Here is a 72,089-nt window from a genome sequence, read left to right on the forward strand (position 1 = left end):
GGGGATTTCTCCCTCCCTGAAGTTAGCTTTAATTAATCAACTCTTTGTAGGTGTTTCCTCTTCTTTTGAGTGACATTTGCTGTATAAATTCCAGTTACTGTAACAATCCTAGTAAATTTTTCTTACTCTTCCAAATATACAGAGAGTCAAAATCATAATGGCCTCATTCTGTCATATTTGCTTGAAATGTGTATTTGTGTATTAGGTGGTTTTACTCTGACTAGATTAAAGTATAAAAATTGAGCTATGGTTCCTCATTGTTCAGACAGCTTCAACCTATTAATACTTAAAAAGAAAAAAACAACTAAAGCGAACAGTGTCAAGAATGGAAATTGCCTCAGACGTATGTTAATATTATTTTCCTTATCGTTCTCTTTAAAAGATATTGTATTTTATTGGCCTAATAATACTTTTTATCCTTCTGTGCTAATGGAATTTTTATAAGGAATGTGAAGTCTTTGAAACACAACTAAATAAACTGAAAATAACGGAATGGCGGCGCTGACAAATGGCAAACTGCACGTAGCTGTGGTACTGCGAAGCCATCCAGGACGAGACAGGCTCTGCACACTCCACAGCAGTAGGTCAGCCATACCGAAATGCCGCTCCTTGACCTTCAATGACGGAACATAATGCAGAGGGTTGTGGCCCCCCGTTCAGAAGCAAATGACACAGGATAGATGTACGTTTTGCAGTACAGTATATCCTAACAGAAGAGCAACTGTATATTTTTGGAATGAGTCTCTTTGTCATAAAAGACAGGCTTACTTGTATGTTGAGTGTTGCATGGAAAAATAGGTGGGCAAAAGCATTTAATAGCAACAGGTTATTTAAGAAGTAATATGAGGACATTCAGGTTTTACACACATCCACCCTCACCCCGCCTTCTATAGGTTAAGGTAAACAGAAAATAAATAGTTATTATTCCCTATTTGAAAGACAGGTGCCTTTGGTACCTATCATTCACTCAGACACACGCATTCAATTCCATTCAAATCTAGGAGGATATGCTCACACAGCCTGCGGCACCAAGCCCCCCAGCCCAGATCAACAGACTCGGGCTTGTGCTACCATGCTAATAGCTGTGTAGCATTGTGACTCAGGTTGGAGCGCGGGCTCTGAAGTCCACCCACGCCTCCCTAGGCTTCATAGCCCAAGCTCCAGCCCGAGCCACGGCTTCACAGTGCTGTCTACCCCGCTATTTTTAGTGCAGTAGTTCAAGCCTCCTGAGCCTGAGCCTGTCAACCTGAGCTAGGAGCTCACCGCCACGGGCTGTGGAGAGATACCCAGAGCAGTGTAACAGTCCCCGCTCTGTATCTGTTTCTAATGGCTTCTTTCTTGTGCACACAGCTGAAGAACAAAAAACTTTTTTGTGGCAGAGGGATGCTGGGAAGTGGACGGAGAAGCATCGTTCCAGGAGTGGGGGTCTGGAGAACTGATACCCTAGAGAGGCATTAGTGTTTGCTAGATACTAGCAACAACAGCTGCAGCCATTGCTCCCATTTGTATGTCTACCATGCAGTCTCAAATAGAGAGTGACTGATGTTAAATCAGAATGGAATGGTGGTAATAAAGTCTTTCTTTTCAGTTCTATAGCACCTCCATTTGGGGTCTCAGGGTTATGTAATGTCTGCCAGGAGATGGAGTTTAATAAATTGTGTAACAACCACACTAGAAGTCAGGCCCTTTTCTGAAAAGAATTGAGTGATTTTTCTAATAAATATGATGTAGATACAAAGCATTTAAAGAAATGTTTCAAGTTATTAACTTTCTATATTTCAGGTCATTGCCATGAGAAGAAAATGAATGGGTTGCATTTTTTGCCCATTTACCAAATTCACTTGCTATTGTTATTTAAAATTCCTGCAAGAATAGAAATCACCCAAGTTATTTTTCTTATAATCCTTCCTATCATGCCAATAGAAAAGATCAGATTGTATTGCTTGCGGTGAACTGACATATTTGATCAGTTTGAATCTGAATATGTCCTTCAGGCAGAGCTTTGCTAAACATATAAAACATAAATGCTGTATGTACCTGAAAAATGTAGCATGGAAATATATAACACAGAACAAAAGAGGGACTCAACTAAAACTGTTGAAAGAAACACACTTTATCTTTCTGTCTTCTTAATATAGAACAGGAGTCTAAAATATATCTATCTATCTATCTTTATTATTACTTCTAGTGTGTCAACTAATTAAAAAGAATGATTATTTACCTGCTACAGAAACTAATATCACTGGCTTTCTAAACAGATAAAGATTAATCATGTGGGGTCTATGACTAAGATATTAAATAGCTGATCTGGGAAAACATTTTTGTTACATACATTGTATTTCCAAACAGCTGTTCAGTGTGGCTCATTAAGGGTGCCAGCGAACAAGGCAGTTGCTCAGGGCCTCTCATCAACTCCTGTAGAGCCAGAGCAGGGGGGACCATTGAGAGCCATATGGGCCACAGTTCAGTGGCTCCAGAGGTCCCAAATCCTTGAGAAGGGGGCTTGGCAGGGATGCGGACTCACAGGTGTGGATCTCCACCCACAGATTGGAAGAAGGGCAACAGAAGGTTGTTAAAATCCAACAGCCTTTCCATGGGTTAGGAGGACCCGATTTCCCCTTGGGAAGGTGAATTTCACTGAGAATGCAATTGCAATGCAACCTGACAAATCCCTGTACATTGAGGCTTAAAGAATCTAGTGTGCTTGTGTACAGTCCCTTTCATAAATTTATAACTGAAATGAGAACAGGTCCTTAAGTACTGAGGCACAGGAAGGGATCTTTCATTTTTACTTACAAGCACAGCCGCAAATCTGGAATCTGCCAAAATACTAAAAGTCATTCATGCCTGGGAAACGTTTAGCCTAATAATAAAAAAAAACCTCATTAGAAAAAACCACCACATATTATACACTCTCATAACTCACTGAGAAAAAAATTAGCTGTTCGTGCTTCGACTGCTAGGGTAAATTAGACAATCAAGAGTCTTTTACAAAGTCCTAACCAAAGCTTGAGGAGATAGTGAATCATTCGTACCCCAAAACGTATTTTCCCTTTTCTGGACTGCTGTCTTAGGGAAGTTCATTGTTCAGCGCACTCAGGCAGACTCCAGCAAGCTTCCTCAACTGATTGGGTTTTTACCTTGTTCCATTTATAGAGAAGTTTGTTAAAAGTGTGGAGTGATTTAGCTATGTGAACAATAGTAAAGTGTTCACGCTAACCTTTATAAGCACCCCCTGATAAAATCAAAACACAATTGCTGGATAAGCACAATAATGTATATTTTGCCATGTGCTATTGTTGCACGTGGCTGGCATTGGCTCAGTGATTGACATTACGGTACGCATCACACAGTTGCATCTCTCTCTAAGTGCCTGGGCATGAACTGGCAGGGTGGAAGCAAGTTCAGTCCCTTTGTGATAGCAACTCACAGGGCCTCTTCCAAATGACTTTCTCCCTCTGTCATCCATCTCATTCAGCAAGTTGAAAATAGAGGAGACACAATCATCAATGCCACTCTAAGCTCTCTGGATCTTTCACTTTGTGCAAGACTGTTCCCAGCACCATCTTTAACAGCTGAAGGGCATGTGGATCTGTTGCTGCTACCGGGGCATCCTGTGTCACTGAACTGTATCTGGTACATAAAATTATTGGGGGGGGGCATGCTGGGTTTATTGAGGGGACTGCAAAGCTCAGCCCATGGGCCCGAAAGAATCCTGAGTTGCCTTCCATGCTGATGGAGCAGGTGATGGCCCCAGTCCTAGTGATCTATGAGGGGTTCAGAACCTTCACTAGAAAGGTGGCCCATGTTGAGAAGAGGGCTGAGCAGAGGGAGTAAAGTGCATACTGTGGTTGGGAAAGGTGTATCTGGGGACAGGTGTCTTCAAGCTGGATGTGTGTATATGGAGGAAACTCAGGGCGCATGGGAGTAGGAGTGGCCCTTTTACACTGCTGGTGATCTGTGGAGTGCAGGTTCCATTCTATCATCCCCAAATTCCCTGCTCAGAAAAGGATTACATATAAATAAGGTTATTTCCATCTTCTTTCTGCCAACCCTAATCTGAAAAAGAAAAAAAACAATCTCCAAACACAGAGAAACAAGTTGGGGTGAAGGCATGTGGTGTAAATGGACAGCAAGCTCCATGGGACAGTATCTGCCCTTGGGAGTCTTCAAAGATGAGGAAGAAGGATATCTACTGCAGGGAAACTGCAGTGGCTCTTGGCTCCCTGTCACTTGCAGGAGGAAGGGCTAGTGAGAAAGCAGAACAGCCAGGGACAGAGAAATGAAGGAAAGGACAATCTCATTTCTTGGGGATCTCAACTTATTTGTGCTCTTCCCCAAGAATCATGCAACAATTGCAGAACAGGAACACACCCTGCTGCCAATGTCTTGCTCCCCTGACAGGCTTCTTCTCATCCCTCCTCCACAATGGGGTGGCAGCAGCAACTAAGAATCATAACTTAAGAGCTCCTCACCGACACTAGCTTTGGAGTCAAGGCTGCAGGGTGGACCCTCTGTTGCCTGCGTGAGCTGGCTTTATGGCCTCTTTATGCCTTTGGAGCTGCACAAAGGGACCCAGAATCTTGCCCATAATGGTTAGCAATGTGTAAGCTATTGGTAGATTAACATAAGGAAGGCTTGCCACAAGCCCAGCTATGAGGAGATGATGGGTCTCTCCACAATAGACCCATAAAATCTGTCCAGGTCCTGTCAAGGCACAGAGCTGTCATACTGTACAGCAGTGGCAATAGTCATCCTTTATTTCTGAGGCTAAGGTCAGGTTTCTGCCATCCACAGCTGCACCTGTGCCTCGCAGCCACAGAACTCATTTCACAAACACAATGAATTCCAAAACCTGATCTATTTCCTGAACCAAAGCACATTGGATAGTTTGGAAGCTCTTTGAGGGATACAATTTCAGAAATTGTTCTGCAGTTTGCTCCACCCCCTGTAATTATCAGAGGCGGGGAGACATTTTTAATAAAAATGAGGGGGGTCGGGGAGGGAGAAAATCAGTAAATATTACTTTCTAAGACCTTGATCCTGCAAAGACTTACTCCCACATGTTACACATTGGGAGCAGCCCTGTTAAAGACAGCAGGTTACTCAGAGTACATAATGCTATATCAGTCTGCAGGCTCCAATCCCAAATAGGCTTAAGAGCATTCTCAAAGACCAAAGCCCCAGCTCCACAAACCAAGCATGTGCACATATACATAGAAACAGCCAAAAATGTGACACGTAAAGAGTTTTGTCATTTGTAAGAACACCGTCTACATACAATTAGCTGAAATGCGTGTCTTTGAAGCACACCTTCAAACATGTACCTCTTGCACCTTCTCTGGGTAGCCACTTTGTAAAGCTGTAATATTTGGGCCAAGCAATGCACAGAACCCCTGCATCACAGAAGAGGAAGGAGGCTGGGAGGATAAGTGGATTTTGAGATCAGCTGTATTCAGACTCTCTACAGGACACAAGCAATCATCCTGCTGCCTTTAGGAGAAGGGGATGGGGGGCACTGGAAAAGGACAAACGGACAAAGAAAAAGTGCCACTGGATATGTCTACACTGCAAAACAAGACCCATGACAGCAAGTCTGGGAGCCTGGGTCAACTGACTTGGGCTGACACTATGGGACTAAAAATAGCAGTGTAGACATCGGGGCTGGGGCTGGAGGCCTGGGCTCTGAAACCTGGCAAGGTGGGTGAGGCTCAAAGGTGGGCTCCAGCCTGAGACTGAACACTAGTTTTAGCCCCATAGTGCAAGATCCGCAAGCCCAAGCCAGTTGCTCCAGGCTCTGCGACGTGCTCCCATGGCTCTTTTTCTGCAGTGTAGACATACCCAATGAAGTCACGTCTACATTACAAAAAAGGCGTGTTCTTAACGTGGGTGAGCTAATCCATGTGAGCTAACTTGGGTCATAAAATAGCAGCGAAGACACAGCAGCTCAGCTTTTGCCTCAGATTAGTCCTTTGCATTAAAGCCTATAGGGAACTTGGGTTTCAACTTGAGCTGCTAACTAGAGTTGAGAGCCAAGTTGCTGTGTCTTCACTGCTATTTTATGCCAAGTTAACTAACTCCATTAACACACCTTTTTTTTGCATTCTAGATATATGCTATGAGGCTAACGCTCATGTGTTTGTAGATCACCTTTCATGCAAAAGGCTTGAAAAGAGCTTTAAAAACGTTACTGCTTGCACGATCTTTGTATGCGTATATATCTGTGTGTGAGTAAAGAATTATTTGGCCCCAAACTGAAGTGCAGCCACTTTTATGTAATATATTAACAAATATTTAACAGTACATAGCAACACCATACAACACTTTATGACAGGAGGCGACGAACAGTTATTTTTTTTATCATGTTTGCTACTGTTAAACATTTTTGGCTATTATAAAGTGTTGTGAAGTTATGCTACCTGAATGTACTATGCTCTCCACGCAATTCATTTCACCCATGTCAAGTATCCCACAACGCTTTGCAAACCTGTACTCAGCTTTAGCATTAGAGAATAGAAAGCCTGTCAAAGTCAAGATATATGAATGATGTGTCCTACTACAAGTTGGGATGTACCTCTACGCCCAACTGGTTTGGAATGTAGTATCCAAAACAGAGATAAGAAAAGCAGAGAACAAAACAAAAAGTTAAGGAACTGTTACAAACTGGTGGGTTGGATTTTAGATACACAAAGAGTTTTGTATGTTGTAAAATCATATTATAAATACTACTAACTGAAATGTGTGTCTTTGAAGCACACCTTCTGCATAAGATGAACACATGGTGAGAATCTGCCTTCCAGAAGAGGGTACTTATGTCTCCTTTTCGTAGTACACTACTTTGTCTTTAGACAATACAGTTGACTAAGTTCAGTTATTTGATCTCTTGAACATTTTAAAGAATGAAATGCGAGTGTAGTCAAACAACCGGCAACATCTTTTAGTCAGCATTATGACAGCGTGTAAGGGCCAACCAATTGCATGATGCTAGGCACTGTGCTAACATATGAGACAATCCCTGCCCCAAAGAGCTTACAATCTAAACAGACAGGACAGGCAAAGGTCACTAACTAAATCAAGGGCATCATTTCCTGTAGCACTTACCTTTTCTCTAGAAATAGCCCAGCCAAATATGTGCTCAGCTCAACCTGCGCTTATCTTAGAAGATGGCAGGTTGAGGCATTATTGCATTTGAAGTTGGTTAGGTAAAGCAAACCCTAAATCTGCCTCGTCCTTTTAATAGAATAACCTTCTCTTACTAGTTATCTAGTTATCTTAAGAACTATTGTGTTTGCCAGAGGGACTTAAAAAAAACAGATGAAAAGAGGAGGAATGAGAAGAGAAAGGGATAAACTAGTAAGATGAGGGAACAAAGAAAGAAGTCAAAGAGTGCAGCCTCCTCTTAATAAACAGTTTTAGGAGGCATAGTATGCCACAATGACATACCACTGGAATTAACGATGGAGTCCAAATGGATTTAGTTACCCACCTTGCTTAGGTGCCTTTGAAAACCCCACCACTAATGCATATACACATTGGAGGAAACGCCAGGAAATTCAGCCATTTCTGCATGAGGCTTTAAGACCTATATGGACCCCACTTATTTTCCTACAGTACTATATGAAGTAGCATCTTCCCCTAATAGAGGGGAAGGCAAGCCTGTTTCCAGTTCAATGGCCCAAATATAAGTCCCTCTCTCTTGTTTTAAATTCTTTGTTTAATTTGCCAGGCAAATGAGTCTAACTACATATTGAGAAACAGGTGGGTGACATAATGGACCAACTTTCAAGCTTACACAGAGCTCTTCTTCAGGTCTAAATACAAGGTGGAACAGATTGTTAAGCATAAGGAGCTAACAACATGTTGCAAGAGACCATTCAAAGTTAACACTTCTGCAATTGTGGATAGCAAGTTAGTGTTGTAATGAGCCATAAACCCTGTGCCTTTACTAAGTCCATGCTTTTTAGTGTCCAGCAAAAATGAATTCAAGTTCCCAGAATCATCTTTTGAAGACGGTGTGCAGGTTTCCTTTGAGGATAGGGAATAAGAGGTCAGATATGGAGTGATCACCCACCTTGCCTCTCAAATACCCTGGGACCAACACAGCCACACCACTGACAATCTAACTACATACAGTCAGACATAGATTGGTGGCAGAGACTATTAAAATAAGTCGCTGAATGACAAAAAAAAAAAAAAAGGAGGAAAGAAACATAACATCCATTGTCTGTGAACGTCTGTATAGGCAGGTAGTCCTTCAATTTTATCTGCCAAATAACCCTTCACTGTAATTGCAATAGTCTAATTTTCTTCCTGTTCTGTTCCAAACAGTGTCAAACACTGCCCCATTTGGCCTAGAGAGCTCCAATTCTCTGCTGGAGGCTAAACGGACCATATTATATTAGAGTTATCAAGCACAAGTCAAGCATTGATTCCAGTGGGGAAGCTCTGCTTAAAAATTGATGGTGCAATAAGACCCACTTTATTCCAGGAACAGAAATAGTCCAGAGCTCTCTCCATCATCAGGATGCACTTCAGGAGCCAGAGAGTAAAGAAGACAGAACTCATCTGTTCTTTGAATCTTGTGGTCACTGGGGAGTCCCATCTAAGACTCAGATCTATAGGAATTTCCTGTTCATATATTTGGGACAAATTAGACTTTATCTTACATTAGAAATGCCGGTTCTTTGAGCATTCCCATACTGAGTTCCAGAGACTAGATTTTTTTCAGTTTGGCATTTTTTTTTTTTTTACATAGGTTTTGCATGATATTGAGGGTGATTTGGGGAAATAAAACCACTTTGGTCTAGGACATATCATGTGTGTGAATAAGTCATAAACTAGATACTGCGTCTCTGTTAAACTCTAATCTCCATTCCTCCAGGTGAATTCTTCTGCATGCCTGAACCTAACCGACCCCACCTGCAGAAATGGAGTGACATTCTTCCTTCCTTTACTCCCCTCTCAGACATGCAATCCAAGTAGCAATCTAGCCCTTACAATAGACACAGGGCCAGAGTTTGCAACCTTTACTCTTGCTAAGTAGTACTTGATTCTATGAGTAGTCACACTGATTTTCGGGGGGCTACTCACAGAGCAAAATCCGACTCAACATGAGAAATAGTGGCAGAACACATTGCAGCACAGACTGTAATCTTACCGCTATTTCTACTGTGGCAACAGCGGCAGCATCTTGCACGCTCAAGCAAAACAGCAGCACCGGCATTCAAAGTATTGTAAACAGGCGGCTTGTCCTTATCTCAGAGGATCCACCTTTGGACTCCTGCTTAGTGTGCCTAACACCAGGCACCTCTTCTCTCTTGACAGTTTCATCAGTTATCTTAGGGCTGGCCCCTGCAGAAGGGCCTCTTATATTTTACCTTTCCTTCCGTCCTGTTGATTGTCTACGCTGTGTAATAAATGAAATCAGGAAGATGTGGACAGCCTCTTAGTACTCCCTCTGGGTGGGATATCTTGCACTCTTAAGAGTGCTGTTTGAACCTTTTTTCTTTGCTACAATACTTGCCACTTAGGATGAGGTCCTTAGCCCCATTCTTTTTACCAAGCTATCAGATCTCCAATGAGATTAGCAAAGACTGAAAAATGTGAGATAGATCATCAGAAGGCATAAATCAGCCTAATTCCATTGAAGACATACTGCCTTACAAGCAGTTGAGAATCTGGCCCTGTGTTTTTTTCAGTATTTACGAGTTCATATTTTATGAATGGATACAATTTGCCAAGGACATTATTGAATTGAAATCTCAAACAATAGCGAACAGGCCAGTAATGTTATTCTGAAATCTCACAGTGGTGGGAAATTAGTGATATTTAGCAGTCTCTGTGCAAAGTTCTGCTAATTTTGCAATGTTTAAAACTTTCTCCACTTTTTCTGTGGCTTTTTCACTACGCTAAACTCAGAGGATTAACACAGCTCTAGTCATGATGCTCTGTGTTTACCAAGTGAATGCTGGTTAAAGGGGAAAAAGTGGAGAACTTCAAACTTTCATTTCAATGCTACTTAGAGAATAAACATCTATTGGAAGGGTAAGAGCCTAAAAAGGAAGAAAAGAAGCTTTCTAAGCATTGTGGAATAAATCAAAAGGTTCGAATGAAAGTCTTTGAGTGTTAGCAAAACTACTTCATCTAGGATTTCAAGGAATGATCAAAACTATTTTCAATTATTCCTGATTTGCACTTCTTGTATCATTCCAGAATGAGCAAAGTCTTTTTTCCCCCTAGCACTTTCCTTTATTTAAAGGAAATAAAAAGAAAGAAGCTGATTTCAATGATCAGCATCTCAACGTGTGGGGAAGCAGACCTTCAGTTTTCGCTGTAGAAAGTACTGAATAGGGCCAAAAAAAGTCAGCCAGTTTTTTACTAAAAAAAGGGGAGAAAAATATACAGAACGTTAGCTGAAATTGGACTTTTGTTATCTGTAGTGATATAGGAACACTATTTACTGTGAACAGAGCAAGCCTGATTCTAGAACACGGCACAGCTAGCTGAATGATAACAAGGTTATATGTTAGGTGCTAAAGACAACCCTATCGTTGGTCACAAAACAATAAGACAGTTGTAACTAAGCATGGAAAAACATGACACGCTGAACATGACTTCACCCATGCCACAAGCTGCGCTTAGATTCCACAGTGTTTGCGCTGAATGCATCTTTAATATTACTGGAGGTGCTGATATCTGACTAAAGAATCAGACCCAAAAGTAGAGGGTGTGTGTTAAATACCTCAACTCTCTAAATGCGAATTACAAGCCCCAAATATACAACAAAAAGATATACCCTGCTATCTCACTAATGCACATTAATGACTGCAAGGCCCTTTGAGAATTAATGATTTTTGTAAATAACTGCATGACAAAATGTATTGACAAGAGGCAATTTTATTGCTATAAACCGCTCATTTGCATCTTAATGAGGACTAGCTGCTGAGGATCCCAGGATTTCTACAGTAGATTTCAGAGGCTCAAAGATCCAAAAGCCCTTGTAAACTTTCAGGTGTACAAATGACCAAAGTACAAATGAATGATATTTTACTGCATTGATAAGAATGTTGGTAAGTCATTTAAATAAATGTTTATTTACTTAGAAGTAAGAGACTGGAAGTCAAAGTATAAATTGCATGTAGAAAGTAAGCCAGATCTTGAGATGTTGTAAACTGGCAGGGGGCGAACGAAGTCAGCACAACTGAAGACAGACTGAGCTACACCATTTTACACCATATGAGGATCTATTTATTTCACACACACACACACATACACTTCCCTCTTGTAAAGGGGGGGGAGAGAGAGAAACTGAAAGTCCCTTCATTGAAATAATTTTTTACCAGCACTGCAAATACAGAGTTGACGTTCTCAAACAAGTCATCCACACTTGTTATTTTAAGGGCTCAATCCTGTTCACATTAAAGTAAAGGGGTCTTTTACCCTTAACTCCCATGACAGCAGGATTAGACACAAATGTCAAACACCTATGCACTGCACACTACAAAAATATTTTACAAACACAGAACAACAACTTCACCACAAATAGTGGTTTACCTCGTAAATTCAAATTCCCTATTTCTTTTGTCACCACCCTAGAGATTAGGTGGGGTGGGGAGGAAGCAAACAAACCCATAGATAACAATAATCTCTCACATTAACTCTTTATAATGAAATGTAAAATAGACATCAAAATAATCCCTAACTATTTTCAATACTTGATCAAGTGTTTTCTAAGAGCTTAGACAGAGTGAGTATTTGAATAAACAATTTGAGTGTTTATATGAGCCTTTGTATTCTAAACATTTCTGCCAGTACAGAAGAGCTACTTACCAGGACACCTTGCAGTGTTAGAAATATCTTGTGGTGCAAAATGTATCATATGTATTTTATACAATCTGCCTCTAAATAGCTTCATCTTAGCTGGAAAGAAATGTGAATATAATAGTATTTAGCTCGTTGCAATCAGCAGAAAAATCACATCATTTACACTACCTAACAATCTCACACATACATGGGCCTAAAATCTCCTATTTCACCTAGAGATGGGCCCAAACCAAAACCACGTACCAAGCACCCTGAAACTTTGGAGGGCCTTGGAACTGAACCTGGAGCAGAACTGCATGGCTGGCCAATAACTTCATGGGCTTGATCCAAAGTCCACTGACATTACTGTGGGTGAAATCCTGGCCTCACTGAGATGAATGAATCCCATTGAATTCAGTGGATCCCTGAATCAGACCTTACATAAAGAGACCACCCCAAAACTCTAGATCCACTTAGCCTTGCTCTTTTTCGAAAAATCAAAGTCTGGATCTGAATTTTGTGGCTTGGATTGTCTCTCACCCCAGCACTACCTTAACTTTGCTATTAACATATAATTTGCACCACTGTGTCTATACATGCATGTACACATGGAAACTATTGTTAGTGCAGAACTGCTGATCAAGAAGTGTTTCACAATTTATGTGTCTTCTTCAAATATGATTGAAGTCTGGCTGGGGATACTGATTGTCCAAAGATAGATTTTGGTTGGGCCTTTTTGATTACTTGACAGCAGTGTACAAATCTCCAACAGTGTGCAGCTGGGACCTCATCACTAAAACACACACAGCCCCCTCTGTAGTCCTTGTATTCAGGGATGACAGAACAATGGGTAAGGGGGTTGGGATACAAAAATAAAGCACCCTTTGGGGCCAGGAAGAGAGAAGAGGTTATTGTGGATGGGGATGAGGAGGAAGTAAGAGGCCAAACTCTGTCCTCAAAGAGTCAAGCTGCCATTTCAGCAAAAGTCTCTCTCATGCTGAGCTACTTTTAACTCACTTTCCAGTGTGACAATTGTGTTCGACAGGGGACGTTTCTTTATACAGAAGAAAATTAGTTGAGAACAACAGTTAGGCTATTTGCTGCTGAAAGGACTCCATAGGGCAGGGGTTCCCAAGCTTTTCACTCAGGTGACCCACCTACAGCATTTTGTCCTTTTTTTGCAACCCATCCAAGGTCAAAATTAATGGGAGTGGGACATGCACCTAAAATCATAGGCGAGCACCCTTCTCCTCCTCCTCGCCCCAACAACCCACAACTGCACCCTCCAGCCCAACAACCCTAGTCCAGGCTGGTGTGTAGGAAAAGCCGCAGGGGATGGGCAGGAAGAATGGGACAGCAAGCCCATCCCAGACTCACCCAACAGTGACAGCTCCTCTCCCTGTCATGGTGGAAATGTCACTGGTCCAAACCTGAGGGGCACTTGATCCCCTGCATCAAGTGGCAACACCTGGAATGGAAAGCTGGGCCCCAAAGGACAGAAGCCACCACTGTGGGGTTGGTAGGTCAGGCTCACTCTCCAACCCTCCCCCCGAGGTCTCTCTTCCACACCGGGCCTGCAACCAATCTAGTACTTTCTTGTGACACGCTGCTGGGTCAGGACCCACCATTGGGAAACACTGCTTTAAGGCAGGAATGGGAAGGATCAGGGTCTAGTCTAGGGCACCTAAAACAGAAAGAGAAAGGATAAAAAAAATTAGCATTAAAAATAAGCTGCAAAAATTACTCTATTACTTTCCCCCATATTTTTTCTCTCCTTCCAGCAGGAGCTACTTGTCTCCATGAAGAGATAGCCCCCCCCACACTCTTCTTAATTTTAAAAAAAGAACTAAATGTGAAATTAATCCACCACATTCTAATGCCGATATAAGACACACTAGGGTATGAATTAATAGGCTAAGGGTGTATAGCGGATAAAGGCATAAGTCACCTGAAGTGCATCAATAATAATACACTTTCTACCAGTTGAGCAAGATAGCTGACGCTTCAAATAGTGAACACTTACTGTGAACTGCTCATGAGGATGACTCTACAGACCAAGAATTATTCATAAACATTATCTGGTGAACAATAGAAAGCTACGAAAATTATAAGCTGCCCATGAACAATGTGTAAACATGGCATTGCAGGAAAAGAGGCTACATTACTAAATGAGAATTATCCATTCAGCTCTAGTAAGTAGCTTAGAAGTTAGACTGTACAGTAAATATGGTCTAGGAATACATAAACAAGAAAAACTACACCATTAATTAAAGTGTAAACTGTAGCATTAGGCATTTCCCCACTGTTATTGTCTATTCACATGTGCTGTGGTTCCATGCTGTAAATCGAGTATCGTAACTTTAAGGCTTAGATTTCTAAGCCACTTAAGAGAATTGAGTGTCCAAAGCCCTTTCAAAATACCAGCCTAAATTTATTCTTTGCCTTTAAAAAATGTTCTCAAACAAACAGACATTGAAGCTGGCTGTTTTAGCATTCAACGCTAAAGTGCTTAGCTTCCTGCTAACCTCATTTTCTAGCACCTTGGTAGTTCAGGCAAACAGAGTCTATTTACAGCCTTTCCTAAAAGCATCTGAAAAAGAGTTGCTGGATTTTCTTTTGATTCACTAATGCTCTTAATCAGCCCCTAGAAAACCTTTGGAAAAGCAGAGAACATTTGAAATAGTTCAACCCCCCTTCCCCAACTACATTCCCCTCCGCACCCCCCGCTATTGTAAAGAGCCACATCAACTGAATATTACAAGATTCTTCTAGGTATTTATCAGTGTGTTTATGCTTCAAGTCAAAACACGTTTGAGTGGATGCAAAAGCTCAGCAGAACACAACAGTTAGATCTGATGAGAATGGCAAAGCTTAGCAGAGCTTGTCAGTTGAGAGCTTTGTTCACTGGAGTGGATCAATGAGTTTCAGAAACTCATCTGAGTTGGCCAAGGGTCAGTTTCCCTGGTGATGAGGAACTTGGCCACTTGTGAGGGAGAAGAAAAGACAAGAGAGAGGATAGATTACACTTGTCCTGAATTGCAAGAATGCAACCTTATTGATCAGGTTTGTTTAACTTTTACTGAAAGAGATAATGATCTTGAGCTCACATGCAAAATCTGCCCCTTACAGAACGGTGATGGGAGCGTTAAGGATCAGAGAAACGGATAGAAATAAATAGGGAAGTAAACAGGCTACAACATCTGGTAACAAAAACGTAGTGAGAATCTGGTCTCATTGACTCCTGTCTAAATCTGGAGTACCTGTATTGAGTCTAGATTTACATAAATTGAAGCGGAGTTCAATTGTTTGTTAGCTTGAAACATGCATGTGGGTTTTTAAGCGATGCATTTTAGAGCAGTAATATAAATATATTTCAGTTTGGAGCCCGATTGAGCTTCCCTTGAAGTCAATTAGAGTTTTAACATCAATTTAAACTGGAGCAGGAACAGACACAGTCCAGATTTATTTTTATTTGCATGAGTTTGAGCCATTGCAGTCAAAGCTCCTGACAAGGAGAAATACAAAGCTGGCTTAATGCACAACCCAAATATCCTCATCAAACCTAAGAATTTCAGCTGATAAGTATTAATTCAACAAACTGGAGGACCCACAAAGCAGCGTACGATGGGCTGAAATTAAAAGAAAAAGCTAACAACGGTAGTCAAAAGTTTCTCTCTACATTGAGGGGAGATGGCTGACGTCAAACAGTAAGCAAATTCTTCATCCCGCCCACACAGAACCCAGCAATTCAAAGGAAAAAAAAAAAAGGAATGGATCAAATGATAGGAGACCAATGCTTAACCATAAATGCCATTTTAAGATGCCTTCTCTGTGGCATAATAATGAGGTTTTCAGCACTTCTGGATGAACATTCGCTCCTGAAAAAGGGAGGGAAGGAGCCTGCTGTCCTTTGCAAGTGCTTACTTGAAGTACTATGCATAATGATGGAATTCACCCTCTACAGAGGGCCAAATTACACTACAGCATAGTCTATGGTGCTAGCTGTTTACACAAGGGTGAATTTCAGCCACAGAGCATTGTTTTAAGTCACATGAGTCAAACTGACATGGGCAGTCTTCAGAGCCTTTCAGGTTTAAAATATTTGGGACAAAACCCATTAACATTGCTTTTCCCTTCTCCCTCCCCCTACGAGGTTCTGATATGGTGACATGACTGCCTGTTATTGGCCAGATTCTGATCATATTTCCACCAGGAATGAATTAAAGGTAACTCCACTGACATCATTCAGACTCATAGCTAACGGACTTACTCTGGATTTACACCTGTATAACTGAGGTCAGAACAGGGCCCAATACCAAAAAACGCTATGATCTTGTCTCTGAATAACATTGGTGTTTTTTTTTTTCATTTGTGGGTATTAGAAAATTTACATATTCATCATTAATCTTCACAGTTCTCACAGACTCTTTTCTATTAACTTAAGATGCCCAACTAATGAACTGACATAAGATTTATTATTGAAATGGAGGAAGCAAGAGAAACAAGCTAGTTCATGCAAGCCACCTCAGCGAAGTGACACTCAAAATGGAAATCAAAACAATTTAAAAAAAAAGTGTCTGACATAATATCAGTGGTCTCGAGAGAAAATATTTTACAGCCTTCTCACGGAAACAACAATCTCAAAAGGAGATAGCTACACCAGGTCCATACGCAATCACTGTACCAGCTCGAACAAAACCAGCATTCCTCAAATGGTCCCACTGCCTGCTACTTAGAGGCTAATTAGCACCCGGCACTTCTGCACTCAAGAGCAAGAGGCATGGTGAATGGAGAAGTCACAGGGAATCAATGCTGCTGAAGCACAAGTCATAGCCTGAGAGAAACCTGCATCTGGCATTGCAGACATTTCAGAATAATTTTTGTATAATAGTTATTGCTACTGCTTGCAAAGACACAAGTTAATCACCTCCATTTCAAAATGGTAACGCCATCTTATGCTCATGATCTTTACTTTCAAGGTCAGCAAAGTACAGATTGGTCTCGTTTCCTAACGAGTAACACATATTAATTTGATCACAGCAGGGGAGAAACATGTACTTTATATGCCCTTATGAAAATCTGGTTTCAACTAAGGCCCTTAGAAGTGAATGGACTACAGGATCTATTACATAGTTAATCCAGGGCATTTTTAAAAAAGTATATTAATGAGTGACAAGGAAATATTCTAACTAGGTTTATTCTTGGTAACTGTATTATGGTTATTAGACATCTACAGCCAAGCTGTAACAATAGTGCTATATTCGTAGACACGTACAGACATAGGGTAATAAACAAGAAAGCGATAAAAATCTTGCTAATCCCAAACACTTCAATTACGTGAATGTACTTTAGGATAAATGAAGTGTATCTGACCTCTAATTTCATCTATCCAGATACCAAACACTATGTAATGAAAGCCATTACTATAGTCAAATGGGTGACTTTGTTCATAATATCAACAATAAAATTAGACTTCATGATTTCTCATATTTCAAACATTACTAATATTCTTGAACTTCTCTGTAATATGATTAAAAGCCAACCGCTCCTCCATAATTTCTTCCATTCAAAATGATCTACTCAGTATATTCACAAACATGTCAATAGTCCACTTCCAAAAAGGAAAAAAAAAAACCCTCTCATTAATCCACCTCTCTTATTATCCAGGATTAAAAACAAAAAACTTAGTCAAAATGATTGGCCCCATGCCCAGAAAAAAAGATGTGATCGATAATACAGACTTAATAATCCCCTTCCTAAAGAATCATTTTTCTACTTCTTCTACAGAATGCTTTGAAAAAAGAATTGAAAACAAACAAAAAAAAACCCGAGAAACGTCACATCTCCCAGAAAAGTTTATTACTCTGTATTTTTTGGTAAATAGGAATGCTTCCACTATGTTAATTGACATTTGCCATCTGCTATAGTGGTAATATGTGAAATCACAAACTGTATCAGTGATTAGCCTGAAAGAGCCTAAAACATTTCATTAACGTTTCCAGTATCTCATTTCACTCATGAGCAGTTTAAAATTATGGCATTTGTATTCTGATGCAAGGTCAATCTTCTTTTTGAAAGTGTTTTATTTTTGCAATTCAAGTTGTTTACACCATTATCTTGACACAAATGGTTACAACTTAAAACTAAGAAAAAATGGGTTTCTTGGTTGCTTTTTTTTATAAACTAAAAACAAAGACAAAAGATTGATGTGCAATTCTCTGTAGATACGAAAAGCATTTGTAGGTGCTTTTCATCCCAAATCACCCACATTCGACAGGGATCACTTCAGCCACCAACAATATGCATCCACTTCAGGGGTGGAATAAGGCAGATGTTTAACAGTGCACAGCAACAACACGCAACAGTTTAGGGACAGAAACGAAGAATTCAACATCCAGAGGGCATTAGGGAGGCAGAATGTAGTTACTATGGTTTAAGATTACTAATCTGCCAAGCCTCATGCAGAACGTCCCTCAGCAAAGGCAGAGCCGTGCTTAGATTGGGTAGCACACGTTAAATCCACTGTGGACGCAAGAGCACTGCTCTGTTTTAGAAGCCGGCCAGCTAGCCTCTTCTTCCAGCTGAAGAGGACCACACAGTGGCAGGGGAAGGGAACTGCTACGTGCAGCTCCCTCTAGTGCTAAGGCCCATGTTTACTATGACGGTTAGGCAGCAGCATCCAAGAAAGACACACACTGCTGCTGTCAAAGGAGGCAGAAAGAAGGGGAACTTGACTGCTCAGGCTGAATCACTCCCTTCGGTGCTGAAATTCAGCGTCAGGGAAATAGGGCACAGGAAGAGCTTGTCTGTGAGGAAAGGGGGACAGCAGAGAAGGATACATCTGAGGGGAGCACTTGAATCAGTGCAGGGAAAGAGCTTGCAGAAGGTGATTAGGCAGCTTGGAAGGCAAAGAGAGTCGAGGCGGTGAAGAAAACTGCGAGGAGAATAGAATCTTCAGGGGGGAAGGAAGCAGACAACCGGGAGGCTTCAGAAAGTCACAAGCAGCAGAGGGTGGCACATTGAGAGATAGCATACCCGTGGCCCTTCTACCAATCTTTTCTTTTTGAGGGGAGAGGGGGGTTTACAATGTCAACCTCTAGCAATTACCCAAACTAGAAGCCGGCCAGAATAGGAGCACTAGCAGCCCTGCTCTAGTGAAAAGTGCCATGGACACCACTGACTGCAGCTCTCTCTCTCAATCTCCCTATCGAAAAAACGAGCATTTACAAATAAGCAGACAGGAAAGACAGGTGTGTCACACATGCAATAGAATTTCTCCTAGGAGATGCCCGCCTAGGAACCATAGACCAAATTCTATCCTCAGTTACACCTTTCCTTATACCCATCCCCCCATGCACAGGGGTGTAAATCAGGGTAGCGTTCGGCCTCATCTCATCAGGTGTTCATGGTGGGTCAACTTCTGATAACCTTATTTAGATCTTACTTTACCAGTAGCCCTATTGATTTAATGCTCTATATCCAGAGAGACAAACATAGGCAGTCTTTTTTTTTGCACTGCAAATAGCTACATAGTTTTAGTACTGTGCCACCCTATCTCACCCATCATCTTTAATCTGGGGGCCATTCTGTCATGCGTCATAAATACATCAATTTACCAGGAAAAGAAATGCTGTTCATCTTATTTTATACAGAGACAGTCTTCCACTGATTTGGTCACTCTTTTTTTCACAGGTGAGCTCTGGAAAGGAGCCATCAACCAGGGAGATCTTTTCAGATTGCTGCTAACTATGAGGCTGCTACCAAGGCAGGCATCATCTCCTAGGAGCAAGAAGCAGCCGCCACTGCTGCCTAGCAAGGGAGGCCGACAGATCTTCCACAGGACAGCAGCTGAGAGACACAACTTGCTCTATCAGAGGCAGCATTTTAACTGTTAAAGAAAAAGAAATCTCTCAAACCTATGCAAGCTGTGAATAAAATTAAAGTTTAATAATATACAACAAACAAGATCCTAGAATAAAAATTGTTTTGAAACGTTTGCACTGATAAGGCAAATCAAAATGCATTTTCTAAATAAAATACATTAATAGATCTAAAAAAAAAAAATGTAAAGGAAAACAATACCTGAAAAATCTCTCTTTGCCACTGAGGTGAACCATGTGCAAAACTCAGGGAAGCAAAACAAACATAAAAATTGAACCATAAATAGCTACTAAATGAATTCATAATCTGCATGCTACCATGTTGTTCTTAAACATTATAGAATTGAAAACCCAAATTTGCAGAAGGAAATTTAGCATTGGTTCTGCTCTGTTTGGAGAAGGGAGGAAGACGATTTACTAAAGTACTCCAGATACAGAAAAGTGCCAGTCTTTGCAAACGGTACTAAAAGGGAATTTAGAAAGAGTTAATGCAGCAAACCCTGTCACAAAACGGTCACTCTAAGTAATCCCTACACCTGATTTTCCTAGTTTTCTCAGCAATAGATACATTTAGCTGTATCCCGTGTCCCAGACATAAGACAATAGTATTGGAAGCTCTCAAATAAGTACCTCACCCAAAGATGGATGCTATTCCAGGCAAATATTCCAACTTCAACTAATATGATAATACTTCTCCTTCTTGAAATGAGACCATTTTGAAGACTGATTCTTCAGTGGTTCATTGCAGCACTTCAGTTTTAAACCTGATCTAATGAGCAGCAATAGAAGTTACGGCCTCTAAAGATAAGCAATTGACATGTTAGCATATTAATGTACTTATATATCACATAACTCACTAGAAAACAGTTTGCAGCATGACCCATATATTTGACCCTATACATGCAAACCTTGTTTACTTCTTAAATATAAAGCTACTACCTGCTGGCAAAAGTCCTGATTAAAATAACACAGATTGTAGTAATTTATAACGAAAATCTATTGCTTAAAATTCTTCAAAGTTGCAGATAATATATCATTAGTTAGAGTAAAGCTTTAAAAATCAGTCAGCAGAGTCCACTTCAATCTCTGCATGATAATAAAGGATTATTATGTGGAGTAACCTATTTATGAAAAGGAAACAGTGTGCTTCTTTCAGACCCCATCAATTGCTTTAATAAGGAATTGAAAAGCCTGGCCTACTTTATATGCAGATCACCATCCCAGTTGCATAAGGATTTACAATAGACAAAACAAAACTTTTTGTTGTAAATAAGGGATGTTTGTTGAAATCACACAATGTTTGGATCTAAAAATTATTTACAGGCTACTAAGGCTCTATAAAGTTTGTGTATCTCACTTGTTAATTAAAATGTTTTCAATATTCTTCAGGAAGGAAAGAAATGTACATTTTAGATTGTGAAGGTAAAGATTCAAGTAACACAAGCCCAAGTCAAAGGCAGAACAGAAAACATATTGACTATGTTTACTGATGTTCTTATTAAAACCCATATTGAGATTAAAAGGTAATTGATTAATAAACCCCTCTAAAAATTTAAACTACTGTATTTAGTAGGAGTTGTTTATCAACTGGGTTAGGATGGCTGTGCTGTTACTTTCTATTTAGATAGGGAAAACATGAAATTGTTCACGTTGCTGAAAGTTAGTATGATGTATCTATCAATCTCTAGCAGACTGAGGGGACCCAGGTTCTAATCTCACTTCTGAAGTTTCTTTGCAAGTTTGTTTATTCATTTAAGTGTATGGCTGTGTGTTTAATGAGGTTGTGTGGCGGCCCCTGCTGGTGTGCATGCTTATTTTAAAAGTACTACACCTGGCAAGAAAACAAACTGGTAATTCCAATTAAGTTAGAAAAATAAACTCTGTTGTTAAATGTATAAAAATATCTAATTTAATGCAGAAAATATATATTACAAGAAGAGTAATGTTTTATTTAGTATGAAAAAATCTTAAACCACTGAACATTATTGGCTGTGTTAGAGCTGCAGTGTAATGAATTGAGAAGGGACATTAATTGTACAGTTCACTATGATGTCATGTTAAATGTCTTTTATTAATGAACTGTTACTCCCATCTGAGGCAGCTGATTACCTCTAATCCATTGCTAAGTCCTCTTAGTTGATTTCAATGTATCACTTAAACCAAACCCAAAGGGGGGGAAAAATCCAAATAATTTACAGTTCAATCTATAAAGTCCTAGAACTACATTCCCTTAAAGAAGGTCTGGCTTCCTATAACTCAAGCAAGATGGTTTGATTTAATGCAGCTGACATATAGATCTATTTTACATTTTTTTTAATTTCAAAAATACAACACATTAAAATAGGTTCAATTTATCAAAGCTAAGAGCAACAATTAAGTAATAATGTACTTAAAGTGCAAAGGCACTTTAACACAAGAAAGTGATACCCAGTGGCTATACTTGTAATTGAAACAGCAGTATTGTATATTATTATTTACAAAAAAAAGTTATAGTCCAGGAAAAAGATCTTTGGAGATCTTCTACATAATACATTACCTTTCCACTTTAAATTGAAGAGAAATAAAAAGTCCCCCTTCCTCCCAACTCAAAAAAAAAAAAGAGAATTATGCAAAAATCTATTGTCGAAACATTCATTTGCAGAGACAGTTCCTAAGGGGAGGGGAAAAAGAAGAAAGATGTAGAAATAACTTAAAGGGACCTTTGCAAAAGCAACACTACACCCTCAGCACAGTATAAGAGGGCTGTGTTTGCTTGTTTTCAGAATTTAAAAAGTGGAAATATTGAGAATGTGACAAGTCACACTGATTCAGAACTCAATACCAATCAAGTTTGACTTTAAGACCCTTTTAAAATGCCTCCTCCTCCCCCCCCCATCCACCCTCACAGCTGACTAATTGCAGTTTGTTTTTCCAGAACTTCGAGGTAGTCTGGTTCCGTTTGTAGCTTTCCTTGCAGCAAAGGATGCTCGGGTTTAGACTGTTCTGCAAAATATTTCCTGGGTGTTCCATACAAAACAGTCTTATTTATCCTGTCCTGGTTTTGGCGTCTGGATTCATAGGAAGGAGCAAACTGCCTTTTGGGTAAGGTGCAAAAGTTATAATGAACAACCCCTCCACTGGGGAGTTCCTTGACCCTCTCTGCAATGTTTTGATACAGCAGCTCTGGCTCCCTTGGCGAGGACTGCTTTTCCAACAATTCAGCGGCACTGATTGTAAATGCAAGGCTGGCGGAGTCTTCCTTTTTGTGGTCAAGATTGCTATAGCTAAACTCATGGAGATTCCTGTAGTATGCAACTGGATCCCCTTCCTTTTGCATGTAGATTGGGTTTTGGCACATCTGCCCGACAGGAGGGGGGATGTAGTTATAAACATGCCCTTCAGTTTTATCGTGGCTCTCCATGTTGTAAGACCCATACTGCAGCTGAAATGAACTTATGTCTAAGTTGTTTGCACTGTTGGGCACGCTTGGCACTCCCTTTCGGCGTTTCAGAACAAAGACAAACAAGCCTGCCCCAAAACAGACAGACAAGATAAACACAACCAGCAAGCCTAAAATTAAGACAGAGAGTGGAACTTCTGTGCGTATTTCTGGATAGGAGCTGGGCGAGACGCTAAGGGACTGTGGTGTGTCTGTGTTATGACTCATAGAGAAGAGAGTAGAATCTGACAAGTTAGGGTTCTCTGGACAGATGGCCTCTTTGCTCAGGAATTTCAGATGTTCTCCTGAGTGCTTAGCTGGAGACTCACATATGACCTCATTGATAACTACAGGGGGACTTGACTGTTGATTGTTCTGCTCAATGACATGCTCTATCCAGTTCCTGAGCCCCATTATGTCACACGTGCAATCCCAAGGATTTTCTTGGAGGTCTATCTGAATTAAAGCCGAGAGCTGGTCAAGGATGCCTCTCACAGGCAAGTGTGAGAAGTGGTTGTTCCTCAGATTGAGCCTCGTGAGGGAAGTACCACCAAACACATTATCAGGCAAAGACCTCAGCAAGTTGTTGTTCAGAAATAATAGATGAAGGTTGCTCAGAGCATCAAAAGTGCGTGGCAGGATTTCCTTAATGACATTATACTCTAAGTAGAGATACTGCAAGCTCTGCAGTCCATTGAACATAGAAGGGTACAAGATTTCAAGGTAATTGCCATTGAGATAAAGTCTGCGTAAACTGGTGAGGTTTGTAAAGGCACCTTCCTGTATCACTGCAATCCTGTTGTTTCCTAAATGTAACAAATCCAGAGAACTGTATTCAAGGAGATCAGTTTTATAAACAACCTGTAGATAGTTACTTGTAAGGTAAAGTTTCTTTGGACTGGTGGGTTTGGGGTGGAGATCTGAGATGTTACTGATCTTTTTCTCTTGGCAGTTCACATTTAGACCATTGTCAGAGCTTTGCGAAGTGCAGACACAGCCACTGGGGCAGGTGATGGGCACAGGGGACTTGGTCTGGTAAACCATGATAGGTCCGAAAATTTGCCGGTCTTTTGACACCGTGACCCGAGGCGTTGGACGGTTCCTCGTTTTGGGTGGCCGGCTGGCTTTTGGGGCTCTGGTGGGGCTGATGGCAGGGTTGGCTGTGGGTGAGAGCCTCTGGATGTGTGTGTCTGAGTGGGAAGGGTGCTTTTCCCTCTGGTGAGAGTCACTGGAACTTTTCCGAGGGCAGAGGTCTTGCCGGGTGAGCTGGGTCACGTCCTTCCCATGCAGCCGGAAGGGCGTCTCACAGACGATCTCCCCGACAAAGACGGTGATGGTGTCCAGCCAGGCTTTGAGGGGGAGCAGGTCACAGGTGCAATTCCAAGGGTTCTCCTCCAGCTGGATCTCCATGATCCCACCAATGTGCTCCAAGACGCCGGCGAAGGGCAACATCTTCAGCCTGTTCCCCCTCAGGTCCAGGTGGGTGAGCAGGACGAAGCGGAAGACGTTGCTGGGCAGGGAGAGCAGGAGGTTGTCGTTGAGGATGAGGACTTTCAGCTTGTTGAGCTGGCTGAAGGCTCCGGCCTCGATGGCGCTGATATAGTTGTAATCGGCCTGCAGGTATTCCAGGCTCTCCAGGCCCAGGAAGGTGTCCTCCCGTAGCACCTCCAGCCTGTTGTTGTTGAGGTGCAGCCTCTTGAGGGTCCGCAGGCCACTGAAGGCCCCGGTGCGGATCTCCTGCATGTCGTTGTTGCCCAGGTGCAGGGTCACGGCGTTGGAATAGTTGACAAACTCATTGGGGTGCAGGCGGGTGAGGGCGTTGCCGCTGAGGAACAGCTGGTAGATCTTGGAGGGGGGCGGCTGCAGGAGGCTGACGGTGGTGAAGCCTTTGTTCTCGCAGTTGATGTTCAGCACGTTCTCCTTCTCCTCGCAGGGGCAGCGGCTCCGGCTGCAAATGTCTTTGGCGGGCTTGCGGCTCTCCGTCGTGGGCGAGATCCCAGCCACTGTCAACACACTGAGCAACCAGACCCCCTTCAGCATCTTTAGGCGCCGCGCGGGTCCCAGCTCCGGTACCTGCAGACAAACCTGCAAGCAGGTGGGGAGGGGAAGGAGAACCCCAGTTAAGGAAGCCAGGAAAGGGGGGAGCAACAAGGCAGACTAGGGCAAAAGCCCCCCCCCCACACACACACACACCCTCCTCCCACTGGCCCTGGGGGCAGCTCGCCCTGCCCCAGCCCAGAGCAGTCCTGCTAACCCCCTGCCCCCCGAGTTACCCCAAAACTGGCTCAGACCCCCCCCCGCCTCCAAACAGCTGCAGGGGACCCCCCCCACACACACCCCCAGCAGAGCCCTTCCCGCTGCAGAGCCTCTGCTCAGCCCCGAGCGGCCCCGCTCCCGGGCGGCTCCTTGCGCCCCGACTCCGAGCGCTCCCCCGGCCGGGCAGCGCCAGCGGGGCGCCCCGGACCCCCCCCCCCCGACCCCGGGCCGCGGTACTCACGCATCAGGACCGCACCCGGCTCCCCGCCCGCGCACCGACCCACGCGCTCCGCATCCCGCCGGCCGCCGGGGAGACCGGCCGCCCCGCGCCGCGCTCCGGTCCCGGCGGCAGCAAGAGGCGGCCGCTCCGCATGGAAGTTTCGCCCCGCGGGCTGGGCAGGGGGAGAGACGCCGCCGCCCGCCGCCCGCCGCCCGCCGCTCCCGTCCCGGCTGCAGCCCGCGCCCCGCCGCTGCGCCGAGCGCTTTGAATCCCGAGGCTTTTGCAGGATGCCCTTGGACGGAGCCGGGGCTGACGTCACGCCCGGGGATGGGGCTGCCGGGGGACGCACGTCTCTCCCCCCCCCTTCCCTCCCCGCCCCACTCCCGCCCCGCAGCCTCTTCTTGCGGGGTCCCCCCCCCACCCGCGCCCCCCAAACCCGCGCCGCTGCCTCGGGAGCGCTGAGCTCGCCGCTACACCGGCAGCGTGGCCCTCCCCAGCAGCCGGGGGAGGGGGAGGCAAAAGCCGGCTTCACCTGGATCCTGCCAGGGTTTGGCCCCCGAGTCCCCCCCCCCCCCACACCCCTTTCCACCCCCCCACCGCAGTCGCACGGTCCAAAGCCAAGAGGCGTCCAGCAGCTTCGGCTGCGCACCAAAATCTGGCGGCCGGAGCAGAGGGTTCCGCAAAAAACCCGGAGCCGGCATCCGGATCCAGCCCAATTTTGGCCCCGACCCTCGCCCCCCAACGTCCCTAGCGCCTACCTCCGTACCCAACGCTGGGAGAGCTGCAAACCCACTAAGGGGGTCTGAACACGCCCGCCTCCCCCTCCGCGGGGGTTGACAGTGAATGGGAGAGGTGTTTCGAAATCCCTTACGTTGCTTGGAGTAGCTCAGCCAAGAGCTGACCAGGCTCAAACAACATATAATGTGATCATTCACACCGGCTAGACTATCTGGGCTGCCAAACTGCCAGGGTTACGGCATGAGATTTGGCTGCCGCTAGAAAAGAACGAGATGTCAGAGCCGGGTTGCTGGGGCTTCACTTAAGCACAATGCATTGGATACAGTTTTATCTGATCTAAAAGGAGGGCTGAACTTGCCGTCTATTGAGAAGGTAAAACTTTGGGGGAGGGGGGTCTATCGGGGGGAAGGACAAGATCATTCATGACGATTGTTTTCCAGTGCTCCTGTGCCAAGATGCAGTATTACCAGAGTTTTATAGCGGGAGATCTCTATTTATGAAGTTAAACGTAGAGATTTTCTGGCCAAAAATTTGCTGGACCTGGCAACACCTAGGTGTCTGCTGTACGAGGTTGTGTGGCTGTTTAACCAGGATGTGTGGGAGCTCGGATTTTAGGAACAGCAACATGTGTTGCCTATTCTGCTGGGGACTTGGGGGGAGGGGGGGTGTCAAAAAAAAGGTAAGAGCCATCAGGCTTCCAGCACTGGATAGACGTCTCTGAGATGGTGCTGAGCAGGGATGCACTGGCTTGGCGTTGCAATCTGAGCAGCTGCACTTATTCTCTATTTAGGAATTTTAGGAAATGGGGAGGGGGAGCCTGAAAAAAAGAATCAGGGTGTTGGAGTCACATTTTTGCAATACTGCTGCTCCAACCTGCAACAGGGTCTGAATTTTTGGGTGCCCTATGTTTCCCCACACACACATAGAGTACAGCGTGGGGCCAAAATTTGCCAAGATCCATGTACAGGATCCAGAGTTTTGCAGTGGGATGCATCAACGTCCAGAATTTTTTGCAGCCGCTTTTTGCTTGTTTTCTCATTCGACGTTAGAAGTTGAGGGCAAAATTTGGCTGGATTCAGAAGCATCTATATGCTGGGTCCAGGTTTTTGTAGTGCTCCTGCTTTGGATGATTTTTTTTTTTTCAGTAGGCGTGTTTAGATTGTTCTCTATTTTGAGGATACAATTTGGAGACTTTGGGACTAAAGATATGCAGGACCCACTTTTTCCCTGGGGGGGGGGGTAATACTTTGGAGTGTCAGTGTCCACACACACAGGCATCCACCCACCCTCTCCTGGCCTCCTTCCATGCACCACACGTATACACAACACTGTAACATCCTTGACACTCTCTTGAGAAATGCACAACTCTCTCCAACAGACTGCAAAAGCAGAAGGCAACAGTAAGTCCACTGCATTTCTTTCTGATGGCTTTATGTATGCATGTGCGGTTTTGTGCATGAACTATTTTGACATGTAGTGTGTACTAGTGTTAAAGTGTCCTGTCCTGGACTTGGTTTGTGGAACTGTATATGCTGGGCTTGCATACGTGTGCCTTAGAACCAAGGTGCATTTATGTCACTTGCTAATGATGTCTGTGGAAAGAGTATTCAGACACTGCGCATCTCAGCAGTAATTGCCAGCTGTATGTGGGATGGAAGGAACAGCGTGTCAGGGGATGGCAGGAGTAATAAGCACAGAGAAGATGCTGATGCCATTACACTACAAGTGCATATGTACAATGATCACGGTAGTAGGAGGAGTAAAGGGGATATTTAGGAGCAAAGTTATGATTTTCTCAGTACACCATAAATGTTTTATAATCCCTTTACTTAACAAGTGAATGGTAAAAGCATTTGCTTTTCTGCCTGTTTTGCCCCTCCCCCCCTTGACTTCATTTAATTAAATCCAGATCAATTCCAGGCATTAGGATTGTGTGGGAGCCTCAATCTGATGGTGGCCTTCAACAAACTTCAATTTTATACTTACATTCTCGGTTGTCAAAGGAGTCAACAGGCAGAGAGGCTGTAGTGGTTTAGGGAGATGCTGGTTTCTGCCCAAAAATGCTGGCTTTCCAGACAATTTTTGTTATCCCCCATACCTCCCCCCCACACACACACACACACTTGGAGGAAAAGACTCATAGATCAGGTCATTTGTGATCATCTAGTCTGATCTCCTGCCTAACACAAACAATAGGACTTACCTGAATTAATTCCTGTTGGAAGTAGAGCACATCTTTTAGAAAAAAAAACATTCAGTCTTGATTTAACAATTTTGTGTGATGAAGAATCTACCTTGGTAAGTTATTCCAATTGTGAATTACCTTCACTGTTAAAAATCTGCACCTTATTTCAAGTTTAAATTGTTCTAGCTTCAGTTTCCAGCTACAGGATCTTTTTATATCTTTGTCTGCGACATTGACGTCCCCTCTCTTATCGAATCTCTGTTCTCCATGTAGATATTTTTCAAGTGTAGAAGGATAGGAATGAATGCAGGACTCGCTTGATCCAAGCCTAGACAGCTTCAAATAGTGTGAGAGCACCTTATGCAGGTTAAATATGCTACAGCAGATGGAAGCTCCTGCATGGTCTTAGAGCCTGCATGGTATCCCTTGGCTATTAAAAAGAATTGAATACAACATAGGGATACAAAGTGCTGCACAGATCAGTGCCCTTACAGAACTCCGCTAACCATACTGTCTTCCCCTTCATATGTGTGGATATCATGGGGCAGGTTTTCTAACTCCATAGAAACATGGACTGGGGGAGACTTTCTTCAGTCATAATATCAGATTTTCTGAAGGAGGAAAAGTTGGTGAGGGTCAAACACCTTTCCATATACAGGTGGTAAAAATTTCTGGCAAAAAATCTCATCATCCAGTAAAAGAGGAATGAAAAAAGGGAGAGACCTTCTCTAAGGTCCTGTGGTGTGAGATGCAAGACGAGAATGGGAAATCTCTAGAAAGCTTATGCTCAAATAAATATATTAGTCTCTAAGGTGCCACAAGTACTCCTTATCTTTTTTCTAGAAAGGTAGAAACTCAGCTGAATTTCTGTTAGGTGAGCAATAGCTACCTTTACTCATCAGTTGGAAACCATTGCCCCAAGGTGAATGTGTGCTGGAATGGCTAGGTGGTCTGAATGCATTTGTCAGGAATGGGTACATGAAATGCTTCACCGTCCTGTTAGTTAAACAAGGGGTTAAGACTTGAGAAGTGAAATGATGTCTGCAAAGCATTTGCATCCTTGCATTCTCCTTGTTGCTGAAGTTTTAACATCTATTTCAGTAGCTCTTGGTATTCCAGCCCATCTCTCCTTGAGCTACATAATCTGAGGACTGTAATCATCTCACGGACACAAACCAATCCACTAAGTCTCAATGAGGGAAAGTGGCAATTTTTCACACTACTTCTGTCCCCAAATGGAGCTAGTGCTTAGGGTCCTGAGATAAGCTCATAGACTTCATTACCTCTCTGTGTGTGTGCTCTCAGAGTCATCTGCCTGTGTGTGTTTTCCTAGATATGTCCGGGTGGGTGGACGGCTTGAGACATTGTCACTCTGTGAGTGTGTGTGTGTGTGTGTAGTTATTGTTACATTGTGAGATATTTTTATTCTTTACTAACAGTGATTATTAAGAAAATAAACAGTTACTGTATTTAGCAGTAAACAGGCAAAATAATTGTGTCTTGTAGTATGAGGCTTTATCTCAGCCAGCAGCAATAAAAAGCATGTTGTAAAGACGAGGGAGAAAGAGGAGGATCCTGCTGCACCAGCTTCCTTTGGGGAATGGAGGAAAAGGGATGGGAATGCGACAGTCAATGTGAAGGGCAGAGAGGGGAGAGAACAGGCAGACTCTGCCCACAACCTGGGTGCCTTGATTTCTTTTCTTCCTCACAACTGATGCTCAGCAGCAAACCGGGGAGTGTGTGCAACTGCGAGAGGCAGAGATGTTGCCTCCACCAAAGAGCCACCAGACACCCCAGCTGAGGTGGTGGACAACTTACCACACAGCCCAGTAGCTACCTGCAATGTGGGCTGCTGGGTTGGAGTTTGCCCAGTAGGCTGAAATGTTTAACTGGCAAGGCTATTGACTAGAATTTCTTAAACCCTGTGATGCATTTATTTAATTCAGTTCCCCCGCCCTCCCCAATACCCTAAAATCTCTGTGCTGTATTGGGATTGTGTTTATTAATATTTCATGACCATTTACTATGTAAACAAAATAACTCAATGATACAACTTAAAACAAACCTGCTATCAACTCCTATTCCCAGCTCCAGGCTCCTGCAGGAACTGAAATCCTAACCAGGAATTTACATTGTTTTAAGGGCCACTCTGTCCTCTCTAGAGCTGAAGAGGTCCCTCCCATCATCACCATTGTTTTGCATCATTTTTGTAGAATACTGATTTTTTTAAAAATAAAAATCATATATTTTCTGAGTTAAAACAACAAAATCTGCTTCAGTATGAAACTGGATATACAAGCACTTGGGGGGAAAAACAACAACTCTCCAGTCTGCTAATGCACTGGGTACATCGATACATTCAGTACCATGTTATTACCAACACATATTTCCTTAGTTTGAGCCCACTCCCTTCAATCTTTACTTGAAAAAACCTCCTCCTCCGTCCCCACCCATTGATGTGAGGCCCAATTCAGCACAACACGTGCTTAAATGTATGCAAGTTCATATGTCCATCCATATTCAGCAAAGCACTTAGGCCTGATCCAAAGACTATTGAAGTCAATGGAAAGAATCCAATAGACTTCAATGGGTCTGGGATTATTTCTTTAAACAAATGCTTAACTTGAAGTCTCATTGAGTTAAACAGGCTAAGTATCTGCTTAGATGCTTTGCTGAATCCCTTAAATGGGAGTTTTACCCTGATAGGGACAGCAGGACAGGTTTTTCTAATGACAGATATTCCCATGATACACATCAATGGATTTATTGTTTCTTTCATTGTGAGAGGGTAACTATTAAACAGCTAATGCAACTACTTAAAATACATTAATAATAGGGTTCCTTTTATGTATAATCTATGTTGAATATATTGTAAACATATTTTTAAATGTGAGTGTCCAGTTCTGCAGACACTTACAATGTGAGTATCTTTAATCATGCAAAGAGTCCCACTGAACACAATGATCTTCTTGCATGGTATGTACTTTGGTACCTCAGCACTCATATTTGCATGCTTCACCTTAACATTTAAGGTCAAATATGCAGTATGTTATGCAGGTACTGTTAATATTCATTGGTCCAAATCTGACTGTGAGATATGTCTTACTTTATTATACAGTAAACACCATAGCTAAATATGTTCCCTTGTTATTTGTATGGCAGTAATGCTGAAACAACCACAATCAGGATTCAAATCCTTATGTCCCAATGGCATATATAGAATGACATGTGAAACAACAAGAGCAAAGGGTGAAATTCACCCTGTACAGAGAGCCAGCCCAACAATTATACCCCACCAAAGTTCCCAATTCAGTCCTCAAAACACAGCTTAAGTTGGACTTCACTGGACCTTAGTCTTTGTGCTGGCTTTCCACACAAAGGTGACTCTCACTTGGAGTGACTAATTCAGAGTAAATAATGTATTCCGCTAAGTTAGCCTTTTTGTCTTGTTTTCTTGAATTTATTTAATTGAAATTACTCACCAGATAATTTCTATGAATAATCATGGCCTGTGGATTATATTTCAGCACTTTACTGTGAGCATTTGTATTCAATATGCCAAATGTGAGCGTTGTCATTTAGTTCTCAGTACACACGAAGGTCACGTGTTACTGCTTTTGCACCACGGTTAGTACAAAAATTATCCAGATTAAGGTTTCCAGCATGAGTACTTGGACATGCAAATTCAGAATGTGCTTTCTGCAAATAGAAATGACTATTCATTTACAATTCAATATGTCTAGGTGTTGGGTGAGGATTACCACACACTCAGATTCATTAATTCAAACCCTTATTTGAACCAAAAGTATGGTCTTGTGTTTGCAATTGCTATAAAAAGCAATGAATGACAGATGTATAGAAAAAATATTGATCAGTGGCTTCTCTTGGGGCTTAGACTGGTTATGATGGATTTCTCCTACAAGTTTCTGACTATGCCCTTCCACTCTAGCATATTTATACCTTTCAACATTATCTGACCATCATAATTTGTATAATACGCCTGTGCAGACTTCAGTTTACATACCTTTTGCTGTCCACGCTATTTTCATTTCATCATGTCACCATACGCCATATTGGGATTTTCCTGCTTTTCCTAATTATAGGGACTTTTTGGCATTATATTTTGTGTATTAAGAGAGTATGATTAACTTCCTTATCTGTGTCCTCCAACACAGTAGAAAACACCACATTTATCCTACATAGCTAGAAGCATCATTTAAGCAAGTCCACATGGAGCAACACTCATGTCAAACAAAGACTAGGCCAAAGTCAGTTAGCCTAGCATAAGTCTGACTTTGGCCTGTAGAAACGATCCACGCTGATATTTCCAACACATGCACATTTCTTCAATTAAACTCACTCACAACAATATTTGTAGAAAGCAAACAGAAAAAGGGGTGCAAATGGCCAAAGCAAATTCAGTATGGTTAACTTGAGCAAATATTTGCAGGGTTGAGGTTTTATTTATTTTAAAATATTTGCCCCTTTCTAAAACTACCCTGTGTTCGCAATCCCCTGCAATATCAAGTCACAATGGGATGGGTTAAATAGGGAGCATTACATTTTAGCTCTGCAATTTGTGAATGTTGTGGTTTCAAATCAGACTTTCATCATTATTTCTAAGGCTATTTCTAAGGCCCTGTTTCTTCAAACACATGCATGAAGACAGTGGGACTACTCATCTGTGTAAATTATTTGTGCAAGATTGAGGTCTTGGTGTTGCTGGTTTCTGTGGAGCTTTTTGGTGGTAGTAATCATAAAACACAGTGCTGACCAAGAGGCCACCTAGAATCAGTAGTAATGAGGAAGCTATGCTGAAAAGGCAAGCAATATATCTCTGAAAAGGGGGCACAGTAACAGCTAAAGAAGAAAAAAAATTAGTGCTCATCTCTGTTCTGGTTTTCACTGGACAGAAAAGCCATCTCTAAGAACACATAAAGATTTTCCCCTCTCCCCTGGCCACTGCAGACAGTTTCAGTTTAAGCTGCAGCCTCCTTTAGTACAAACCCTGCTGCCTTTGAACAATATTCACCTAGCTAAAGAATACCCTACAGTATTTCTCTTTGTAGAGGACAGGCTGGTGCAGATATTGAGTTTGACATCCGAGGATGTATAATTCAGAGTGGCAAAAGGAAAATGGATGAGGCATATAAAGCTTATCAGAATGGCAGTTGCATTGATAGTGTGTGAAGAACTCAATGGAAAATGGTGAAAAAACCCCGGATATATATATTTGTATGAAAGGAGCACTCAGAGGTCCCATTGTGCTAGGCACTGGACAAACACATATAAAGATAGGGGTGAAAGCCTGGCACTATTGAAGTCAATGGCTAACCTCCTATAGATTTCAGTAGGGCCAGGATTTCATCCCTGGTCTCTGCTCCGATCTATAATATATATGTATCCCATGATACTCTTGGCATTTCATACCATCTATCAAGGGCATGTGTGTTTAAATGACTCCCCATCTTCTCATATTTCACCTTCCCTCTCTACCTTTCAACATTTTCCCCCCTGCAGATGGATCACTGAAGGAGACTCTGATGTCATAAACCCAAGATTATGACTTCATGATGAAGCAGCGAGAGAAGCCAGGATGAGAGAAGGAAAATAGAATACATTCATCTTTGGTAACCAGCAATGATTAAAAGGGGAGTCCGGAAAATTTGACAAAAAACAGAATGTTATAAATTTTCCCCGAATGTCTTTGCTTCCAAGCTACTATGCTGATTGACATCTGGTCTTTCTAGCTATTCAAGTAGAAGTCAATCGGGATCAAATTTATCACTGGTGACATCAATAGAGTTTCACCAGGATGACCTGGGACCTTTATGCCTCTAGGGGGAAGATACCGAGAGATCTCAAATGCAAGAATCACCGCACTTTATATGCTTCTTCAGTCTCACCTACATTATGAAAGCTTGCTGTGTGCTCATCTGAATTAGCTGTTTTACCAATGTAACTATCTATCTTTTAAAAATACATTTACATCATCAACATGCCATGGGGCCTAATTTTGCCACCCATGCGCTTGTTGAATAATACCTTATTCTGTGACTAGTTTGAATGGGCTACTCCTCAACAGGAGTAGAGGTGGCAAAATTTGGCTCGAAGTTAACTCCAGGAACAATCTGATTGTAATTAACAAAATATGTTTGGTGTTAATTTTGCTCATTTTCTTGTTGATTTTTGATATTAGTGTTATTTATTCTTGTATTGCAGGAGCACCTAGGAGCTTCAGTCGTGGGCCAGGCACCCATCATGCTGGGCATTATACAAACAGAACACAGAGATGGTGTCTGCCTCAAATAGTTTACAATGATATGCTGAAAATTTGACTTTTTTTCCCCCTTTGGCTGGATCTTAAATGGAGAAAATGTTGGTTTGTTTTTATTTTAAACAAAAAAAGTACAACTAGATTGACAACTTGCATGCCAGGGTTTTACTTGATGCAGTTTGAGACAGCTGAGATGGTATATCAACCACCCCTCTTGCAATGAGATTTATAATGGAAATGCTGACAAGACACCTGTCTTTGGAGATGGCACTGTGCACCGCTTTAAAAGCTTGTTATGAATGTTAATTGGTTATCTGAAGAGTTTTCTTTTCCCACCTGTAGGCAGCCCAGGGCACAGGCTCGGTAATACCATTTAATGAATGCATGAAAACACAGGATGCTTATGTGAGTATTAGAATGGCTGGCATTGCTGCAAACAGTGTTGCAATTTTATTTTCAAAGTTTAATCAGTAATAAGCTGTTTGATATTGCTATGTACTTGGAGAAGAGCATTTCCTTAGGATGACAGCTAAACAACTTTCCCACGGTTTCATGTCTGTGTTTGGGTTTTAATCAGTCTGCTCGGGGGATTGTCATGAACGTCAGTACTACACAAAATAAATAGAAGGCAAGCCACAAAATAGTCATGCAGTTAGGGTGGTAATTGTTCACCCAGCATGCAGGTAGCCCACCATATTCTGGCTTTTGCAAATTGGAGCATTGGTGAAATTCACAGTCATTTAATTCCCATTTACCGTAAGCCCTAATAGTTCATGCCAGAGAGGGCTTTGATAGCTTAATTGGTGCGTGGGCCTTATGCTGGCTTTCTCTCACCCTGAGTGACAGCAGGCAAGGACAGCAGGCAACCTATAGGCAGGGCACCATGCTGCAATGCAGCCCCTCAGCCTATAGGCTACCTCATAGCCTGAAAGAGTGTCTGTTGCAAAGTACCTTCCACCTGGGGTGTCACAGTAGGACCACTGGATCCACCTAATCACAGATTCCTTGTCTCTGCCTTCAGATCTTCCCTGTGCCCGAGACTTTTTAGGGCCCACCTGGATCCCCTCTCAGTGGTGCCCAGGGGGTCCAGAGAATCATCTGAGCAGCCAGCCTGTGCGGCACTCTCCCCATGTACCACACAGCCCACCGCAGAGGCTTTGTACGCTCTCTGTGCACTGGGTGGATGTCACTCTTTCTGGGAACACCTTTTGTTTGTTGTTGTTTGTTCAAAACTATACCAATTCAGAGACAGAGTTAACCTTTAGCAGGTCACCAGCACCGAAGAACACATTTCCTGCAGTGCCAGTAAGAAAGTGCTAGATAACAAAAAACAAAAATGGCTTTGTCCTCTACATTGCAAAAAATCTGCACAGAAGCTGGGCTGGCTCCACAAAATAGATCTCTAGGAGCCTGCTCAGTGTAGAAGACAAGATGATTTATTAAATCTGGCACTGTGAGGGCACACGGTATCAGCTTGGAGATAACCTTCGGCAGGGAACTCTCTCACAGACAAAGCATAGTAAGTGGTAGGCGCTTGGAAGACAAAAGCAGAGGCATTTCAGGTAATTTGCCCTGAATGTAATGAACTGCCATTAACATTCATGCCCTCCCACTGATGTCGATGGAAGCTCTGTGCATGGCACCATTGCGGGATATAGGCCTAAAGGCAGAGGGTCTGGTTCTGCTCTCAGTTTCCAAAGCAGCTTCACTGAAGGCAAAGGAATTACATCAAGATACAATCAGTGTGAAATCAGGGTCTCCCCTTGGCGTGTGCTTACCTCTCTTTAATGCTAATAAGAGTAAAGAGAAAAGTGAATGAGACTACAAAGCTTTAGTTACTGTAGTTGCTTTAACTTTCATCAAGAATATATTGTTGGAATTCCCAGTTGCTGTATTTCTAAGATGTTGCTTTAGGTTTTCATACAGCTGGGGGGACAGACATAGGATTCAAAATAATCCACTCAGGATAGCAAAGGAAAACTTCAGTTTAGTTAAAAGAAACGAGGTTCTCTTACTAAAAATGAGTAAATCACTGATTCCTTGGGATACCTTTGCTCATGTTGAATCGTACCTGATGCATTGATTAGTGCCAATAGGGCCACCTAGTGGAATAAGGTACTACTCAATATCACAGTCTGACCCCCCAGGTCTTGCTCCTTAATCAAAACTCCATTAAATGAGACCCATAGTTTGTAGCAAAAGACATTCTGTGCTGCATTAAAATGCATTGGAAAGGCTGGAGCCTAAGTTTTAAGGGTTAATTGGATCCCACAAAGAAGAATTAACTGAGCTGTTTTCTCTCTTTGTAAAAGAACCTTTATAGTTATTGTAATCTCTACTTTATTTCCACACAGGGCAACCAAAATACAGGATATTTTTCACATTTTAATGGGTTTTTTGAACAAAATGGTTTTAACAAGTAATGTACAGATTTTGATTTATCTATAATGTACATACTATAGTCTCATTGCATGATGATTTATACACCAGATCTTCATAGGCATGCATATGAGCTTGACTATTAATCTTTAGTTATGTTTTACTATGTGCTAATGTTATTTGCTTCTCCGGTGTTAAAGGAGAATTTGATTTTCAGATGCTTACCTCTTGTTTGGAAAATAATAGCCTAAGGCACTGCTATTCAACAACTACTGGGGGGAGGTTGAAGTTCTAGCCAACCAGCTTTTTCAAGCTCCCATTGCTTACCCGCTGTGGAACTCTACTCTTGATTCAGGAATATAAATAATCTGCTTCCTTTCCACTGAGCTTGGATGTTTGTCGTCGGCTACATGAAAACATGAGTCCTTGTATCCATGTATGGAAAGTAGACAAGTGACCTGACTCCCTGTCAAGAGAAAAATCACTTCCACACACCAGAGAGAGCTCTCAGAACCTGTCTAACCCTGCCGGCACAGCCGGATCACTTGATGGGAACATGCAGTTTGTGATAATAGATTTAGATCACGGCTGATGACTGCCTTTTCAGGAGTCTGCCTTATGATTCCCCATTACACACCTTCCCAAATTTCTTCCATCGGCATAGGGTTGAGGATGCTGTTATCTGTTTTCGCTGCCTACCCTTGCTTATGTGCAGCACACATAGAGAAGAAAATAGCCTGCAGATTGGGAAAATCATCTTTTTCTTTCAGCTTAAAGCTGAATTGATAGTTTTTTGGAGGGGGATAGATAGGAATTAAATTCCTAGATCTCCCCACCCCACTGCAGCACCTCCCAATTTCCTCCCACATCCCTGTGTGTGTGTGGGCGTACGCGCACATGGGGGAGGGGGGAAGGGACCAAGGCGTATATGTACTGTTTCTATAAATCTATAGCGAGAACCCAGGCCAGAGGAAGCTGGGGAAAGCTCTAGGCAGAGGCAAAGATAGAGTAACTTCAAGACGCATGCTGTTTTCTCCATTCTAATACAGTTCCTTGTTCAGTGTCAAATGAAAGCAACTTTCTGTAGATCCTTTACTATTGTCACAGGTGAATTTTAATAGTAGTTGGACACCCGTTTCCATTAGGTGCCTTTGTAAATCCCAGCCCGAGTAGTTTATTTTGTATTTAGTGAGATGTGTGTTCTTGTTTACCATCGTCGTTATGGTAACTCCCAAAGGTCCCAATCAAGTCAAAGAGAAAATGTGCCATGAAACGTATAATAGATTCTGATTATGTTGAAAGACGGAAGTTGTATATCAGGGATAACCTCATAAAGGAAGAGCCTTTTTCAAGAGAAAGCTACCGCACTCTATCTGGGTAACCAATACAATAGAAACGCTACACTCATAGTTCTGTGCACGCTGCTAATGTAAACCCGTCCTTGCTTAGCATCTACGAACTCCTGGAACCAGCATATTATCTTGTGAACAGGCAGAATGCCATCCCAACAGATGAGCCCAAGTAGGCAGCCAAGATATCATGTCGGATCATCAAGTGTGTTTGTTAAGGTCAGGGCTCCTGGAAAGCCAAATGACAAGGGCAGCCTGTCTTGGGTTCTGTGCCTCCCATAGGTTTACTGGGTTGACCATAACCACTCCAGCTCTGATCTGAATGAATGTCAAAAATAAAAAAATAGTTCACACAGCTCTTCTGTTAACACCAGGGGAGTCACTGTGTAGTTAACAGCAACTGACTAAGGGAATGACGAACGCGAAGGACGAGTGCTGGTGTATGTTTGTGTGGTGGGATAGGATTGGAGAAGATGAGAAGTCTTGATGCACAGAAATGTAAAGGAAACATCATGGTAACACAAGGGAAATACGTTGTTTGAAATTAGGGATGGTAGCAAGCAGGGGGAGTAGAGGGAAAGGAGTCCCAAGACTTCTCCATATAAACTCCACTCTCTGTATTGGTGCACATGCATATCAAAATTCTTCCCTCCACATCCTTTGACCTCTTCAGAAATAGACAGCCAGTGCCAAAACGCTCTTTTTTAAAGGTTGTGTGTGCTGGGTCATTTTTGAAAAGCTAGTTAGAAATGCTGACATCTTTACTGATGAGAGCCCTATGGAATTAACAAGTCAGCACAGAAACACACAGTCGCTTAATATTTGGAGGCAAATCGTGCCCCGCTGCTACCCTGTGTGTGGAGAACTCTGCATCCAGCAGAACCCAATACATTTCTGCCTTGTAGGCAGGATGGGAGGCAAATAGCCTTGTGGGAGGATCCCTCCCCAGTAAACATCAGCCCTACTCAGGATGTTTGCATGAATGAGAATCTGCCCTATTACGGCTAAGTGCAAGGATTTCCATTTTTTCAGGGATGTTAACATCAACAAAGCCGTGGAAATATATCTTGCACCTGTCAGTAAAACGCCTACACTGCAGTATTTTTCCCATTGCAATAATCAATGATTGTATTGCAATCCCTTCTACCATCACTCAAAAACAAATCAGGATATATTGCAAGTCAGGTCACTGGTGCAATCATATATGGAAGGACAATGGAATCTCATTTGGAAAAGAGGGATGCATAGCCTTCTTTTGTCCATGTGAGAGGAGGATGAAAAGCTTCATTCAAATTTGCATTCAAGCATCACAAGAGTCTCCATTATGTTACATGTTCAGGGCTTTAACCTATTACCCCCATTACGGGGGCCAAATACAGACCTTGCTGCAGTAGGACACACTGGAGGGATTCCGGATGGCAAAGCCAGAATTCCTCGTGGAGACTGTTAGGAGACACATGCTATACAGGCAGTTAATGCAACCCTTGTAAATGGAGCAGTGTGGAGGGAAGGTGTAATCTTTTTGGGAAGCTAATGCTGCCAGTGTCACGAAGCCTGAAGTATAGCAAGTGCTGGAACCAATCTGGACCCCTGTGCAAGGAAGCAAGAGGGGTGGGGTAATTCTCCTTAGGGTCTCTACCTTATTAGTTATCACTTGTATTGTGGCAATGCCTTGGAACACCCATCAAGAACCAGGGTGCCATTGTGCAAGGTGCTGTACAAAAATATCTTTGCACAATTCTGCGGCCAAAGGCACAAAAGGAGCCTTCTAAATTTGTTAAACTGGTGACAGAAATTGCAATCCTCAGGATGTTTTCAATCAGTAGTAAACTACATCACTTTGTATCAGTAAGGAAATAGTTCTTTAATATCTCTCTGGCTACTAGAGAACAGCTCGTCGATATTTGACTATGCACAAACATATCAATGTTTTCTTACAGGTGGACTGGCTGCACAGATTTCAACTAAACCACACACTGAACTCTGCACACAGTATTCATTAGCAAAGGGATCAGCCTACATTGTTGTGTGGTGCATACTAACTAGATGTTTCCATAGTTCTAGGGCATGGGAATTGCCTCAACCTACTCTACTTATGCTCATGTTCCTCCCAGCTCAGCATTTGGAACCCAGCATTCTGCATTGAACAGTTCCACTCTGCACAGTCTCTACTGGTGCATTTGGCTACTCAGTGGCACACGCGGGATTTGCACATGTTGAGGTGGGTTACATCAAGTGCACTTATCTAAAAATATAACTTTGGATTGAGATGCTAGTTGTGAAATTCAAGTGATTTTGTACATGGAGCAGAAGTGGCAGACACACACAAATCAGATTTTTCTTTGGGTAAAAGTACTTTTTTTCTGACTGCTGCCTTGAAGTTTGGGGTGGGGGGAGTCACTTCCCTTTCACTAACAGGATATTATAGACCTGCAGCTATGCAATATCTGCTCTTTCTCTCTCTCTCTCACACACAGGCGTGCAAATAGCCAAGAAGAGAAAATATCCCCCCCTCAAAATAAATAGATCTCACATTACATCTCAGACCCCTTCTCCCTTCCTCTGCCTGCCTTTTGCCTATAGTTTTTAGTCCTAATATAAATGCAGGTTATCCCCTATTAATTCAGTTTATCTGGTTGAGGTCAAGGGTCAATCTTGACCAGTAAATCAAAATAAAAGAGGTGAACCTGAGCCTTTACTAGGGAAAAGGTTGTAGTTAAGTCAGGATCCACTAATATGCATTAATGAACCCTGACCAGGGGTGAAAGTAAGCCGGTACGCCCCGGTACAGCGTACCGGTAAGAGCCGGTGCGCCGTACCAGGACTGGCTTTCCAAGAGGGCAATTTAAAGCCCTGGGGTAGTGCCGGAGGGGCTGCGGTGGAGATCTAAAGGGCCCCAGAGCTCCAGCCGCTGCTACCTCCCCCCCACCCCCCCGGGACCCTTTAAATCCCGGCCTGAGCCCTGCTGCCCGAGCACTGGTATAGCGGCGGCGGGGCTCTGGCAGGGATTTAAAGGGCCCCGACGCTCCAACCGCCGCTACTGCCCTGGGGCCCTTTAAATCCCCGCCTGAGCCCCGCTGCCCAAGCCCTGGGGTAGCGGCGGCGGGGCTCCGGAGGGGATTTAAAGAGCCCCGGAGCTCCAGCCACCGCTACTGCCCGGCCCTTTAAATCCCCGCCGGAGCCCTGCTGCCCAAGCCCTGGGGTAGCATTTAAAGGGCCGGGGCGGGTAGCGGCAGCTGGAGCCCCGGGGCTCTTTAAATCCCCGATGGAGCCTGGCCGCCGCTACCCCAGGGCTCGGGCAGCAGGGCTCAGGCCGGGATTTAAAGGGTTCGGGGCTCCAGCAGCTGCTACCACAGCAGAGCCCCAGGCCCTTTAAAGCTCTGCCAGAGCCCAGAGCCCCAGGGTAGCGGTGGCAGCTGGGAGCCCCCAGGGCTCCTCAGTGATTTAAAGGGCCTGGGGCTCTGCTGCGGTAGCGGCAGCTGGAGCCCTGGGCCCTTTAAATCACCCCCGAGCCCCAGGGCTCCCAGCCGCCTCTGCAGCTGGTAGCTCGGGGGTGATTTAAAGGGCCCCGGGCTCCCAGCCACCACTACCGCAGCTGGAGCCCTGGCCCTTTAAATCGAGATTTAAGGCCACGCCTCTTCCGGTTGAGGCCATGCCCCCTGCTCAGGACTCCGGCATACCGGTAAGTTCTCTAACTTACTTTCACCCCTGACCCAAGCTTGTGTTCTTCTCTTAATATAAACACTCTGTGTTTTCTACTTAAGCCTGTACATTGTTAGGGTCAGGGACCTGCTTCTCCCTAACACATACTTGTAGACAAAATCAATTATTTTATATTCTCTAGGACGTAATAGATGAGAGACCTCTTAGGACACTTAACATGTCCTAGGAAGTGGTGCCAGCAATCCAGAAGGTGATACACTTCCTTTTGACCCAGGGCTTAATGATATCCCAGCAGGGTGTTAGGGTGAATTTTGTTACTACAAGTGCTGTATTTCAGATCAGACATAAAAGACTCCAGACTTCTTTTTCTCAATAATGGTGGGTTAGTTCTGGTATCCTGGCAAAATTCCAATTAGGTAATTACATTCTGCCTCCTGAAAATTCCCCCTTCACCTTCTGTCCTAGAATATTTTATGATGTTGCTATGACCGCTTTAAAAAGCTTACTTCATTTTACTTCAGAAATGGCTGTGTTGCAGTGGTGAGTGAAGTGTCCCCTGTATGCATATGTCTAAATGTTCAAAAGATTTTCAATCAAGTCTCTAGATCTAAAAGTTGACACCTACATTTTTGCACACTTGCTTTTGAGGGCCATGTTTTTGCATACAAATCGACTGAACTCTGGATGTGAAAACTGGGCCAAATCCTGCTCGCTCCTTGAAGTCAAGGGTACTACTTGCATGAGTAAGGCTATATCTACACCACCTAGGGAGGTGGTAGAATCTCCTTCCTTAGAGGTTTTTAAGGTCAGGCTTGACAAAGCCCTGGCTGGGATGATTTAACTGGGAATTGGTCCTGCTTCGAGCAGGGGGTTGGACTAGATGACCTTCTGGGGTCCTTTCCAACCCTGATATTCTATATTCTATGATACACTAGAGAGCTTATAGCGGCATGGCTGTACGAATGCAGCTGTGCCACTGTAAGATCTCTCGCGTCGCTGCTCTATGCGAATGGGAGAGAGCTCTCCCTTTAGCATAATTAAACCACCCCCCAAAAGAGTGACGGTAGCTATGTCTGTGGGAGAAGCTTTCCCACCGACATAGCACTGTCCACACCAATGCCTTTGTCAGTGTAATTTATGTCACTCAGAGGGGTGTTTTTTCAAGCCCCCGAGTGACCTATTGACATAAGTGGTAGTGGAGACATTGCTTTAGGCAAGCAATATCAGAAACCGTATTTGTATGTACAAATGAACTAGTGCATTTTGTGCACCTAGAGTGGTTTACCACATGTTACCAAAAAAAAAAAACCAAAAAACCCGAGCACTCTTAGGTGTGCAAATTTGGAGACTTCTTCAGAAACTGTGCTGCATAGTTTACAATTGATTTGAGAGGGATTACAGAGTTTATAATCTATAGGGAGGCTAATCCAGAGGATGACAGTAGCCTACTATGTGGAAGACCTGGGTTCAAATCCTGTGTTCTACCATGCACTTCCTGTGTGATCTTGGGCAAGCCACTTAGTCCCCCCGTGCCTCAATTTTCCATCTCTAAAACTGTAAACAGGTGCTGTGGGATGTTGTACACTGATATTTTAGATTACATTAAAGATCCGATACACTACAGGTTGTGAAGATCTCAGTAATGGAGACCCTATAAGTATCTAAGGGATAAATTTGTCCAGAATCTTTGGATTTGGAAACAAATGAGCCTATGTAAATAAGAATTGGTGCTATTATGATATACAAGTGACATGGAGCATTCAAATTCTAGAAAAAGGCCGGAATGGGAGTTCCTTTTCCATGCATAAAATATATTGGGTAATGATTATGTAGGATGAGCAAAAAAAAAAAAATAAATTGTGTTTGTGCCTTGTGTTGAAGAAATTCATCATGTTCATCCCTGGACAAGTGTAATGCTGCAAATGTCAATGTCTGCAGGGTCTATCTGCCATATAAATGCCAATCAGATACATTTACACTTCTAAGGAGAAGATTTAGCTTGTGCATTTGACTTTTCATGTTGCTTTCAACATTTGTTTGTGATTTCTCACCTAATTTCAGTTTGTACACTAGGATCCTGATCCAAAGTCAACAGAGACCAGCGCAAAGATTTCTGTTGACTTTGGCCGCCGACTGACAAATAATCAGATCTGTACAAGTAACTGTTTTGTGCTCAATGGAAAGTGGTGGCGCGTCATTTTCCCATGTAATGCACAAATCAAAATGATGAGGGACCCTTGGTATAAAATTTCCTGTCCCTTTAATTAGTATTGTAGCATCCAAAAAGAACAAACTACATAAAATGCACTAGTGAAGTCAGTACAAACTAAAATTTCATATTGATAATGACTTTATACTGCTCTATATACTATCCACTGACATGCAAGTACTATATTTACATTCCAATTGATTTATTTTATAATTATAAGGTAAAAATGAGAAAGTAACTAATTTTTCAGTACTAGTGTGCTGTGACACTTTTGTATTTTTAGGTCTGATTTTGTAAGCAAGTAGTTTTTAAATGCAGTGAAACTTGGGATATGAAACACAAATCAGACTCCTGAAAGTCCAAGCATTAGTTTGGAAAGGTTGAGAGCCACTGGTCTAGTCTGCTGAGTAGACAGCCCGCTTCACGACAAACTGTCCAAATGCAAAACAGACACATAAGACAGACCACACGTTTTTCATTTTCCTCTGTGAAACAAAATTAAAGCAAACAAACCAACCGCCCAGAGCTCAAAATGTAATTTACATGAAGAAATACATGATAGAGGGAATTTGTACAGTTCTAACTAAGACCATTTTGTCTGGTTTCATGTGGATCAGCTTGAGGTCTGAATTTCCTGTCATTTGTTTGTCAATATTTGTTATCTGAACATAACAGTTATGTATTTATTTAAGGCTAAATTCCAACCTTGCCTGACAGCAAGGTGTTTTATGAGAAATCATTCTTACTAAAATTGGGAGTAGCACTCCAATACATTTAAGCCAACTTTATTATTTTTACTCTGGGTATTCAGATATATACTAGTTTGATGGAGCTACTTTGGGGATAGCCACTCAGTCAATGCAAATAAATAGATAGGGTGAGATCCTTAGCAGGTGTACATCAGCACAGCTTTACGTCAGTCCGTGGAGCTACTCTTATTTAAACCAGCTGAGGATCCATCCCTAGTTTTTATGAAGCTGTAGACTGGATTCTGTGCAGGAAGATTTCATTTCTAGGGAAACATTTTTATGTATCAGAGTAACAGCCGTGTTAGTCTGTATTCGCAAAAAGAAAAGGAGGACTTGTGGCACCTTAGAGACTAACCAATTTCTTTGAGCATAAGCTTTTGTGAGCTACAGCTCACTTCATCGGATGCATACTGTGGAAAATACAGAAGATGTTTTTATATACACAGACCATGAAAAAATGGGTGTTTATCACTACAAAAGGTTTTCTCTCCCCCCACCCCACCCCACTCTCCTGCTGGTAATAGCTTATCTAAAGTGATCGCTCTCCTTACAATGTGTATGATAATCAAGGTGGGCCATTTCCAGCACAAATCCAGGTTTTCTCCACAAATCCAGGTTTTAATAGCTAAGCTATTACCAACAGGAGAGTGGGTTTGGGGGTGGGGGGGGGGGTGGAGAAAACCTGGCTTTGTGCTGGAAATGGCCCACCTTGATTATCATACACATTGTAAGGAGAGCGATCACTTTAGATAAGCTATTACCAGCAGGAGAGTGGGGTGGGGGGAGAGAAAACCTTTTGTAGTGATAAACACCCATTTTTTCATGGTCTGTGTGTATAAAAACATCTTCTGTATTTTCCACAGTATGCATCCAATGAAGTGAGCTGTAGCTCACGAAAGCTTATGCTCAAATAAATTGGTTAGTCTCTAAGGTGCCACAAGTATTCCTTTTATTTTTATGTGTGTTTCTCTTTGCATTTAAAACATATCTATAGTGCAATAAATGGACATTAGAATGAAGCTGAGTCGGGATGTCTGTGTGCATTTATTTCACTTCCCACTAGGATGATTACTGTGTGTAAAAAAGGTAAAAGGGCCAGATGCTCAGCTGGCATGGCTCTAATGAAAGCAAATGAGCTATGTCAATTTACGCCCACTGAGGATCTGTCCAGAAAGTCTAAACTGTATAGGTTTAGCATGAAGACTGCAAAAGTGACTAATAAAATGTGCATTAAATTAGAAGCTGCGATGTAGTTTTGTGGAACTAAGATTCTGTTATGAGCTTTGCAGTATGTGTATTAATAAAATAATGACACACATAATGAGCACAGCCTAAACACCAGTACTTGAGTAAAATAAAGTCTTAATAAACAACACATTCCATTAGCTCTCCCTTTAACAACTAATATACTTCCAGTTCATTAAACTATTGCATGCAACTCCTCCTCCTACAAATAGATCCCATAATTCAGTCTTTTCCAGAGTTGCACATTCTTTTAGTCTACAGGGTACATTATCAGAACACATTTTAACAAAAAGCCTTCTGTTTAGTGGTGTTTAAGAAAAGCTATAGGAAATGCATGTGGTTTTATTTGTCAGAGGTCATTTGTTTGCTTCACTGTTGTTTTCATTCTATTTGTACAATCTCTAAATTATGGTTATTATGGAAAGCCCGTGGTTATTCATCCTAAACCACTTCAGATTAATTTCCTTATTTTATCTCAGACTTTTCAGCTTGTGTGTGTTTGAAAGTATGATCTAATACTACCAACTGTCCTTTCAGAAACAACCAGAGAGACTTTTATAGGAACCAGTCATATACTCATGTGAAGGGTAGTAACTTCCGCTGGCACGCAGTGGAAAAGCTGCACGGTGAACAGAAGTGGCTGCACGCTGGATCCCTTAAGCCAAAAGATGCTCCAGGGCAGGGTCCAGCTGTTGGAGGGTGATGATGAATCTTTTTGGATGTGACAATCACAAAAACCCATCTTGGGGCCTACATTGAATCCCCATCAACCCCTGCCATTCCTGCCTACAACATATTCAGATGGAGTACAGTTAATCATAGAATATCAGGGTTGGAAGGGACCTCAGGAGGTCATCTAGTCCAACCCCCTGCTCAAAGCAGGACCAGTCCCCAATTTTTGCCCCAGATCCCTAAATGGCCCCCTCAAGGATTGAACTCACAACCCTGGGTTTAGCAGGCCAATGCGCAAACCACAGTTGAAAAAACACATCAAGAAAAATGAAGAGGCAGCTTGTGCTTACTCACAAAAGCAAACCTCTTCCAGGCTTTTATCAAGAAGTGACCAAGCTCAGCCTAGAAGTTGTTGTCATGTAAGGTCTTTCAAAGAACTCCCAGTCCCTAGCCCACACACCTCCTCTGCATATACTCGTGATTCATTAGGTGGGTAATTCTAGCCCCAGTACAGCGCAGTGCATTGCACACAGTGTGGTAGGATGCATCAGTGAGGAAGCCAGGGACGGTGCTAACAGCTTGCTGGAGAAACCAGGAGTGGGACCTGCCCTCTCTGGAGAAATTGCCTAACCTGTGAGTTAGGAAAGAAGACTCCACCACCTAGAAATCATGAGTATGTGGAGAAAAACAGGAGGGCAGGCTAGGGGTTCCTGGAGAGAGCTTGCACAGGGAGGAACCGCAGTATGTGGTTGAGGGCACCTGGAATGCAGACCAGAGGATGAGGAAGTGACCGCCAGGCTCCAGGGAGTTGTGCTGGCTGTACAAAGCTGCAAGTCATCAACTTTTCTTTTGGGCCTGGCTGAAAGAACCTGGGTCTTGATTTCTCTGCTTTAGAGATGGGCAGAGGAAAGCTCTTTTGGGGCATGTATGGACCTGAAAGTCACAGATTGCTGTATCTTTTTTCAGTACGGCAACCCCAAGCATTCCTAAATTATGAGTCAGGCCCCCGAAAAAACATGTGATTAGTTTAAAAATCATAAGATTAAAATAATGAAACCTGAAACATTTTGGGTTCTTTTCATTTGCCTTTTAGTTTTAAGCCTTCGGGGGTCACATGTTCAAGCTTTGCTCTGCAAACAGGAGGGCTGGAAACTTTTTTTTTTTTAAATGACAACTGAGAATCTCACATAATCCCATAACTCCAGCAGCGGGGGCTTGAAGAGAAACATCAAATACGGTGAGACTCGCAGAGTTGGCGGCACTGCCTTGTTTGTCATATTTAACAATGGCAATTGGCTCCATGTGCGTGATTTGAAGAGGTTGTGCAGCTGAGGAGAAAAAACTGCCACCCTCACCAGCACCCACATTTCTAAGTGGATGGACTGAATTCATGGCCAAGTCTGACAATTGGTTATAAACCAGCCTCACCATAGCCAAGCATGCTTGCTGCAAGCCAGCTCCAATGGAGCCCAAATATATACAAATCAAGGGTCATAGGAATTCACAAGGTTCAGAGTTTCAGTGCTTAACAAACCCCACTAGGCCACGCAATCCTTCTCTACTCAGTGCTGTGTCCCTGAAGTAGAGGGCCAATGGCCTGCTGTCCAGCTCTAGCATCTTTGGTGGATGGACTATTCTGTTTTTCTGTCTTGTATCTTTCCCCTCTATGGAGTCCCAACTTTCTTTTGTTCTCTGATGGAAATTAGCAAGTTAACCTTTCACAGAAGCGAAAACAGAAGACGCAAAACCTGGTGCATTTCTCCACTGCTACTATAATCAACACCCCTCCTGCACCCCCACACCTTTCAAGATCCCTGGGTACTGCACATGCCTCTCACAATATGCGGTATGCCCCATCAGTGCATCAAATGCCCCAACAACAGCCATGTGGCCCATATTAGACAATCCCTACTTTCTCATGCAGAAAGAGGATAAAACACAAAAACACCCTTGTCATCCATGGTTGAACACTTTTCACATGATCACACCCTGTCGGACACCTCAATGCTCATATTCAAAGAAAACTTGCACAATACCTTGAAAAGATGAGCTTGGGAGCTTAAATTCCTTTCTCTGCTAGACACCAAAAAATCAGAAACTCAGTAGAGACGCTGGTTTTATGTTTCATTACAACAACCTGTAACCCACTAACTTGCATTTAAGTCTCACCAAAGACTTTACTGATACCCATCTTAGAGACGAGTGCATACAATCAGATGTATCTGATATTGAGCTATTCAGTGCAATATGTTCCATTCACTTAGGGTTTTTAAACTACTGCCACTATTTAATGTGATCTGAGCCTTCGATATTTAATTATCAGTGTGCAACTTTCATACTTAACCCATGAAAAAAATATTGCTGATCTGAAATCACAAGGAGGAGAAAAATGGATCAAGAGATCTACACTTAGTTGGGACTGTACCATCCAAAAATCAGTAATTTAAAGCAGTGATAAAGGGCCTCGGAGTCAAAACACTCACGCAAGTGAGTAAAAGTTACTCACATGAGTAGACCTTTCCTATCAATGCCAGTGTTTGTCGTAGTGAATTAATCCAACACTGTATTTGGTCCAGTGTCTCTTGACTCTCACGGGTTTCAGAGTAGCAGCCGTGTCAGTCTGCATTCGCAAAAAGAAAAGCAGGACTTGTGGCACCTTAGAGACTAACCAATTTATTTGAGCATAAGCTTTCGTGAGCTACAGCTCACTTCATCGGATGCATTCAGTGGAAAATACAGTGGGGAGATTTGTACACACAGAGAACAATAGGTGTTATCATACACACTGTACCAGCAGGAGAGCGGGGGCGGGGGAACCTTTTGTAGTGATAATCAAGGTGGGCCATTTCCAGCAGTTAACAAGAACATCTGAGGAACAGTGGGGGGGAGGGGGAATAAACATGGGGAAATAGTTTTACTTTGTGTAATGACCCATCCACCCCCAGTCTCTATTTAAGCCTAAATTAATTGCATCCAGTTTGCAAATTAATTCCAATTCAGCAGTCTCTCCTTGGAGTCTGGTTTTGAAGTCTTTTTGTTTTAATATTTGTTAGTCTCTAAGGTGCCACAAGGACTCCTTTTCTTTTTGACTCTTACAATATGGTTTTTAAAAAGTTGCTATTATCTTTTAGCTCTGCTTTTTATCAGAGAAAGTTTTAATGAGAAAACTTAGCAGATGCATGTCTATTTTTCTACAAATTAGGGGAAGTGTTTTTCTTTTGCAATGGGTTTTCTTTATCTTGCACTGGTCAGCTACCATGTAGCATCCATGCAAGGTGTTACCTTCTTATCTGCTTCATTGGCACATACAGCATTTAGATTCTATACAAATAATTTAAATGGGCATTTAAGAGCTGATGCTTGTGTTTATAGGTCCAGGCTTGCCAAGTGCTATAGCAAATGAGCATTTGTATGTTGTCCCAGTTGCAAGGCAACTTATGGTCAAAACTGATAAATTTGACAATGTAAGCTTGATGGCTGTGTCACCTGCAGTAACATAAATGATGTGTTCTTCCTTATTGCTACACCTAACTGCCTTCATTCTTGTGATCAGCATTCACTCCTGCGCTGGCTGCTTTTATACTAATAGCCCTAGCATAGTTAGATACAGTACTTACAGCGGTCTTTTTTTAACCAAGCGAGTAAACTGGGGAGTCAGGATTAGTGCTGGGTAAGCGATGGTGCTTTGCTATAGGGCATATGTGATCTATTTAATCGAAATGGCCCTTCACTGTGGGTGGAAGGGAGCCTCCTTTCTAACTCTCTTCACAGTGCTCAAAGATATGGAAATCATGGCTAGATTATGAAAAGGCAGAGCCATGGCTTGTTCTAATCGCACTGTGGTTTGAGATACTTTCCCCAGATCTTTTATGGGCAATGCAGATGTGTGTTTCTTGGATCTGCACTTATTCTCTGCACAGGTATGGGTCCAGGACCATGGGGAGAAGATATCATGGGAAGCCTACAAATGTCCCAGCAACCAGAAGAACCTTTCACAACAGAACCAGCAGCTCCAGCAGCAGATGTGAGGGTGAGCACACCTCAGCCCTTCCCTACCTCTCCTTCACTAGAACCAGCACATCCACTCTGGGACTTAACATCCTCCACACACATGGCCAGGACCAGCTCAGAGGATGATTTAAAGTCAGCCTGTGAAAGATTCACCTTCTCAGGAGCAGCTTTCAAACCATTTGCCTCCTGATACCGTAACTGATATCTACACTTGGACATTTCAAATTTTGAAGTACAAACTTTAGTCCAGTCATATGCCTCACTCTTCCACAGCAATCCCTTCAGTCTTGCTTCAGTCATCCCTGCTTGCCTACTATCCCCCGCTCCATCCTTCCCAGTCTCTCCTTATTGACTGTCCTCATCCTGTTTTTACCCTTTTACTTATCTGCCTCCCCACGAACAAAGCACACCAAATGCTAGCACTCGAAATACCATTTTTCTTGTTAAAAATTATACCCAGAACTGACACAATAGTTGCCAACCTTTGCCATGACCCACCTACTGTTATCTTAGATACCCTTATCATATCCAGTTCTGGTGTCCACCCTTCAGAAAGGATTTGAATACGCTGGGAAGGCTTCAGGAAAGAGCTACAAGGTGATTCAAGGTCTACACAACATGGCTTATAGTGAGAGACTTAAGAAGCCCATTTCATTTAGTTTATTCAAGAGAAGGGTAAGAGGTGACTTGGTTATGGACGATGAATATCTTCATGGAGAAGATATTTCTGATAGTAAATGGATTTTTAGTCTAGCAGAAAAAGGCATCACAAGATCCAGTGAGTTCCAGCTGGAAGATGAAGCTAGATAAACTCAGACTAGAAATAAAATGTTTTTTTTTTTAAACAGTGAGGATAACTAACCGTTGGAACAACTTCCCTGAGAGTGTGATGGATCCTCGACTACTTGAAGCCTTTCCATTAAGGCTGTATATCTTTCTCAGATATATGCAATAGCTCAGACAGAAGTTATGGGTTTGATGCAGGAATCAATGGATGAGGTTTTCTGGCCTGCATTATGCAGGATGTCAGGCTAGATGATCAAATGGCCCTTCCTAGCCATACAGTCTATAAATCGGTATCCCTTTTTCCCCACTTTTGACACATTTTAATATCACAGGAACCAGGTCTTTCTACAGGCCTGGAAATACCTATATATTTGGTGTACTGTTGCAATCAAATAACAGTCTCATTGATGTTAATAGGAATTCTGAGCATGGGACAAGGGCAGATTATACAAGAATTAAAGACTGTGGACAGAAAACCTGCCTTGTAAATCGCAAAGCAGAATTTTGCTTTGTTTTTCCAGATCTGTGCCTCTACATTAAGAAAAATAATGGCCAAACCCATGACTTCTTAGACCCATTGTCCTTTTAAATCTCTTTTTTTTTCATTGCAATTGAATACATTTTAGAATTATTCAATCACTCATGATGGATATTGGCATTTAACTGTAAATAAAATAAAACAAAATAAAAAAATTGGACTGGATTTTACCAGCTCTCTACTTGTAAATAGTGTGCTTTATAGTTTTGGATGAAAAGTTGTAGTTTTATGTTTTTCAAGCATATTGTCTGCTAAGGTATTGGTTTTATTTTCTAGTTTAATTTGTTCTTTAGATTCTGTGGTCTTCAGTCAATTCACTGGCTGATTGAATTATTATCCCAATAATGAGATTATACATGATTAGTGTCAGTTACCTATCTGATCTTTTAAGTAGGTTAATTGGCAGCTCTGAATAATTATCAGCAATCTCACCTTGCTGACTGAGACTCTTGGAGAATAAATGAAGCACAAAGATGGGGAGAGAGAAGGGGGGGCGCGGGAGGTGGCGTTTGAAGGGAAACAGTTCTGGATTTAAACTTGAAAGTTATTTAGTGTGAGAAAAGCAAACTTTTTCACTAGTAACTTTTACATAAAATGAAACAATTTTGGAGTATTTTAAGTGTCCCATCAAAATTTTGGCCTTGTAATGTATATTTTTCCCCGCAGCACTGATCAAGAGTCTTTCTCAACACAACAAGGAAACCATTGAGAGGTAGATAAATAGGCCCTACTCCTGTTATCATATTTGCATCGTGGGATCATTGTGCTGTCAAAGTCAATAGGGATCATATAGGTGTAAAAGTAAAAGTGTGCTGGAGTGATTCGTTCTGGTTTTTTGAACCTCAGAAGTTCATGTTTTCTTGCTTTTCTCCACAACTATCAGGGCTAAAAACTTACCTTTTTAAACTGGAAACTGAGATTAACACATATTCATATTTCTTCAGGAACTGGGTTTAAGAAAAATAAATATCATGAGAACTGGCAATACTTAAATATGTGTATGTTGTTCCTTTTTACTTAGTGCAGTGTAGAAAAAAACTAAAGTTACGTTTCTGATTGATTTTTACTACAAAGAGGAAGATTTGGAATGTGTGAAGAAACAGAGTAGACTTTGGAGAAGCCAAGGAGAAAAAAAATATGGTAGACCCAATCCTGCAGTCTTTTCTCTATCAAATCTCTGAGGATTGAAGCCGAATGATGTTCTTGATTTCCTGTTAAAAAGCACATTTTTTCTTCTACATTCAATGTTGCAGAGAGGTGGCTATTGAAGAGCAAATAGCATCAGTCACATTCTGCCTCATGGTTTAACAACAAAGTTATCAGGTCCAGAATCCTGCTTACTTCAATGACAAAAAGGGCAACATCCTGCTTTCCTCAATGGATCCAAATAGCCTTAAACTCAGCAGAACCTATGTAGATCTGTTACATGGGTGGGTGTCAGGGCCGGGTCACGGGCAGCCGGTGTATTGACTCAGAGTCAGAGTCAGACATCTGGAATCGGTGGCATGGGTCAATCTGGGATCAGGAACCAGGGGGTCAGAGGCAGGAGTCGAGGCCAAGTCAAGAGCCAGGGCTGGGAATTAACGCTGAGATCAGGAACCAGAAGTTAGAAGCAGGAGACCAGTTAGCTAAGTTAGAAACTGGCTATTGGAGCCAGGAGATAAAACCAAGGTCAAAAACCAGAGATCAGAAGCAGGGCCTGTAACAGCAGCTAACTGGGTTTCCATATAGTTGCATCCGAGCAGTGCCATTGATTTCAACAGAACTACTCACATGCTTGAAAACTAAACACACGCTTAACTGCTTTGTGGGATCAAAGCCATATTGAGCAATACTGACCTCACTGGAGTTACACCTGAGATGAATTTGCCCCCTGACCTCCTACCCCCTTTTTCTCCAGGGCACATACCTACACTTCCATCCAGTAAACAGTGTCATTTTCTAGTTCCTAAGCGCTCCTTTTATTTGAAAACTTTATGACTTGTTTAGTATCTTATAACCATGGGTTGATTTCCTTCATCTTGGTTTTCTCTCAACAGGACTTTCTATTCCTACCCAAAGGAATTCAGTTGTACTGTACAAAATTTAATCAAAGCTAACTTGTTGGAGCTTATGAAAGACAGCCATCTCTTCGTGCTACTTCATCTACCTTAAGAAAAGTTGCTGAAAATCTGATGCCAGGTGAAGCTGCTATCTATAAATGTCAGAGATAAGAAGGTCTTTCAGCTCTCTGCTTGTAAAAAATTATACTAGTATGTGGTCCTGGTGACTAAAATTACAGGCATTTAGACTGTCAGGCAGGGAAAAACTAATAGTAAAATAGCAAAGCGATGCTGTCTTGGTAATAGTTATTAGGTCTTTTATTTCTTAAAATAGTATGGTTGTATAAGGTTATTTTCTAGCAGGTATGTTAATAAGGGGTCTGCAGTATTTTGCAGCTCATTAATTGTTGATTACATAAGTGGTTTTGAATGAAGCACCATTGGAAAGTCCTGCCACAGAGCCAAGCTGACAGGATTTACTTCTTTTTTATTATTATAGTCAATAGCTGATTTGTGAAGAACATAATTGCTCTTTGTTCTCATGTTAGGCATTCATTTTATGGAGCAGGCTAACATTTTAGATCAACAAAAGTATTTCTAACTGAAAAAAAAGAGCACCAGGCAAATCATTACAAGACTGACTGATTTAGAACCCATGGTCAACCAAATATCTTTGGCTATTGACCCTGTAATTCCTGGCTGAGGTCTTTTATTGAAATCTACATAGAAGTTGATATAACATTATTATACTGTCTCTCTTTATTAGGAATTTGCCCATGAAGTGTTTGTATGACCAAATACGTTGTACAAATGCTTCCTACATCTTTTTTTCTTCAACCAAACATGTAGTCTATCTAGTACATACGGCTTTTGTATTTGTATCTCTGTGTAAATTAACAACTGGTGGAGTACACATGTTCTTTTCACAATGACCATTGCTAGTGTAACCCTTCTGCCCGTCAGAGTTGGCAGCAACAAGGGCCGGGTTCAATATCTAGGGGTTCCATTCCAATAACACAATGCAAACCGGCTCGAGCCCCCACCCAGTGACCTGGGACAAATATATACCACCCCCGCTGAGCGCCTCCAAGAGGCAATACTTCCTCTCTCCCAAGCACATAGTCTGAGTGTAGCAAAAGCCTTTTAATAACAGAGAGAAACAATGTGGCATTATGTTTGGGAAACACCACCAACAGGATTCATAACACAACCCATGAGCAAAAAACCCACCCCAGGCAAATTGGGGGCATGCCCTTTTCCCTTTGGTTCTTGAGTCCAGCAACCCCAAATCACCCAAAGTCCCAAAAGTCCAATGCCCCAAAAGTCTCTGTCCCTGGTCAGGGCAGCCCCAGAGTTCGAAAGTTTATCTGCGGAGCTTTACCTCCCAACCTGGGTGGAAATGGGACAGGGGTAAGAGGCACCTTACGTGATCTGAAGCTGACCGCCCCATAGCTCCATAGCGGCGCTCCACTCCGCCAGCCGCCCCACAAACTCCTTCGCTCAGCTGCGCTCTGCTCCGCTCCGCTCCGCTCCGCTCCGCTCCGTCAGCCGCCCCACGAACTCCTTCGCTCAGCTCCACGGCCCACAAGCAGCTCCTGCCATCCACACACTGCGCCGCATCGAACTGCTTCACCAGCCGTCCCGCAAACTGCTCCACAATATATCTTCAGGCTCCCCCACTACTTAACACAACACTCAGTGATTTCAGCTCTTAGGTGAATTCAGCTTATAATAGGGGAGCCCCAGTGCTGGTGCACTGTCAGCCCAAAGTGAGCTCAGCAGCCTATAACTAGACTTCTACTGAAATCAAAATTAGCTCTGATATTCCACAGTGGAGAGAGGAGGAAGTGCAATTAGCATGTAAGGCCCTCACCAGGGGGCCCATGCCACCAAGTATTAATACTTGTCCCCAGCCTCTCTCCATTCACACAGTTTTGGAACCCATGACCCTTGCCTAGCGAGTGCTACTGAGTTGATGGTGAATCCCTCCATCATAACAAAAGGCCACGTACAGTTCCAAGCACAGTTCCCATAATCAGGGTAATAACAATTTATTCTTCCTGCCCCAATAGCAGAGACACTGGGGATCCCACAGCAGCCACAGTGACCATTTGGGCAGCTATGGTCTCATTCTAGGCGTGGTGGGTGTGCCCATGCAAATGAGATCGGCCCCTGAAGTTCTCCTCCACAACTTGCCACACCTCACCACCAGATGTCAGGGTGGAGCTCATCCTGACACTGCTTACACTAGTGACATGGCAGTAGAATGTGTGTCCTGGACAAACTGTTCTGTACTATAAATATGCACCTACTTCAGTATACGTTCACTGAAGAATAAGACTTACATTGTGGAAACGACACCTGAAACCACATACGCTATGTGTTAATAATCATAACACTTTATGTTTACGCAGAGTTTCTCATCCACAGAGCTCAATATTCTATTCAGAGATTTGATAATTTAAAACACACAAACGCCTCTGTGAGAGGAAAGTATTTTACACCTATTTTACAGCTGAGGAAACTGAGATGCAGAGAGGTTAAGCGAAGAAGCCTGTGACAGAACTAGGGTTACAGTCTCCCTATTCATACAATCCATGTTTTAATCATGAGACCATCTTAATTAGACAGGGACAGCAGAACTTGGGGGTTGGGGAGGGAAAGCTACTGCACCCACAATGGCAACATTCGGGGGTGATCGATGTTTCTTCTCCCCTCCACAATATCTCATGGATGAAAAAAAGTGAAACCTGGAGGAGGGGTTGGAGTAGCCACCGTGACACATGAGATCAAGCCAGCAGCCGGGAGCAAGTAAGAACGGTTCTCCTCTTCCTGCCTTCCAGCCATCCTGGGTCCCGTTGGAGACACCCCGCTCAGGGGGAAGGAGCAGGAGCACATACACCAAATGCTTGGCTAGGGGACAGGGCACCAGCACCTGAGCCATAGGGCACACAGGGTGCCAGCTGCCAAGGGTGTGGAGAGGGCAGCAGAGCATGCTGGATACCAGCTACGGAGAAACTACCATAGAAAGGGCAGAAGGGACTGCTGGGATGCCCCTTCCCATCCTGGAGCCAGGTGCACTCCTTCTCCCCTCCCACCACATCTGAATCTCTCCCCTCACTCCCTCTCCTATTCCTCCGCCCCCCGTTCAAAACAAGCTTCCTCCCCTCCAGCACCCCCCCACTCCCAATATTAGATCTCACATGGGAAGATCAATACCTAAATGACTTTTGAAATGGAACTTAAGCTTCTAAGTCACTTAGGCCAAGATTCAAAGAGACTTGGGCACCTAACTGCCACTTCAGGTGTGTAAATCCCAGAATCAGGCCCCACTGGGATTCACAAAACCTTCGCTCAGCTGCCGCCAAATGCTGTAGGTGCCTAAATTCACTCAGCGTTTAAGTTTTTGCACTAAAGGCTCCCTAGGCGCCTATGTGTCTGCCTCTGAACAGGCGGCAGGAGGAAGAGGAGGAAAATGATTTCATGCTTGTTGAAGTTCTTGCACTTTGGATAAATAAGCAGTGTCATGAGGGGGAGGTAAGGGGGGAAGAAAGAGAGGGAGCACATCTATGCAAGGATGAGAATGACATGACTCCACAGCCTGGTGGTTGGAGCACTCACCTAGGATGTGGGAGACTCAGGACCCAGTCCCTGTACTCCATTGACTAAGTATTCAATCCAAAATGGAATAGCTTCAACAGGAGAGATCGAGGGATTCCACCCATGAGAATATCGCACAGCCCAGAGACTAGACATGGCAGATCCCTGTTCAAATCCCTTCTCCACTCAGGCAGATGGGGGCTTGAACTGTGTGTGTGTGTGTATGTGTGTGCAGGAGGGCGTCTCCCACTTCCCAAGCGAATATCCTAACCCCTGGGCTAAAAGTTATGAGGGAGCAGCTCATCATTCCTCAGCCTCTTGCAAAAATGGCACAGCTGCTTACCACCAAGAAGGGGTTTGTAGCTGAGAATCTCAGGCAGGAATAGGTGCTGAACTCCCTGGGTTCGGGGGAGACACCCCACTCCTTGTCATCTCCCATTGGCTAGCTTAGGCAGGGAGCCACTTAGCATGCTCTTTTTTGTGAATCCCGTTCTTAGGTGCTCCCTCCATTCGTTGGATAGGAAGCCTGAACACCCAACACAGGCTTTGTAAATCTCATTGACTTTCTAGGCACGTAAGAGTTAGGTGTGGGGGTGCTGAGCATCACAACACCTACGTTCCTTTGAGATTCTAAACCTCATGTGCTTTTTTAAATGGTACCTTTTTGTTCATTCACCCCTATACAGAAATGACTTGATGGCAGTTTGATAATAGATACTTGATTAACTCTAGCTACTTGTCTCCAGGGCATGATTGCACTTTACAAACTCAGATTTCTGGAATCTTAAAAAAGAATACCTTCAGATATAAAAGGTTTCATTTCAGATGAAAAATAGCAACAAGTAGAACCTCAGTTAACATAAGCACTTGGATCCAAAAAGATGACTATGCAAGAGAAGTGCCTCTCTCTCATCTAGCATTCCCTCATTTAAATGTCTGAGATTTCAGTAGGTGTTACAGTCCCAGTTGTCTATCTGTTGCAAGCCGTGAGTGGTGAATGGTGATGTAATATCTGAGTAAGAGATAGCTATTAATGCTTAAGAGCCAAGCAGGAGACAAGCAACACAATGAGTTTAATCAGTAACTCCTTTTGACTATGACTTTGGAGATCCTGTTTTCCCTCCCCTGACACGACCAAATTATTACTTTAACAAAATTGTTAGGAAGTGGGAGCAACCCACAGACACACATGGTATACTTAGATAAGGATAGCTTATTTGGCATATGTGTTTCAGTTTCACAATGTTAGTGTGCAACGACATTCATAAGAATAGGTTAGCAAATGCATCAGGCAATATTAATTTGATGAAGGGTTTTTTTTTTTTACCATTAATAATATCAGTTTACTGTTTGATGCTCCATGCAGATCACATCTGCTTCTTCATGAAAGGTAAGTACACAAGGCTAGATCCAGGTATCCCATTTATAATAATGATTCTGTAATAAACTTCACTAAACATTTCTTGGTAATTTTTCCAGAGCCTTTTCAGAATCACAGAGTCCTAGAGGAAAGCAGTGCCCTTTCTACAGGTACTGAAGATTATGCAACGGAATTCACCCTGACAGGAGAAAAATTCCTCAGACTTTGTGTTAAGTTAACTATATCTTACAGTGCAATGTGATGTGATAAAACATTTAATAGATGGTCCGTAGAGTACGCAGGGACCCGATGACTATATCAAGATTAAGCATGCTTGTAGTGGTGATTCTAGAGAAGGGGCTGCAGAGGTAAAAGCAAACTAGGTGTTTTACAAAACAGATAACCAGAGAAGCATTAGGGTTAATATAGAGCATAACCAGCTTTTTAAGCTTATATTTAGGATCCATTACGCCAATCCTGCTCCCATTGAAGACAATTGGAGTTTTAACTTGGGAACAGGATCCAGCTCAGTATTTCAGACATGTAGTTCTGGGCCAAACTCTCTGAGGAGTAAATGGGTAAAATGCCAAAGTCAATGGGGCTATATCCATTTACACTGGAGAGACTATGAATTTTAGTAAATGAAAATTCCTCAGGGTCTTGAAAGCCCTGCCAAGGTGTAACACAGTTTTAGCTGTTTAAATGAAAATAATTCAAAGTGTACTGTATCCTTTAATATTGTGGTTCCTAGACATGTTTCGCTGTGAACTATTAATTACAGAAACAACACATCAGAACATGAATCATTGTTTTTAAAAGTAAAAAGTTTGATGAGTTCTGAGCTGAAGTCCAATGTTAAAGGCTTGGATTTACATGACACTGAAATATTTTACTATACATAGAGGGATAAAATGAACAACCTAGCCTACCAGTTGCTTGAATACTCAAAATAAGTTTCTTTATGGTTCACTGAAGTCAATAGAAAAACCCCTAGGGTGAAATCCTAGCCACACTGAAGTCAACGGAAGATTTTAACATGCATTTTAATGGGCCCAGCATTTCACCTCTATTGAGGTCAGTGGTGCAGGATCTGGCACAATAGGGCTAATGCAAACCTCACTGAAATCAACGTAAAATCTCCCATTTCATCAGTAGAGTTAGAACAAGTTAATGAGTCAGTAATCCAGATAGGCAGAATATGCACATCGGATGTGTGCAGAGCCCATGGGAGATGCTCCACATCACTTAAGACCTTAAGTGGTGAAGGAGCACTCCTGTATGGGTGGCTCTGCACCCCTCCCTTGAAAGCTGCAGAAGGAGGCTCTGCACCAAGGCAACAAAGAAGGATGCATGGGGTCCATCACCCTCAACTGGAAATTCCTCTCTCATTGCACTTAATTTTTTCTTTGTCTCTTTTTGCCATCATCATTCTCCAAGCATATTTTAAATTCTAAACTGGAACCTATTTGCTTTATTTCTGGAATAGAATGGAAGCAACAAAAGTATCAAGAGAAATAACAGCGGTCGCCAATCAGAAGTGTTTGTGAAGAAAAAAAAAAAACCTGAAAAATAATTTCCCCCCAAAAAAGAGGCTTTCCATTAAAAATGAAAGTTTTTGCACACACACAAAAAAAATCACTTTTAATTACATTTTCCAGTTTGTTGATGAAAAACAGAAAGCAATGTTTTGTTATTTTATTTTTATACATATTTTGGTTTAAAAAACAAAATGATTTTGCTGAAATTGATTTTTGAAAACCAGAAATTTAATGAAAAACTGAACATTTTTCATTGGAAATGTTGCCAAAAAATACAATAAAAAACACACGCAAAAACAACACACACCTTTTTCTTTAATTTTCCACAAAGAATAATTGGTATTTTTCAACCAGCTCTGTGCCTCACAGGTACCAATGAACAAAGAATTCATTACCTGATTTCCTGAAGGGAGAAAAAAATGTAAGGTGCCATTTTTCCATGGATTGTTTTCTAGTAAGTTAGATTTTTGTGCATCCCAGCTTCCAAGGAGATAAAATTTCCTGGCACAGAATAACTTCCCAAATGGTATAATTATTACTTTTATGACAAAGGGATGCAATGCTTTTTTCATATAATAATGCAGCTGAAACATCATCGGACTGCTTAGATTGTAAGCTCTTTGGGGCAGGGATCATATTTTGCTCTGTTTTTGTAGAGCACCTAGCACAATGTGGTTCTGGCCCATGAGTAGGGCTCCTACCTGTTACGGCAACACAAAAATAATATTAATAAAAAGCCATATTGTGAAGCACCATTTCAAGCAATACAACTGGGACATTTAGGCTCACAATTTTGGTTTGTTAAAACACAGATTTTGGAATCTAATAGCAAGAGCAATCATGTCATTAGATTAGAAAAAAAAATCAATGCAGTTTGTTTTTTGTTTGCATTTAAACATACCCTGGGGTTCACTGAAACTACAGAGTAGCAGCAACAGCTAACAAGCTGATGGAGCATCATTGTGTTTTACATCCATGCAGGCGATTTTGGTTGAAAAGAGCCCTATCCATATTTTAAAAAGACAATGGATAACAGAAGGAAATAGCTTCAAGCCTAATTGATATTCTTTCCCTGTTCATTCACTGCAATCAGCTTGACAGATGCAGATCAAATTAATGGCACACATGATAACCTGCGAAGCAAATATTCTTATTAAAATATTTCCCTAGTGTTCATAAATCAATACTTCCCCAAACTCCATCTCTGCCAATTAAATAACTTTTTATGCTTCCTATTAAATACAGCAAGTGTAGGTTACTATGGTGATCAATAGGAGCACAGAAAAACCTCTGATTCATCATAATTGCCCCATGTTAGAAGGGAAAAAATGCCAAACATCTGAACTGTATCTTTCAGTTTCAAAACGGCTCTTTGAAACAACAATTGCTGTCTGGAGACATAAATCTGTTTGATGAGGCCCATGTAACAGTGGATGAAGCCATCACAAAAATGAAAACATTACAGCAGCCAATTTCTTCAGGTAGAAAGGGACTCTGCTCGGAAGCATCCCACGGCTCAGCGGTGATTTCATTTCATAATCAGAACCCTCATTATTAGTCATTTTATGCTACATATTAAACACAAGACACTATGTGAAAAGAATGGTAAGGGTTACAGATAGACCAGCCAAAACACGACGGGCCAAACTGTCACACGTGCACACCCTGTTTATGTACAGCCCAACCTTTACTGATGTACAGAGGGGATCAAAGTGCCCACTGTGATGTGCCTTTATTTTTACAAAAGAGCAGTTTCTACTGCACTATAAGTTACGTTAGTGACTTTCACCTGCTTTAAAATAGCTCTTATTTCCTAGCCTTTAAATAAGCAATGTTGCTCTGAATCTGACTTTTAGTCTGTCATCTTTTCCTAACATGGTTTGCCTTTTGTCTTTAAATTTCTAGATAGAGCGTTCAAAATCAAAAAGATGTGGGAAATTTACATAGACACTAAACTGGAACCTACTTAATGGAAATCCATAGGGATGAACAAGTAATGTAACACCAGTTCCTCATCTCTGGCCCAGATGTTATTCTTCATTATGTTCCAAGTGACATGAACTCAAACACGATTGAGCAATCCATCTACCACATAATAGTCACCTTAAAAACAGACAGACATTTTAGGAGCCAGGTAATGGTGGATTTAATGTATGGTCTTTTTGATCTACAAGTCTGTCTAATACCTGCTGTGGCAACAATATAATCAAACTTTTATCCACAGAGACATCCATGTTCAGTGAAGGACGTAGTTGACATCTTGATAACTGTTGCTCAAAGGATTACTGTACCTGAGCCTCCTCTAACTCACACAGCATTACTCCACCAACTCCCTTATTACACAAGCATACTAGAGTACCCAGCACAGATGCATGTACATATGACGGTACATTTCAACTTCTACACGTAATCACACAAGCAACTTGGAACACAAGCAAACCAAGCCCTACGAAGTTCGTGGAAGCAGCCATGCTCCAACCCTCCACCTGGCAGCCTGCTAACAATATCTTCCTGGGACACTCAAAGCCCAGCCCCAGTGTAAGGCTCCGCTCCCGCGATCTGATTGGCAGAGTCTCAGAGTGGCTGATTGGCTCGTTGTCCCTACTTAAGCCCGGCTCAGGAACAGGAAGCTATCTATCTGAACAGCTGGGCTCCACCCTGCTTTAGACTGTGTGCCTGTGATTCCTGCTCCTCTGGCTAGATTTCCTGGCATCCAGACCTGGCTTGACCCCAGCATTTGACTTGTGGTTCCTGACCACCAGTTTGCCTCCAGCCTCTGATCCCCATGATGTGCTGACCTGGCCTGACTCTGGCTCCCAACTAATGGTTCTCATCTCCTGTTTGTCTCCTGCTTCTGACCTCCCAGTATTCTGACCAATTGATTCTTGACTCCTATCTCGTGACTGTGAATTCAGGCTCAGACTACTAGGTCTGGCTACCCGTGATCCAGCTGTGACAATGTGTGTGTAGATAAACAAGTCACTTATTCTCTCTGTACCCTAGTTCCCCTTCTCTAAAATGATTAGTAGATTTTCCAGCCACACAGGTAGGCTGTGAGGACACAGACATGAATGTACTCACACAGCACGGGAAGTAGAGTCACTAAAAATCTGGATCAATTCAGCAATATGTTCTGCTGCTGAAATTTTTAATTTTAGGTCACAATTATGTTCTAAAGTCTAGAGGAAGGAAAATAATAAAGAGCAATCACGAGGAGCAGTTGATGGGGTAACTTGATGTCCCAGTTGGAGACTTCAATCTGAGTCATTTCTTACCAGGAGAAGGTTTCAAAGAAACATATAAGGGAGTGGTTCCCAAACTTGTTCCGCCGCTTGTGCAGGGAAAGCCCCTGGTGGGCCGGGCTGGTTTGTTTACCTGCCGCGTCCACAGGTTCGGCCGATCGCGGCTCCCAGTGGCCACGATTTGCTACATCAGGCCAATGGGAGCTGCTGGAAGTGGAGGCCAGGCCAATGAGAGCTACTAGAAGTGGCACGGGCTGAGGGACCTACTGGCCGCCGCTTCCAGCAGCTCCCATTGGCCTGGAGCAGCGAACCGCGGCTACTGGGAGCCGCGATCGGCCAAACCTGCGTACAGGGCAGGTAAACAAACTGGCCTGGCCCGGCAGGGGCTTTCCCTGCACAAGCAGCAGAACAAGTTTGGGAACCACAGGTCTAAGGAACTGTTTTAGGTGGGGAAGCTGCCACTTTTCTGACAGAACAAAATCTAACTACTCCTATGACTTGAGATCCAGGGTAGAGTTGCTTGAGTGGAAACAAAGGTTGATGAACTAAAAGTTTTAAAGCAGTCCTGTTATCTTTTCTAGCATTCCAAGCAAAAGCACACACTGTATCAGGTCCAAGATGAAAACCTTTTAATAGTGGCTTCCAAATTGTAACTTCAGCTGAAAAAGTAAAAGACAAGCATAGATAACTGCAAAGAAAGCAGCTCCCACTTAGTCAGTTTGGGACAGATCATGGCGTGTAGCCATCACTCAGTGCTGAGGCTGTTGTGTGCCTCCATGGCACAATGCCTCCTGGAGTGTGCATGAAGTTTGGGTAGAGCAATCTGTGACAGCCTCTTAGTGGTGTAGCATTACTCCTCTGAACATGTGGTCAGCCACTTCTTGTATTATTATCGTTATTAATCATTAGTGTTATCGTAGTGCCTAGGAGTCTAGTCATGGACCAGGGCCCCATTATGTTAGGTACTGTGTAAACACAGAACAAAAAGAGCTCACAATGGAAGTAAAGGACAAAAGACAACTGATGTAGCACCCCATCTGTTTGTGTCCAAGGAAACAATCACATAATATTGCATAATCTCTTGGCACACAGGGGTAGGGTGATCATTCTGTCTACTCCCTGCCCTTTCCCATCCCTTTTCTATAGGCCAACAGCAAAGGCTGCAAGTGAGAATTTAACAATAAAGCAAACCTGGAACGAAACAAAATGTTTATCATATTTTAAATGTTATTTCTTGGCCACTCTTCCTAGTTACATTATTCCAAATGGTCACTTGGTTAACTGTGATCTGATGGTGCTCCCTCTAGTGGTGGGAGGCTTGTGAGAGCACATCAGTGATATGGCTGTAGTACTATCACCCAGCAGAGACTAGTTTTTAACTCAACTGGTAGACCTGCTCATTTTGGATCCTTGTTCTCCAGAGGGACATATTTCTTACATATGCAATCTTTCATTTTTTCAGTGATGCTATTTTACTATAAAAAATATCTTTTGCTTTCTATGTGCTCCTATGTCCAAAATCATGTGTAGGATTATCCTAAAGTCTGAAGGGGAGACTCACCCAGAAAAAAGGATCACCAGCAGTCTCTTAATTGGTATCTCAGATTCAAGAAACAAAGTCATATCTATTCCCTGCCCCCTCTCTTCTTAGAATCATAGACAATTGGGGTTGGAAGAGACCTCAGAAGGTCATCTAGTCCAACCTCTTGCTCAAAGCAGGACCAACACCAACTAAATCATCCCAGCCATGGCTTTGTCAAGCCGGGTCTTAAAAAACCCTAAGAATGGAGATTACATCACCTCCCTAAGTAAGCACTCCAGTGCTTCACCACCCTCCGAGTGAATAGTTTTCAGAGTAGCAGCCGTGTTAGTCTGTATCCGTGAAAAGAAAAGGAGTACGTATGACACCTTAGAGACTAACAAATTTATTTGAGCATAAGCTTTCATGAGCTACAGCTCACTTCATCGGATGCATGCAGTGGAAAATACAGTGGGGAGATTTTATATACACAGAGAACATGAAACAATGGGTGTTACCATACACACTGTAATGAGAGTGATCAGGTAAGGTGAGCTATTACCAGCAGGAGAGAAAAAAAAACCTTTTGTAGTGATAATCAAGATGGGCCATTTCCAGCAGTTGACAGGAATGTGTGAGGAATTGTGACTTTTAGGTCTGTAATTGAGCGACCAGAGAGATTGAAGTGTTCTCCAACTGATTTTTGGATGTTATAATTCTTGACATCTGATTTGTGTCCATTTATTCTTTTATGTAGAGACTGTCCGGTTTGGCCAATGTACATGGCAGAGGGGCATTGCTGGCACATATCACATTGGTAGATATGCAGGTGAATGAGCCTCTGATAGTGTGGCTGATGTGATTAGGCCCTATGATGGTGTCCCCTGAATAGATATGTGGACACAGTTGGCAATGGGCTTTGTTGCAACGATAGGTTCCTGGGTTAGTGTTTTCGTTGTGTGGTGTATGGTTGCTGGTGAGTATTTGCTTCAGGTTGGGGGGCTTACTGTAAGCGAGGACTGGCCTGTCTCCCAAGGTCTGTGAGAGTGAGGGACTGTCCTTCAGGATAGGTTGTAGATCCTTGATGATGTGCTGGAGAGGTTTTAGTTGGGGGCTGAAGGTGATGGCTAGTGGCATTCTGTTATTTTCTTTGTTGGGCCTGTCCTGTAGTAGGTAACTTCTGGGTACTCTTCTGGCTCTGTCAATCTGTTTCTTCACTTCAGCAGGTGGGTACTGTAGTTGTAAGAACGCTTGATAGAGATCTTGTAGATGTTTGTCTCTGTCTGAGGGGTTGGAGCAAATGCGGTTGTATCGTAGAGCTTGGCTGTAGACAATGGATTGTGTGGTGTGGTTTGGATGAAAGCTGGAGGCATGTAGGTAGGCATAGCGGTCAGTAGGTTTCTGGTATAGGGTGGTATTTATGTGACCATCGCTTATTAGCACTGTAGTGTCCAGGAAGTGGATCTCTTATGTGGACTGGTCCAGGCTGAGGTTGATGGTGGGATGGAAATTGTTGAAATCATGGTGGAATTCCTCAAGGGCTCCTTTTCCATGGGTTCAGAGGATGAAGATGTCATCAATGTAGCGGAAGTAGAGTAGGGGCATTAGGGGACGAGAGCTGAAGAAGCATTGTTCTAAGTCAGCCATAAAAATGTTGGCATACTGTGGGGCCATGCGGGTACCCATAGCAGTGCTGCTGATTTGAAGGTATACATTGTCCCCAAATGTGAAATAGTTTTGGGTGAGGACAAAGTCACAAAGTTCAGCCACCAGGTTTGCAGTGACATTATTAGGGATACTGTTCCTGATGGCCTGTAGTCCATCTTTGTGTGGAATGTTGGTGTAGAGGGCTTCTACATCCATAGTGGCCAGGATGGTATTTTCAGGAAGATCACCAATGGATTGTAATTTCCTCAGGAAGTCAGTGGTGTCTCGAAGATAGCTGGGAGTGCTGGTGGCATAGGGCCTGGGGAGGGAGTCTACATAGCCGGACAATCCTGCAGTCAGGGTGCCAATGCCTGAGATGATGGGGCATCCAAGATTTCCAGGTTTATGGATCTTGGGTAGCAGATAGAATGCCCCTGGTCGGGGTTCCAGGGATGTGTCTGTGTGAATTTGTTCTTGTGCTTTTTCAGGGAGTTTATTGAGCAGATGGTGTAGTTTCTTTTGGTAACCCTCAATGGGATCAGAGGGTAATGGCTTATAGAATGAGGTGTTGGAGAGCTGCCTAGCAGCCTCTTGTTCATATTCCGACATATTCATGGTGACGAAAGCACCTCCTTTGTCAGCCTTTTTGATTATGATGTCAGAGTTGTTTCTGAGGCTGTGGATGGCATTGTGTTCTGCACGGCTGAGGTTATGGGGCAAGTGATGCTGCTTTTCCACAATTTCAGCCTGTGCACGTCGGCAGAAGCACTCTATGTAGAAGTCCAGTCTGTTGTTTGGACCTTCAGGAGGAGTCCATCCAGAATCCTTCTTTTTGTAGTGTCGGTAGGAAGGTCTCTGTGGGTTAGTATGCTGTTCAGAGGTGTGTTGGAAATATTCCTTGAGTTGGAGACATCGAAAATAGGATTCTACGTCAGCAAAGGAATAGATTCCCCCATTCCTCCCAGGATTCTTAAGTGCTGTTCAGTTGTGTCATAAATATAAAGGGAAGGGTAAACACCTTTAAAATCCCTCCTGGCCAAAGGAAAAACCCTTTCACCTGTAAAGGGTTAAGAAGCTAGGATAACCTCGCTGGCACCTGACCAAAATGACCAATGAGGAGACAAGATACTTTCAAAAGCTGGAGGAGGGGGAGAAACAAAGGCTCTCTCTGTCTGTGTGATGCTTTTCCCAGAAACAAAAAGGAATGGAGTCTTAGAACTTAGGAAGTAATCTAGCTAGATATGCATTAGATTCTATTTGTTTAAATGGCTGAGAAAATAAGCTGTGCTGAATGGAATGGATATTCCTGTTTCTGTGTCTTTTTGTAACTTAAGGTTTTGCCTAAGGGATTCTCTATGTTTTGAATTACCCTGTAAGGTATTTACCATCCTGATTTTACAGAGGTGATTCTTTTACCTTTTCTTCTATTAAAATTCTTCTTTTAAGAACCTGATTGCTTTTTCATTGTTCTTAAGATCCAAGGGTTTGGGTCTGTGTTCACCTATGCAAATTGGTGAGGATTTTTATCAAGCCTTCCCCAGGAAAGGGGGTGTAGGGTTTGGGGAGGATTTTTGGGGGAAAAGACGTTTCCAAGTGGGCTGCTTCCCGGTTATATATCTGTTAGACACTTGGTGGTGGCAACAATAAAGTCCAAATGCAAAAGGTAAAATAGTTTGTACCTTGGGGAAGTTTTAACCTAAGCTGGTAAAAATAAGCTTAGGGGGTTTTTCATGCAGGTCCCCACATCTGTACCCTAGAGTTCAGAGTGGGGAAGGAACCTTGACAAGTTGTCAGAGGCACTTCTTAGGCTAGTTCAGCCCAGCATGCTCTATTAATCCTTTTCTGATGCAAGCTTGTCTTTTCTGTAAAGGTTTTCCCACTATGATTGTTTTTATATATGCCAAACAAATCTTTCTAGAAGCTGAGATGGTTGAATAGCACAAGACTCCATAAAGTCCACTTTAGATTTCACTCTACAGTTCTGATCTACATGTGTAGTGCTTTGATATTACAATGATGGGAATTATAGGAAAGCCTCGGATTGCTGGAGCTCATTGTCACAGGATTGTGCTGCAGCCTAGTTTCGAAGGCTAGATACACAGTAGAGAATATAGGTAGTTAGGCCCTAAGGGCCCCCAGAGGAAATGTCAAAAGTGCCTGAGCAAGTTAGGTGGCTACTTCCTGTTGATTTTATCTCTAGTAATCTAAATCTGTCCTGAAGTTCCTACGTCACTTTTGAAAACAGAACTTTTCTAATATTAGCAAAGAAACAAAAAAAAACTAATGGATGTTGTCGCATTTCACATTTCCTGGCCAAGCACTAACGTTGGAGAACCGAGCTATTAAAAATCCCATAAAAATGTTAGAAGTTTTATTTTACAGTAAGAATTTTACAATGTTTAAATAAAAATATGAAGAATTCATGTGCAAAAATTTGTAGTCTTCAATTTAGTTCTAGTGCTAAATTGTAATTAATCACATCATTAGTTAGTCTTCACTATTAATTCATTAAGGGTAAATTTCACCCTAGGTGAAATATTCAGCAATCATTATGTTTTGTATTAAACTCCAATGAGTAGCTTCTTATTGATTTTTAACAACTGATCTTAAGAGGGGGAAAAAAGAACAGTGAACGGTTTTAAGAGTATCTTGCCATATGGGGAGGTGCATTTAATTAATGGGAAGCTCATTTGTGTCTCAGCTCCTACAACACTTCTGATAGGATTATAGGGAACATTCCAATGAACACTCCGTTGTGTTTGAAGTAGCAATAATTAGTTTTAAGTTAACTTCAGTTTTGACAGAACTGATCCTAGTAGCAGGAAAGTCTGAGCTGTTATTTCTAGCCACTCTTATAAGCTTTGCAAAACCCCCAACCACTCCAAAAAAGGTGTCTCAGATCCTAAAGCCTATTTCAAACCACTAATGAAGAGAGTGTCAGCTCTTTGGAATAGCAACTGTCTTTTTGTTCTGTTTGTAGAGTGCCTCAGACAATGGGGTAATGGGTCCATAATAGGGGCTCCTAGGCTCTATGTTAGTACAAATGATTATTATTTAATTTGATGTGAATCATCACAGTTTCTTAACCAATAGATTTAAATAAGACATTTGAAGTGCAAGCTGAGGGCTCAGTTGTGTATGCGCACAGGGCAATTAGAAGCCCCCTTATACTCCTGCATAGGCCAGAACCTACATGGGTCGAGGGAAAAGCAGCCACTGCTGCCTAGCTCCATCCACTCTGGCAGAAGTGGGCAGGAATTGGATGGCGCCTCGATTTTGCACCCCCAATGGATCAGCCCAAGACATGAAGCCATTACAGAGCAGGGAAGTAATCCACACCACTAAAATGGTTGGTCCAATTTACTCACCACTGGGAGCAAACAGAAAGCACCAAATTGTGACTCTTCCACTGCAGCTGGAGGTGTAATTTCTCGTTTGGGCGGACATACATGCACAAGCTTTGATTGAGTTTGTGCTCTAAAATTAGCAGCATCGCTGCAGTGGTGCAGACAGGGACATAGGCCAGCTGCCTGAGTAAGATCCTGTCTGGGAACTTGGGTAGTACTTGGGCAGCTAGCCCATCACACTGCTGGTGCTGCTGCAGTTACATTGCTATCTTTAAGAGCACTAGCTTGATAAAAGCTAGCGCATATATGTCTACCCAAGCTGGAAATTACAAGCCCAGCGCCAATGTAGACGTACAGTCACAATGTAGTTCCTGCCCAGCTCCTGGGGCAGCAAACAACAGACCGTAGAATAACAATCCACCCCCAGATAAAGGTCTTTGTTATTCATATTTTTGGTCCTCATAAGTTATCTGTGTTCCCCACAGAACCCGAGTTTTCTCTGCCCTCTGCCTTGAAGGCCTTCTGACACAGTCACAACCTGCCAGCTGCAAAAGAGCACACGGTTCTCATGTACAAAGGAGAGGTAAATCTTGAGACAGGCGCTTCCACCTCTTTGGGCTTAGCACACAGCCACCACCTGAATAGAGGAGGACTAGGATTCAGTACCAGGAGTCTCATGTGCCATCACTTGTAGTAACTATTAAAAGAATCCTGCCCTTTATCCTCTCTCTCTCCTTTCCCTTCTCAGTTCTAGTATATGGTATATTATTTCAAGGCACTTCAGTTCTGGCAAAGCAATTCCATATGCAAACATGTAAGGGCCATGCTGGAGTATAAATATTTCATATGCTTCTCTATATATCATCGTTGTGAAATGCCAACTTAGCCAAGAAAGGGTTTAGAGGTGGTTATTTTTTAGTGTCCCATCTGAGAAGAAAAATGTGCCAGGTGGAAAGGGAAAGGTGCAGAAATGGGGAGTTTCTAATCAGTGATTTTCACTCACAAATCGAATGCTTTTAGGATTTCATTTCACTTGATGCAGAAGCATTCCAATGTTAGCACATCCTTTCATGTTGGAAAGGAAGGGCATTATTAACAATGCCAATGTGCAAGCAAAGAGCACAGAACTTTGCCCTCAGCAGGCAGTGGTCCTTTTAAACACAGAGGTCAGGAGGGACTTTTTAAAATCAGAAAAATGGACCATGAGTATACTTGTGAATGGACTTTCCATTTTCATGACTGATGCACATGCTCATTCCAAATACCCCAACGGTTGACCCTTGCTGTCAGCATCCTACATGATTCTCCAAATTTTAAAGCTCTCTGATTCAGTAACATAACTTACATGACAGGCTAATCTGTAAACTACAGTCATAAAATATAAAAAGGGTCTGAGGCCTACATCCTCAAAAGGTTT

The 72,089-nt window shown here is 42.6% G+C and overlaps 1 protein-coding gene and 1 long non-coding RNA gene across 12 annotated transcripts; one reads left to right on the forward strand and one right to left on the reverse strand.

Moving 5' to 3' along the window:
* Positions 1–19,723: 19,723 nt before the first annotated feature.
* SLITRK2 (SLIT and NTRK like family member 2) lies at positions 19,724–28,812 on the reverse strand. Of its 3 annotated transcripts, none has more exons than XM_073358399.1 (2): positions 28,518–28,812; positions 19,724–25,185 (listed from the first exon to the last, which is right to left on the reverse strand). In XM_073358399.1, exons 1-2 carry the CDS (start codon positions 28,566–28,568, stop codon positions 22,564–22,566), a joined length of 2,673 nt encoding a protein of 890 aa, XP_073214500.1. In that variant the 5' UTR covers positions 28,569–28,812; the 3' UTR covers positions 19,724–22,563. The 3 variants fall into 3 exon arrangements, with proteins under 3 accessions (XP_073214500.1, XP_073214503.1, XP_073214501.1); XM_073358402.1 differs by lacking the exon at positions 28,518–28,812 and adding an exon at positions 26,335–26,478; XM_073358400.1 differs by lacking the exon at positions 28,518–28,812 and adding an exon at positions 25,598–25,782.
* Positions 26,246–54,584, forward strand: LOC140916727 (uncharacterized). 9 transcript variants are annotated; one of them, XR_012160622.1, is made up of 5 exons: positions 26,246–26,686; positions 27,693–27,714; positions 34,020–35,181; positions 40,445–40,725; positions 50,963–52,533. It is a non-coding gene; the product is annotated as an uncharacterized lncRNA (long non-coding RNA). The 9 variants fall into 9 exon arrangements; XR_012160628.1 differs by lacking the exon at positions 26,246–26,686 and adding an exon at positions 54,417–54,584 and having other exon boundaries at positions 26,710–27,714; positions 50,963–51,072; XR_012160627.1 differs by lacking the exon at positions 26,246–26,686 and having other exon boundaries at positions 26,710–27,714; positions 50,963–51,072; positions 51,902–52,533.
* The last annotated feature ends 17,505 nt before the right edge of the window (positions 54,585–72,089 follow it).

The sequence above is a fragment of the Lepidochelys kempii genome, chromosome 9 (assembly GCF_965140265.1).
Source record: "Lepidochelys kempii isolate rLepKem1 chromosome 9, rLepKem1.hap2, whole genome shotgun sequence".
Lineage (NCBI taxonomy): Eukaryota > Metazoa > Chordata > Testudines > Cheloniidae > Lepidochelys > Lepidochelys kempii.

Excerpts from the sequence above, each read along its gene's own strand:
- SLITRK2 (XM_073358399.1), bottom strand. The coding sequence starts at position 28,568 with ATGTTTTTTTTTCTAAAAGATGTGCTCTACTTCCAACAGGAATTAATT. Across the intron at positions 25,186-28,517 it reads TCCAACAGGAATTAATTCAG|GTTTGTCTGCAGGTACCGGA; the intron begins GTAAGTCCTATT and ends ACCTGCTTGCAG.